The sequence below is a fragment of the Stomoxys calcitrans genome, chromosome 5 (genome assembly GCF_963082655.1).
Source record: "Stomoxys calcitrans chromosome 5, idStoCalc2.1, whole genome shotgun sequence".
NCBI lineage: Eukaryota > Metazoa > Arthropoda > Insecta > Diptera > Muscidae > Stomoxys > Stomoxys calcitrans.
Window position 1 is genome coordinate 11,141,202 of NC_081556.1, and position 59,453 is coordinate 11,200,654.

The following is a 59,453-nucleotide window of genomic DNA, read 5'->3' on the forward strand; positions in this document are numbered from 1 at the left end:
ATACCAACACTAGGTCATTAGTCTTTCTCTCTCTCGTTCACTTTACCACCACACTCACGCATACTTGTTTGACATTTTGTAAACTCACATACTTACGTTATCTCCAATAAAATTTAGTAACTGGTCACTTTCCAACAAAGCCAACGCCAACGTTACTAATTTTTATGGGTCGATCATGGATAGCAATTTACGTTCAGTTGAGCTGAGGTTTGAAAATGCATACAAAATAATAATTTGTATTATGTGTGGCACTTAGATGGAAGGGCGTGATGTGGTAAACAATTATGGATTATATAAGAAGCACGGAATTCTTGACTAAGATTTTCTTTTTCGAGGTTACTTTGAGCAATTAGGGCGCACAAAAAGTTGATTACTGGTTTAGGTGTGTGTCCATAGTGGCATGGGGTGGATTAATATCCGTACCCTCTTTTTAAACTAAACATGTATGACAACTTTTGTCAATTGAAGCCTTTAATAGTGCATTGGCAGTCCGGCAGCTAGAAAAAGTATAAACAAATAAATAAATCAACACAAATAAGGATAAAAACCATGAATAAATATTATATTTTTATTTAAAGCATTATGTTGTTGTTGTTGCAGCAGTGTTTTGTACACTAAGGCGGCAGCCTTTGCCGATGAAGAACATAGATACATTATTTATAGGTAAAGAATTTGAACTTCGCAAATAGATTGGTTGATGGCGCTTGTGAATATAGGTAATCTAAGAGCATGCCGCAAGCAGAATTCTGCTTCAGTTTGAGTCGTTTGCATTTTCTTAATTTAGATATTCCCTTTCCCGTGAAGGAAGCTATAGCGTAATGCCCGTATATAGGGTTTCGGCAGTCGTAGCTTCCAATGTGTGTATCTTTCTTTCTTTTCTTTATGCTGTTAATTTGATTTTTTTCGGCAGAGCTGCTTGCTTTGAAGAAAATAAAATAAATCTTCGAATTTTAATCTCTATTTGGAAAGAAGTAAATTAGAAAGAGAAATAAAAATAAGCTTACAGGTAAAAAAAACATTAGGCAAAAAAATATATATTTATATTTTTTAATAATGACGTTGATAATCGAATTTTAAACTTTTTTTAGTCTCTCATGGGTATATATCGCCAAGTGGCACGTTTTCTCCCGTACCGAGTCTCTAATTAGAGTAGAAAAATGATATCGCCTGAGATTGTTGAGTTCCTTGAGTGCAGACTTAGTGACTCGTACGATAGAAAATGTTTACAGGGTAATATGCGAGAAAGAAGATAACAACAAAGAGAATGCAAACAAAATTCTGACATCTTAATACCATCAAACCCGACCGGCTGTTAACAGCTGTTCGCGTGAGACCACCTTATTAAATCCGCCTTGGTTTGCACCAAACAATATTTGTACCTTCCACGGCCAATTTACTAAAAATAGTGATTTGAATACCGTCTTTGCTTCCGAATGGCAATTTTGGGTAATTTTGTGAACAAAATTGGGTAGTATTTATTTTTTGGTTTTAAGGACAAATTTATCTGCAAAATTCAGAAAAAATCATTAAGCTATCTTTATTTGTTTTTTTTCTTAACATTTTTTTCAAATTGTGTATTCGTCTTCAAGAAAATTTAAGCATACTTCGTGCACACGAATTTTCAAAATGGATTTATCCACCGATTATTTTAGACGAGGTCAGGCGAGGTCATGCGAACAGCTGAGTTAATTTTTTTAATATTTGTTTTGATTTTGCAGTAAATCTAAACGTCAAAGGCTTGATAACATAGTTGTGATTTTTTCTATATTCCGAAACAAAAAAGTGTTATAATGATGAAAATACAAATATAAAAGACATCTGAAGAAGATAGGTTACAAATCAAAGATTATTTCTAAAACCACTTTGACATTTCAATTTACGGCATTTGCCACTCAAGGTAGTTTCGTTGCAAATGCAATTTTTGCCTATGGCAAACTTCTCACATATCAATGAGTGAAGTCCGATTCAAGTTTTAAGCTCAATGATAAACGGCCTCCTTTTTATAGCCGAGTCCGAACGGCGTGTCGGACCTCATTGTACCTCACAAATGTTGTCCGCATTAAGAGGGAAAAACCACCGCTGAATTTTTTTTCTGATGGTCTCGCAATGATACGAACCCAGGCTTTCAGCTTGATAGGCGGACATGCTTACCTCTGGGCTACGGTGGCCTCTTAGGTAGTTTCGTTAGGAGCAGAATTTTGTTTGTTGTGCTAATGACCCTACCTCTTAATTGTACCAGGATCCTAACCCTAGAAAATATGCATGGGACGAAAAGAAATATCTTTTGTCTCATCAAAGTTTTCTTTTTGCAACATTTTATTTCTGCAAAACGCTGCAATAAAAAAAGTTTGATGAGACAAAATATATTTCGCTCTCATTCTCACATACTAATGTCGTAGAAGGTTGCCACTTTTACGAAACTATTTGTTTTTTTTTTTTCATACTACTACCGCCATCTATATGTCAGGTCGGCACAACGCTCGCAAAACTTTTGTATTTTATCATTTCATAATAAAGATTTACCTACCTCAAGAGCTAATTTTCAGCTGAATTAAAACACTTGGTATCTCTTTAGTTTACAGTACATTTTCGGTACACAAAAAGATATTTATATATTTATTTTATTTTTAATTTCTTTTAAATCTAAATTGTATTTCATTGTTTGTTTATTTTACCATAAAACTTCACACACAAATATGTACGTATAAATTGATAATTATATTAAAAAAAAGTGAATAAAACCATAAAACTAAAAATAAACAATAAATTTAAATATACATTTATAGAATAAAACTAAATCATTACAAATGATAGAAATAAAATAATAAAATAATTCACTAACAAATAAGATAAAATAAAAGGTAAATTAAAACTGATATCTATTCAGATTTAGAAAAAATAGATAGGTTAACTAAAATAGGTTTTTATTGGCGAATGAACACTATAAACTATAAATAATAAAAACGAATGTAATTTTTATAACAAAATGTACATTTTTTGAATTATAATTTTAATATGCCCAAAGGAGACCATTTTACAGGTGGTGTTTAATTTTTGTGTTATTTATTTAAATTTTGTGGGGGGTTTTCTATTTTTTGAACTTTTGCCTAAAATGAATCTTTAAGATTTTTTTAATTTTGTATTTTAATGAATAATATTTTTGACTAATACATACATATATAATTATTAATAATATTTAGAATAGAATAAAATTGATGGAAAAATTAATAATACACAAAAAAAAGACTTATTATACATAAATTTATATTTATTTTAATTTTTGTTAAGGGTAAGACGAAACCTACATGTATTTTTAATATCGTTATTTCCATAGAAAAAAATAACAAATAATATTCTGCCATTGCACACAAAAATCCTGTAATATGTTAATTAATAATGTTGTTTATTTTTTTTAAGAAAAATATTTTTTTTTATTTTTTTTTAACGCTTTAGCGAAAACGTAGAGTGGTCCTCTACGATTATCTTTTCGAAGGCAGTGATGAGAGTTCAGTAAAAAAAAAATAAAAGCTATTTTTGAAGAAGTCTTTGTATGTTTAAAGTACACATTTCTACATAAATAAAAGGCAGTGGTGAAATTATGTTATAAGAAATAAAGATACCTAAAGCAAACTTTAAAAAAACTTTATTGAAATTAAGATGCAATTTCATTTTATCTTTTAAATCTTTTTGAGTGCTATGTAATTTAGTAACGCAAAAGTACTTGTATATAGTTTACAGTACAACAAAAAAAATAAAACCTATTTTTGAATTCAAAGTATAAAAAGTCTTGGTATGTTTAAAGTACACATTTCTACATAAATAAAAGGCAGTTGAGGAAATTATGTTAAAAGAAATAAAAACACCTAAAGTCCATAGCAAACAACAATACTTTATTGAAACTCTGAAAATAGTGCGTGGTTCATTGCAATTTCATTCTATGTTTTGAATTTTTTTAATTGCTATGATATTTAGTAAGGCATACATACTTGTATAAAGTTTACAATACAAACCAAAAAGTTAAAATATAAAAAAAAAATTATTAAAAACAAGTGAACGATATTAGTGGTTTTCGGCACTTTGAAAACCCAACACAACGTATCCATTTTAAAATCCATATTAAAAATATTCAAGAAATCAAATCAGCGAATCGTTTTATATCAGTGAAGGAAACTTGAAACTTAGGCTTGCTGGTATGTATAGGCGACAAGATCTCCTTGCGCCAATGATTACATATACAGTAGTAAATAAAGACATTCACAAGTCAGCTTGTAAGTCTCCTTTGTAAGACTTCTAAAGTGGATTTGGGAGCAAATGTTGCCCATTAACTTTCCATAAAAGAACAGGAGCAAACTACTTAAATAACAATGAGTGAGAGCGCTGGCAGCAGTGCCCCGCTCTTGAATTAAATTTTCGTCTCAGTTATCCGATACTAAACCTCTTACGTTCCTACCAGGTTTCCTATTGTCTCCACGATTAAAGATGGTTGTGACCTGCTCCTCTCCTCTTTCCACTCCTATACGCAGTATCATTTCATAGTATGTTTAAGTTTATAAAACAAACTTCAAAACTTTTCTATAAAACATTTTTTCAAAATTTTCTAAAAATTTTTTTTTCAAAAATTTCTTTAAAAAATTTTTCAAAACATTCTATAAAATTTTTTCTTTAAATTTTCTATACATTTTTTTTAATTTCCATAGAAAATTATTTCTAAAAATTTAGTATTTTTTTTATTAAAATGTGAAAAATTTTCCATAACAATTTGTTAAAATTTATAGAAAATGTTTTCGAATTTTTCTGAAAAAATATTGTCAAAATTTTTCTGTAAAAAATATTCTCAACATTTTTCTGTAAAAAATATTGTCAACATTTTTCTGTAAAAAATATTGTCAATATTTTTCTGTAAAAAATCTCAAAATTTTTCTATAAAAAATATTAAAAATGGTTTTCAAAGAAATTCTATAAAACAAGTTTTATTTTTGATGGATTTACATCCAGCTTAGACCAATGGGTTCTTGTTTCTATTTTGAATAGAAAAGCAAAACAAAAAATACCTTTAAAGACTGACACTATATTCCTTTTTCGCGATAGGCTATAGTTATAGCGATTTCGGCCTTACAAAGGGCCTCATCAGACTATTTTGCCACTAAAAGATTACATGATTCAACCTACCTACTAAATTAAATTGAATATACTGCCCAGTGATTTTTTTTCAAAAAGTTTCCTTACAGATATTGTCATTTTGTACTGAATAATTTCATTCAGTACAAAATTTTTCAAAAAACAAACAAACATTTTCAAGTTTTTTAATATTTTTTCTATAAAAATCTTTTTTTGAAATTTTTTCGATAAATAATTTTCTATAAAAATTTATTTGAACATTTTTCTTTACGAAAATTACGAGTATATAAATTTTATGAAGAAAATTTTTAAAAACGATTTCTAAAGAAAAATTTTTGGATTTTATAAGGAAAAATTTTATAGAAAATTATTAAAAATGTTCCTGGAAAATTTTTTTATAGAAAAATGTTTTAAAAAAGGTTTTTATAACAAACATTTGACATTTTATGGAGAACAAAAAAATTATTTGTAGAAATTTTAAAATTTTCCTAAGAAAATTTTTTAAAAATTTAAAATTTTCCTATAGAAAATTTTTTCAAAAATTTTCGTACAGATATTTTCAAAATCATTCAGTACAAAATTCAAAAGTTTTTTAATATTTTTTCTTTAAATTTTTTTTTTAATTTTTTCGATAAACATTTTTTTTGAAAAATTTTCTGTAAAAATTTATTTGAACATTTTTCTTTACGAAAATTACAAGTATGACTCCGGCTTCGATTCCGGGTAAAATGCATTAGGCAGGCTATAGTTATCGCGATTTCGGCCTTACAAAGGGCCTCATCAGACTATTTTGCCACTAAAAGATTACATGCTTCAACCTACCTACTAATTGTTGAATATCCTGCCCGTGAATTTTGCGCACCACATTTTGCCTACATTTTTTAATGGGTTTTTTGTTTTGCTCTTTTTAAATTTTGAATAGGAATATTTGACAAAATTTTTAATTAAAAGATTTTGACAAATTTTAATAAAGAAAAATTTTAAAAACAATTTCTAAAAAAAAAATTTGGATTTTATAGGGAAAATTTTTGAATAAATTTTTTTATAGAAAAGCTTAAACATGTTTCATGAAAAATTTAAAATTTTTTTATTAAAAAATAGTTGTTAAAAATGTTTTTATAACAAACATTTGACATTTTATAGAGAACAAATATTTACAAAATTTCTCAGACATAAAGATTTTGAAAAAATGTCGTATAGACAAATTTTGACAAAAAAAATATAAAAAATGTTGATGAAATTTTTATTTAAAAAAGAAAATTTTTTAGAAATTTAAAACTTTCGTAAGAAAATTTTTTAAAAAATTTTAAAAAGTCCTATAGAAAATTTTTTCAAAAATTTTCCGTACAGGTATTGTCAAAACCCATCAGTACAAAATCTTTCAAAAAAAAATTCAAGTTTTAAAAAAAAAATAATTTTAATTTTTAAATTTTCCTATAGAAATTTTTTTCAAAAATTTTCCGTACAGATATTGTCAAAATCCATCGGTACAAAATTTTTCAAAAAAAAAATTTTAATTTTTTTTTAAATTTTTTTCTATAAAATTTTTTTTTTTGAAAAATTTTCAATAATTTTTTTTTTTAATTTTCTGTAAATTTTTTTTAACATTTATCTATACGAAATTCAAAATTCTAAAACGAAAAATTCTGAAAATTTAAATTAAAAGATTAAAGAATTAAAATCTTGATATGAGTTAAAATAGCATGCCATCATCATTATTCCAAATAATTTATTTCTTTTTTATTAGGAATAAAATTGTGTCCACTTGCACATACATTTTCACATACATATATTTAAAATTACTCTAAAAAAATTCAAAAGTATTTTCGACAAATTGAATAAAATAATAAAAAAAAACGAAAGCTTATTATAGTTATTTTAGAAAAGTAAAGTCTTTAACAATGGTCTATCCGTTATGTAGCGGTAGCGAAACAGTTGAAATTATAATTTAAAAGTCCAGAATAACAACTCACCCCAGCCTTCGGATACTTAAAGCCAAATTTTAAGTTTAACTAAACTTACACACAACCTCTTCGTTTACTGCTCTTTAACTTCTTAGAGTGTGAATGTGAGAAACGACAGTAATTCTCTCTCTATCTCTCTTTCGATGTTGTACTTTTGAAAATTTTAACATTCTACGATCGTTTTATTCTCCACACATTCCATCTTGGTTGCTAACTCCATCGCTATATGTTGTGTATTTACTTCTATGGTATTATCGGTTGTTGACGTTTCCCCACTTGGAGTTTGTAGTGCTACTGGCTGTAATTGAGCTAGATGTTGTTGCTGTTGTTGGGGTTCGCCCCATTCTATTAAATACTGCATTTGTCCGTTGGGTAATTGGCGTTTGGCACGTATGGAGAATTGTTCTCCTGATTCGATACGATTTATAATACCAAAATATTTGTTAACTGTTTGTTTTAAATCTTCATGAGATTGCTGTGCGTTGTGTGTTTGTTGTGACGTTGAGGCTGCTGTTGAGGATGATGTAGATGATTGATTGGATGATACGGAATTGCGGCGACTTGTATTGGGTGAACTTTTGGGAGGCCGTTGTCGCAATCTTCGGCCATGTGGTGGAATTACTGGCTTTGTATCTAACGATGTAGCAGCAGCTGCCGCTGCAGCACCAATTCCTGTTGCTGCTTCAGTATTGGAGGAATTTTCGGGTTTTGCTGATGAGGAGTTGAAAGTTGGTGCAATATTGATAGCGTTTGATGTTACCGTATTCAAAGTAGTTGACGATGATGATGTTGTTGATGTCGATGAGGAAAATGTTGGTTTTGTTTGTGTACTGAAGAGAGAAGCTGCTGTAGTGGTGGATGCCGCTGCAGCTGCTAATAGATCTTTGGCATGTATGGGAAAATAGTTGGTTGGAATGGGATTTATTGTAGTTGTACTAATAACCTGAAATAAAAAATGAAGAAAACAAAAATTACGATACTTTAAATCGCTATAACAAAGGCAAATGTTAAGTGAGTTTTACGAAGAATGTGAATTTTATCCCAACCTATCCCCCAATGTGTAAACACCTTAGGCGGTAATGGGCTTAATGTGCTAACTAAAGAAAATTAACATAAAAAATTTCTATTACAGGAATTTTATGCTTCTCACATAATTCCAAGCGGTTTTAATACATTTTAAATCCCTAAGTCGTTTCTATTCTAACATCGTATTAACACACATGTATCGGTCTTTTAGCTGCTAAATCCAGGCATTGACATGGGAAATATTCCAGAATGCTGACACTTGCCGTATAAATTCTGCTCCTTTTTATAACCGAGTTCGAATAGCTTGGCACGGAGCGACAACACTTAGTAGAGAAGTTTACACGGCTGATTACCAAAGGTAAATATCTCGCAAGTGTCCCCACCACTGGGAGGGGAAACCACCACTGACATATTTTTTCTGATGTTTGTTGTTCAGTGTCATAGTCGGACATGCTAACCTCTACACTAGGGTGGCCGCCAGGTAGGTAGCAGTTGTTGTTGTTATAGCCATATTTTCATGTGTAGGTAGTGATCCTTGTTAAACTGAGCAAGCACGTTTCGGTCCAAGGGAACGGTCGCCGTGGGAACAATGTGACCATTGGTTATTTAAATGTGCCATATCGAGCATCATAGGCCGTCCGTCCTCTCACTGAGACTCTGCCCTCGATACCGCTGATTGTCCGCGACTGCCGTTGCAGCTACTCCGCATGGAGCATTCCACTATCCGCAAATCTGTGGATGCGCTCGGTAGATCTCATCCAAGCTTCTCGCGACAGCAATAAACACCACTCAAATTGGAGCTCAATGTTCCAGGCCGTATGGTGCTCATAGCTATTCCGCGCCGGGTGCTTATGATGCTAGATATGACAAGGCGATTTTTTTCTCCGCCTTTATAATCACTATAATACAATTGAAACGATGAAACGCGATTGAAACCCCCCAACGCAGCCCAAGAGCCTTCTGGCTGGTATAAGAGTAGACTTTTTCGTTAATTACCTCGGTTGCAAAATTATATTTCATTACTTACCTCAACATTAGCTGATAATCGTCGTATGCGACGTCTGCGTACTTCCTGATTTGGGCCGATGGTTATATCTCGGGCACTCAGTCTTCTCTTGATAGTTCGTACAGTCCTAGGCTGACCTGCAGCTTTGGCCAAATTACTTGAACTCAATTTGGGAAATAGACCAGCACTTTTCAGTGCTGCTAGTTTTGAACTAAAATTCAATCCGTTTGCATTGAAAATTCCAAAACTAACAGTCTTTTTGCCGCCACTCAACGACACCGTCGTCGTCGGTGATGTCTCTGCGGTGTTTTTCTTCTTAGGCGTAATCATGCGGAATGGATTATTTTGCCCCAAAAAGTTTTTTGGTGGTGGTATAATTAAATCCAATGATGTACAGCGAGAGCTGCTACTCGAATTTTCATCGGATGATGAATCTATTAGACGTTGTTTATCATAGCTTTTGGTTAAAGTGAATGCCTTGCGTTTTCGCGAACTTTTCTCCGAAGCGTGTGGTTTATTGCTAACGCAACTGTTGCTTGCGGCAGTGGGACTATGTACGGCCGACACATTCTTTTCTGCTAAGACAATATTTTCGTCATTGCTATTAGTTTCGGATGAGGCCTTCGGGCTTGTCTGCTTTTCAATTTTAGTTGGAGTTAGACTAATACTAGCAGTTGGGCTATGCTCGTGTGGCAGTGAGGACGTTGTTATAAGCACATCATTTGCATTGTCATCTTCAGCATCTAATTTTTCCAAACTTATGACTTTATTGGTAGCGTTGTTATTTGTGGCTAAGTGATCTAACTGATCTAAATTCTCATTGCTTTTGTTTTTCTTTTTAGCTTTGTCCAGCATAAGTTTAATAGGAATTTCATCATCTGAAGTATCGTCAAATGCATAAATATCACGTGATGCCAAATTACCACTAGCAGTTGTCATCTCAGTCCCCTGAGAAACTGCCTCGGCTATATTTTCTTCCTCTTTTTCAGTAAGAGAAAACTCTGTTGCTGACGTTGTTAACTGAATGTCCGCATTTTCTGAAGCACCTGCTAAAAGTTTTAACTTTAGGTTATTAATGATGAAATCATCATTTAATAATTGATGCTCATTAATGGACATTTGTTTTGAGTAGGGCGGTCCATTTGTTCTTAAGGCAAAGAAGTAGTGATCTCTCTTTATTTCTTTACCGCAAACGAAACGTTCTGCATTTTCTTTGAGTGTTGTTTTTATTTGATCCAAAAATTCGTTTTCTGGCATGATCATCCACTAGGAAGAAAAAGAAAAAGAGAATTATTAAATGAAGATAAACAAACGAATCATATGTCGGCGCAAAAAAATCTTTATGGAGGTCATATTCAAACGTCGAAACCATATGAGCTATATTCGCCATGAATTTTTCCAACATTGGAAAGTTCTTTCTTTTGCTTATTTGTTATCAGTTATTTCTGCTTGAGTACTAAATGACCAATGTGGCATAAAAATTTACCCAGCATTTTCAGCAACGAGCTTTTTTGCCTTAAATGCCTTTTCCTGAATTCAACTTCCATATGCAATCACTAATCTATGCTTTTACCTCTTTTGGCATTGGTAATATTTTTCGTTTTTCCAAAGCGAATGGATATATGTCCTTTAACAAATGATGATATTTGTGATTTTGACGTTTCTTCAGCGTTGACACATTGTACATTATCAAATGGATCAAATCCACCCAACTTGGCTGCAAACGTCTTAGGTATTCTTCTCCATCATTGCACACGCTGCAGGCGAAAACAAAGAATCTGCAAATAAGGATATTTTAGTTTGTTTACATAGGAACACCTTCAGGAATTTCCCGCAAAGCTTACATATCTCCTCGCAATAAATTCCCCTTGAATTTCTGTGTGCAATCAGTGTGGTACCAGTTCAGACAACGGCAGCACTGAAGCATATTAAGATCAAATTTTCCAGATTTTCCACAATAGCAATACATTTGTTCTTCATTAACACGATGTTTATTGTCCCAGTTCAAAGAGCAAGGCTAAGAAAATGTAAAACAACAAAAACAATTATAAGGCAATTTTATTCCCCTCAGTAACTAACATGCTATACATACGTCATATGATAATTGACGGCATGGCTCTATTTCCATATCTTCATCTTCCTCATCGTCCGAGTGGTCATTCAATTTCATGGGCTTATCGCAACGTTTACAAAACCATACTCCACTGTCCTTTGACGTTTCGCGAGTGCACTTGCGATGGTATCCACGGCCACATCTTTCGCAAATCTCAACCTGTGAGTCAGGATGTTGTTGTTTGCAAGCCACACACATAGGTTGTTCCGGTGTTTTATCTTCGGTGGCTGTGGCAGAACTGGTTGAGCCTCCCAGCTTACGCATTTCATCGGCGTTACACCATTGCTCGGTTTTATCATCGAAACGTACCAGAAACTGATTGCGAGCAGTATCCATGACAGTGCCCAAATAGAAGCGACCATCTTGACGCTTTATAAAAACATCCTCACCACTGCTAAAAAGGGGTGGCGCCACATAAGGTGGTGAGGGGGCCGATGTAACGGGCGATGTCGAATCTGTGGAATTTACATCAATCTGTTTGGAGTTGGTAACCTGTGGTGAAGGTGGTGTAGGTGGTGTTAAAGGTGTGGTAGCAGACATAGAATTCGAGTTAGCCATTTGTGAGGGTGTATGTGAGGAATGTGCGGTTGCTGAGCAAGCATTGGAAGGCTCTTCCTGCTGCGCGGCCTTCTCTATTTTTTGTGCTACTGCCGCAAAATGTTGTTTTGTTGTTGATATTGCATTGGAAATGGCCACTTCTTGACAGTGTGCCGTCGAAGAAGAGGTGCTAGGACTACTTATAGTGCTGGTGGTGCTTATTGTATTGTTTGCAATATTTTGGCTACTTGTAACCGATGGTGGAGTATTTTCCGGTGTCGTGGGTGGAGTATGAGGCGTGGTGGCTGTGGTAGTAGAATCCGGTTCATCGATAACCAACGCATTGGACTCATAAAGATCGACAGCTGAGAGAAGCGGAGGTCCATTTTCTATTATGGCCTTGTGTTGTATGGCCGGTATAATGGGTGAAGGCTGCTGGGCTGGAGTAGAGGCCAATGAATTCGAAGCTGACGATGACGATGTATCAGTATATAAATTGTTAATGCAGATATTTATACGATCCAAAACCACGGTTGAGGGACTATTGTTGTTCATAGCTGCCGGGGCAGGATTACTGCCACCAGCAGATACGGTATTAGTTGGTATATTTGATAACATTTTCGAGTTAGTAGGCAATTGGGCCATAGCCGATTCGGAAGCCACATAATATTGCGGCATTTGCAAGGCAGATTGTGCTGCTGAAGGCACCGTACTCTGCGATGAGTTTGGGTAATGTTGTGTTGCAAAGTGCTGGGCTATTAAATCGGGCGTATGCTGAAAATTTTGCTGTTGCTGCAATAGGTGTTGAGGAAATATGTGTTGCAGCGATTTTGCATTGTTTAGATTGAGAACGTGTTGAGTTTGTTGATAGCCACCAGTGGGGCCAGACAAGTTGCCAGGATTTGCGGATGATGATGTAACAATTCTTATGTTTCCTGCATTCAGAGAAGAGACTCGTTGCTGTTCTGGACTTTGTGTTGGCGTTTGCTGATGTGTAAAATTATTCGTTATCAAAATTGTGTTGGGTTGAGCAGCAGCATGGCCGCCATTATTTGTTGCCATGGGAGCTCCCGATGCAGTGGTATAGAACCTTTGTGGCGCTCCCAAAGCAGCACTTGCTGTTGTGTAATATGTTTTCTCCATAGGATTGGCAGCTAATTGTAATTGCCTGGGATCAACATACAAACCTCCTGCTGCGGCAGCAGCCAATTGCTGTGATTGTTGTGCATTGTAAAATTGATTCAACATGGCAGTTGAGTTATTCTGTGGAGGTGACGATGCAGTCGCCGCTAAATTTGCTGCATTGTACTGATTGTTCATCATGCTTGTTGTGGTAAATGGGTGTTTTATATTAAGAACTGCAAGGAATTCTAAAATGAAAGAAACATGAATTAAACATACTTAGAAATGTAGAGAAAAAAGGATACATAAGAACTTATGTATATTATATATTAATGCTAATTGTAATGAATATCTATTTATTCGTTCACCTAAACAGTGCTTTACTGTATTGTAGCAAGTAGCCGGCAACTAGGCCAAGCACAAGAATAAGACAAAGGTAATAAATTTCCATCTAGTGCTTTGCCATCAAACGAATGTGACAGCTAAGGACTTTTGTTGAGCATATAATTTAGTGATTATGTAATAATTATCCTTTTTTGTGACAATTTACAAAATACATGCACACAAAATAATTTTCACCGCCTTCTTTCTCTTATGCCTAGCTAGGCAGCCTTTATACTTCAATCATCGAATACCGTCGCCTACGAACGACGTGTGTATCCACTTACATTTTACTGAATTGAACAAAGCTTCCAAAGATGCCCACTCAATCCCTCTGATAAAACTTCAATTGATTTGTTTGCATTGGATACAATTCAAACTATAATTATATTCATGGCAATACAAAAAAATAATAGAACTTTTAGCGATAAATTCAATCAAAAATATTAACACCCGTCAGCCATCTTTTTCCAAACTGTTTGGTATAATTAATTTGAAATAGTAGACAGTGTATCGGATTATTGACTTTTTACATTACGATACGAAAGGTACTAAACAAATAAATCAGGAATTAGCTAAGTGACATTATGTAGGGTACTCCTGTAGCGCATAAAAACTTTAAGGGCACGTTTAAAGCTGAGTATGCCCCTTTGATGAAATATTCGGTTGCAGCCAAGATATTTATGTCGGCACTGAAAAAAAGTGTTGAATACAAGATAGCGACAAAGATCAATTTGTAATTTTGATCTTTGCCGAATTTTTATAATGTGTGGCTAATAAAGTACATATGTTCTGAAATTAATCATTTTTATTTGCAAATCACTTTATTTCATGTTGCATTGAGCTATTAAAACGAACACTTTCATATGTAGTTGCAAGAAAGTTCACCAATGTCTCTTATGCCACCCTGTTACGCAAAGAAAATTTCATTTGAGCTGCGTACCTGCAAGCGAAACTTTCGTTAACGGTACCGATAGCAAAAATTTCGTTTAGGATATGTCAATGCATTTCTTATGGCAACGAATTTCGCCAGAGGTGCTTACAGCGCTTAACCCATTTTAGACCACTACCCCTTCTTGTGTGCGATTGCTTTGAAATTGTACTTGTAAAGGCCGATATTATATCAGGATTCACTGAATAAAGTTAAGCCAAACGATCAGCCTACAAACATTTTTTTTAGTTTTTGGCAGTACTTCTTGGCGTTGAGGATATCAACTTGTTAGGATATCAACTTGTGACATTTTCAATCGGCAGATTTGACATCCTTAATTATGTTCATGGGGTCTATCCACTTTTTCGTGTCCTAACCTTCTTTTACATGGCGAAACAATTTAAGGTGGTATCATTTGTACAACAAGATGGCGGATTGCACCGTATGATTTGTGGTTGTTGTACAAATGAGACCACCTATAATTGTTTCGCTTATTGCTGTGCATTTGAATCATGGCATTATTACCAGGTATTGTAACGTAAACAGCTGAATACAATTTTTTCTTGCGAAGTGCATTATTTTGTTGTTGGGCAACTTCCTCTACCTGTTAATTAATATATCTTGATTTGAATCATCTTTAATTTTATTTGAATATACAAATTTGAACGATAAATCTGCAACTAATTGAAATTTTATGCGGCCGTCGATTGAAATTTTTCAAATCTCCCGATTTGCCGCCGCCGCTCAATACTTTGGCTAAGCCACCGCCGTCGACGAAAAGGCTCGGCTTTGTTCTCTGTCATCTACTCGTAAAGTGTGAAAAAAATTGTGAAATTTTCCATACTGCGCTTCAAAGAAATACTTAATACAAGTTAAATCCAATAAATTACATACAATTTGACTGAATATCAAGTAATTTAAAGTAATTCGCTTTTATTTTTATGCAGTGAACAAGTGTAAGATAATTAAATAATACAAATTCGGATTGAAAATTTTCCATCGTGCACTTCGGCATCGAAATTTATCAAAGTCTCGTTATCTTCCCATTTTCGTCGGTGATTTTCTTTTAATTGCCTTAAACACACACGAACGCACGATCAAACGCACCTACGTATGCCATCCATGTACACCAGTCATTCCATGTTTAAATGTGTGTAGTGTGCTTGACCAATAACAACCGCAATTTGAACAAAACAAAATGAGAGAAATCATTGTGTTTTTATTTTATTTAATTTTTCTTGTGTGTGTGCCATACGGATTTTGGTTAATTTAAATAATTTGACCATGCTTTTTTAAAAAATTAAAATTCATTGTCCTGTTTGCCAAGGTGGCACTGGTTGAATCCAAAAGTTCAAATGGAAAATCGCAGTAAATTTTGTGTCGTAATGCCTAAATTTAATGAATAGAGAACTAATTTATGCGGATTAAGTGGCCATGACCATACTGAGTGATTATAGTACTGAAACAGCAAAAAAAAACAAGTGGCATATAATTTTTTATAAGCTTTTAAGAAGCTAGTGTTAAAAATGTATTATGATATGTTTTAAGGAATTGTTGCAATGATTATTAAAGAATAAGTGAAAAATTAGCTACAAGCAAGCAAGTGGTGGCAACGACTGACGTGTATCTATCACTACCCAGTGTTTTTGGCTGCTACCTATAAACAACATAATGCCTTGGTGCCAGGCAACCTAAAAACAAACAAACATGCATTGTGCGTGTCGTCATGTCCCGCTCATCATATTAAGGCGGACGAGCAGTACAACAATCACTAAGTCTTTTCCTTGATATTAAATATTGAATACCGTTTATATTTCAGTTAATCAACAACAACTACTAGAGAACATAAAAGAGGATATTCAAGCATACTATTAGCAAAAAAGTTAACAAATCTCACAGACAATTTAATCTATTGTACAAGAAGTTTTTTTTTTCTTTGAATATCAATCTTCTTAATTGTGTACAAATTGGAGCCGAAAAAGGATAAAACTGATAAATCCTCGTCGAAAAACAAAGTGATGCATACGTTTGGAGAAACTGGAGCTGGAGTTCCGGCATTTCTTGCCAAACTCTGGCGGTTGGTTGAAGATCCGGAAACTAACAATCTTATATGTTGGAGTAAGGTAAGTAGTAAATTGATATAAAAACTTTCTATTGAATAACAGGGAAAAACTCACATATAAATTAGTGCTGTCCGATTCATGTTTTAGCTCAAGGAGAAATAACCTCCTTTTTATAACCGAAACCAAACGGCGTACCGTTATACGGCACCTCTTTGGGGAGAAGTTTTTACATTCTTATTTTCATGTCATAGTAATTCATTCACTAATGTCGCCAGCGTTGGGATATAGCCAGTTATAGCCAGGATTCGAACTCTGGCGTTCGGCGTCATCGGCGGACATGCTAACCTCTGCGCAACGGTGGTCTCCATTGATTATTTAAATGCGCCAATAAATCACATTGTCATATCAAGCATCATAGGCACTCAGTATTTAAGGAAGAGCCGATACCGCCCGACCTCTCACTGAGACTCTTCTCTCGAAACCGCTAATTGTCCGCGACTGTAGCTGCAGCTACCGAATGATCCGTATGGAGCATTCCACTATCCCTAAAGCGCCTGGTAGTTCCCAGCTGAGCTTCACATGATAACGATGGCAGATGGTTGTTCGTACCGGATTAACCCGATGAAGTTCTACATCGGCAAGGGCCGCCGCCTCAGTGTACAGCACACTGCTACAACAATAACAACGATGATAAACAATAAACATTCGGTGGCATAATCTATCGTAATGATTCGCATACTTGGCAATTTGTCTTTTGATATTATTATTGTACTATAATTGTTTGGAATAATTAGCAGAGTGATTGAAGACAGTCAATGATTCGAGTAAAGAAGAATTCTGCAGACCTATATCCCTTCTATTGTAGATACTCGAGCTTGTTGAAGACTTTCCGATTTTACACAACACAACGACTGTTCCACACACATAACATTTCGTGATGGTTCAAAATACTGCGTCATTGCTAATCTCCGGGCAAGGGTTCTGAACCCTTTGCATCTGCCCAGCCTCTCTGAAACTCTACTCTACACTGTTTGTGCGGTTGCAGCAATCCGTATGGAACATTCCACTATCCGCTACCTTGTGAACGGCTGTAGTGTATTTCCTGATAAATATAAAAGCGCATGAAAACTGTAGACAAGTTTATGTGTTTTATTCTCCAAACATTAGTAACTGATTCTTTTATTTTATCGATGCAGCAATGACCAGATATGGTCTGTGTCCGCTTTTTAGGTTTTCGAAGGTCGAAAAGTTGTAATCGAAGACGTCATATACTTGTATAAAACGTATAAAAAGTAGTAATACCTGGAAATAGATCCGTTTCTTGTTTAGTTTCGACAACATATTGTTTTAGATTTGTTGTTATTGCTATAGCGCCTATATAATTCCGGAGCTGTTTGACCACGATATTCACAGATGCCGCCAGTATGTATTACTGATGGAGAATAACAGTAAAAAAAAGGTTGTTGATGTTCTCAACAGGATTGGAAGTAAGAAGTTTATAGTAGCACATTCTAACCTATACATCAGTGTTGCCATATTCATAAATTCATAAAAGTTGAATCTTATTGTATGATTTCCTAATTATTTTTTAATTCTGTCAAAAAACCACTTCCGACGCATAATACATACGTTTTTGAGGTATGTATTATAAGTCGGAGATGTGTATTATATAAGTCGGAGATTCCGACAGATCATCTCTACCAATGGCAAAGTTAATTTCTCATTAGATGTGCTTATTTAATATGTTGTTGTTGTAGCAGTTTGTTGTGTTCTATCTTTCGTCCGCTACTTTTTCCACTCGAAGAGTACCGTAGCAGACCCACGGAAATTTTGAAACTTTTATTTTTTTTACTGACGAGTAATTCTTAATTCAGGGTACGAATCACGATAAAATAGGTATATTCACCAGCTAGTCGATTGAATCATGTCTGTCCGAATGTTGAACTTTCCGTATGCAGGTTGTTTGGGATTTTAATGGGCCAATATATATTTAAATTTATTATTTAAATAAAGAATCGTATGCACGAGTAGCCTTATATGAAGTCTCATCTCCCAAATGGTTGCGAGTATATCCCATTCTGACCTTATATTAAGGGAATCAAAACACTGGCGATCGATATATGTATTCTTCCATTTCGAAAAAAACGAACATTTGCAAAGTGCAGCAACTCAACAGATATATTCCTAAGACATCAGAATCTCGTGTATATGCAACGGACTATGTATTGGGTTGCCCAAAAATTAATTGCGGATTTTTCATATAGTCGGCGTTGACAAATTTTTTCACAGCTTGTGACTCTGTAATTGCATTATTTCTTCTGTCAGTTATCAGCTGTTACTTTTAGATTGCTTTAGAAAAAAAGTGTAAAAAAGTATATTTGATTAAAGTTCATTCTAAGTTTTATTAAAAATGCATATACTTTCTTTTAAAAAATCCGCAATTACTTTTTGGGCAACCCAATACATTGTCACGAATGTTCTTGTTGGCACGAATTGGAAGTCGTCTTAGGGTTGCAAAAGCCCTCGACCAACCGATAGGAGCCATGAATTTCCATTACTCTGCAATTGCTGGGAGATGGCATAGGATTAAGGGCGATCACTTGGATTCTCTTTAGGTACACAGCCCTCTCATAATTTTGGACTTGGGTGGCGGCCTGAAATAGCTAACAAAAAAAAAAAACTAAAAAACTTCTCCGGCCCCCTGTATCCTATCTTTGCCATTTGCTTCGTTTTCCCCTACCTTATTTATGCTACTGTATTCTGCTAACCTTGCCCTTGCCGATTAAGGATTTCACCGGGTCAATCCGGTACATACAACCGGCTGCCATGGGATTGAATGTGATGGTAGTATGTATCTGGTTTCTTTTTCTTATCTCCTAGGTCGTACACAATGGACCAAGAGGCTCAGAGTGAAGCGCCTAGGTATGAAATGTCTAGTTTTGGCTCGTTGATACTATCTACCTAATCAACAATCCCATTGCAGGCGGTTGTACGTACCGGATTGACCCGATGGAATTCTTCATCGGCAAGGGCTGCCGCCTCAGTGTACAACACACTGCTACATCAACAACATCTACCTAATCAACCTCGTATCCCCTTTTTCTTTTTTATTTTTGAAGCCCTCGTACTTCTTCTTTGTTGAAATTTTGTAATTGTAGAACTATGTAGGCCGCCGTAGTCCAGAGGTTAGCATGTCCATCTATGACGCAGAACGTCTGGTTTGGAATCCAGACGAGAATGTCAGAAAAAAAAATTGCAGCTGTAATTATCCATTACTAATGATGGCAACATTTACAAGCTACCGTGCCATGTAAATACTACTTCCCAAAGAGATGTCGCCCTAATGCTAATGCAGGCTAATGATCTTTGAAGTTAAACGTGAATCTGATGGACTCAGTGATATGTGGGCATGTTCATGGGCAAATATGAAGTTATATTACGGTAGTATGATTAAAATTTGTTTCATATATAGTTCCACTCTGCCTATAGAGCTCCAATTTAAAACAAATCTATGGATCATAAATTATGAACCAAATCGATATAAATTAAGATTTATCTCCTATATTAACCGATCTCTCGAATTTATATTTGATATTCATATTTGATGCTTGATAAGACAAAATGCTTTTAAAATTATGGTTTTCTCATTATGATTTCCTTACCAAATCCACGATAGGTTGCCTAAAAAGTAATTGCGGATTTTTCATATAGTCGGCGTTGACAAATTTTTTCACAGCTTGTGACTCTGTAATTGCATTCTTTCTTCTGTTAGTTATCAGCTGTTACTTTTAGCTTGCTGTAGAAAAAAAGTGTAAAAAAGTATATTTGATTAAAGTTCATTCTAAGTATTATTAAAAATGCATTTACTTTCTTTTAAAAAATCCGCAATTACTTTTTGGGCAACCCAATATTAAAATTTGTTAATATTTTTTGTTTAGTGCCATCGATCAGTGCACAATGGTTAGTTATTTGATGATATTTCCAAGAAATGTGTGACCTTTTCAAATTAATTAATTAATTGCTGCAAACCCAAGAGCTAACCACTAAAAGGACGCGGTTAAGTTGTTATCAAACTTGTTTTGAAAACATAAACTGTGATTCTAAAAATACCAAAAAACTACTCTCCATGCTACACTTTAGGAACATAGCAAAATATGGCAGACAATTCAATTATTGCCTATACAATAGATAATTGTGTTACAAAATATATATTTATTTATGTGTTTATAAAACAAATCTCAACGTTCGAGTATAGAGTATGGCGTTGCAGCGATGCGCTGAATCATTGCCAAGCTAAGCTAGTGCTTGTAGGCGAGAGCCCAGCAGACAAACGAACGACCTGAATGCCGTGTATGGCGTGTAATGTAGTAGTATCTATGTGTACTCGAGAGTGAATATTGGTTTTGAAATGAGCGAATGGCAAGATGGTAGACTTTGGAAGTCAACACTTACACATGGTATTCGTTAATATATGCCTTCATAGTAGTATTTTTTAAGCAGTTTTTACTTTTTTACTTTTCACTTTTACTTTTCCCTGGTGTTCTTGCTTGCCTCTCTCTCAGTAGCTTTATTGCCAGTATAGGAAAGTCAATAATAAAAAGTTCAATTACTTTTATATGCGCCTTTTTGTAGTGGTTCATTTTCAATATAAGTGTTTCGAGTTGTTGTGTTGTCCCAGGGTAACGTGAATCTACTAAATTCTTTATGCATGCATATTCTCTAAAAAACCAAAGTGTGGTCTACGACAGACGATCACAACTTAGATGCAGTTAGTCTTGACCAAGACTAGACTGCACATGTAACATTGAGAAACGATTCTAGATTTTGCTGAATGTGCTCCCTTTCTATAGTAACAAAGCCCACCTGGTCGTTTAGTTTAGAACCACCCGTATAGAAGTCTATGTAACTTCTGCTACCAGGGATATCGTAGTTTTAATCGGTTGTATCAGGAATTGTGGTTGTAAAGCGGCTCAGGTAGGGTATAATCCAAAAAGCGGCTCAGGTAGGGTATAATCCAAACTGCCTGGAACATCGGATAACACAGTGTCCGTAGGCGCCACATGACCAATGAGAAAGCTCCCTTAATCTCACGGCAGTGGTCGCTGCAATTTGGATAGCCACAATGTCCAGTCGCATAAGATGTAGCATTAAATTCAGTGCATCAGATGGTGTTGTCCTCAGTGCGGCTGTGATGCACAAACAAGCCATCCTTTGGATCCGGATAAGTATTGAGCAGTCGGTGGACTTTTGAAGAGCCGTCCACCAGACCACAACACCATATAGCCTTATAGGTCTGACAACTGCAGTATATACCCAATGCATGCCACGCGGTCTAAACCCCAACATTTGCCAATGGTTCTCTTGCAGGTGTATATTTGGGCGCTTTTCGCATACTTTTTGGCGCTTTTCCCATACTTTATTTGCCAGCACAGAAAGCGAAAGAGTGGTTGAAAGCGAACAAAATTTTGATAGGTAATTGAAGGCTTGCAAATTTCTGCTGGAAGTTTTTTCCAACAGCAATTTGCAACATAGAACAGACGTTTTTTGAAAACCAGGCTTTTTATTCAAATAAGTAGCAAAGGGGTTTTAAAGCTGTTGTTGTAGCTGTCAGTTTGTCATTGGGTTGCCTAAAAAGTAATTGCGGATTTTTTAAAAGAAAGTAAATGCATTTTTAATAAAACTTAGAATGAAGTTTAATCAAATATATAATTGCCATTTTGTTCGATAACCTTTTGCCATCTTCCTGACAAATTTAGTATTCCACGCTCATAGAAATAAATTTGTGTGTGCGTAAGCGACTAGTAATAGCATGGAACTCTGTTTTATAAACGTCAAAATTTGCTTCGCTTCTGTCAAAAATCTTACTAGCGCCTGGGCTACTCAAAAATTATTCATCACACTAAATGTCATTCTTTTACAAACTCTACAACTTTGCTATCACATCGGCGAACAGCCGATTGTATTGACATTTTTTTGTTAAATTCCATAATCAAATTTATGTTTGCGGTGTAAGTAACTATTTTATCAAATTTTTAAACATATGCTTTAAACATTCCCCATATCGACACAGCAAAACCACGATGGGAATATACATATACATTTATGAAAGTTAAATGAAATTTTAAAAATGTGGTTTCTGTAAGTTGTACATAATGCATGTACACGAATAAACACAAATAATAGTAACAAACCAAGAGCTAAAATATAAAGCTTACTCTAAATTGCGATAAATGAAAAAAAAATCGATTAATTTTTACAATCTATTACACATTATATAAACTATTATTGGAATATTGTTAAAACTTGAGTTTGTTTCTTATTTGCAAATTTACTGTTTTTTTCAGGATGGACGCAGTTTTATCATCCAAAATCAGGCTCAGTTTGCCCGAGAGCTATTACCTCTCAACTACAAACACAATAATATGGCATCATTTATCAGGCAGCTCAACATGTGTAAGTATTTGTTTTATGGTGTTAACACGTGAAAAAGTAGGGTAGGAGCGTCAGTCTCCCTCAAGAAAAAAAAAAACGGCGATATAAAATGAACTTTTACACGTCAAGAAAAATGTATTTAAATAAAAAAAATTACAATGCTCTGCATTGCTTTATTTATTTGCATACATTTTGCTGCGCTGCCAAACCACTATTATCGGCTTCATTTGACAAAAGTTGTCATACGTAATAAAATTTCTTATGTTGGTTGCGCTGTCAGACAACATGTTAACTGTATATTAGTGGTTATACATAATATGCCAATTATTTATTTCAAAATTCAGTACTACTAAGCCTTATTGGCCAGATTTTTATACGAATCATTAAGAAAAAAAGATTTTATAAAACAAATTTGGCACTTGGAAAGTTGCAAGGCGTATTTATCAGTTGGCCGCATTTGAATTTGATATGTCAACTCATTTTTGAATTCGCCGTACAAAAATATAAGCTTCAAAATAAATATTTTATAAATTGCGTTTGCTGCTGTTATGGTTTTTAAACTTAGGGTATATAATGTCATGCGTCTAGCAACCTCTTTCACTATCAGTTTCACTAGGAAACTTAGGTCTTTTGTGTCGCTCCCGGAAGATCAAAAAAAGCGCAGAAGAACACTGATAAAATTTACGTCAGGACAATGCCAGAAATTAAAGTGAAGATGATTAGGAGCCAGCATAGATGAAAAAACGGCCAGGCGGTATGGAGAAGCTCCCTCCAATATGCAATTTAATGCTATAGTAGTCCAAAATGGCAAAAGGACTATTGCCTGAAGATAATTTAGACAGGAAAAAAGGTTTTTGTATAGGCATCATCCTGCAATTACTCTCGCAATTTTAGGTCAGTCTCACAATAGGCGATCAACCGTCTATGACTCCTCCTCCTCATACTCACAAATCAAGTTTAAGTCCACCTTGTGACCAGCGCAAGGTCAAAGTCCTGATATTGCAATGGCTTTTTTGGACATTAAGTGGTGAGAGCGGCAGCTCCATCACATCTAGGAGAGGTCCCCTGAACATATCAAGTTACCAAGTATTTTGGCAGCATACTATATGCACTCTGAACGGCAACACACCATAATGACAACGTCATCCTCGTTGCCAACAAACTTTAACTGTCCTTTTCAAATGACGTGAAAATCCGTCAATCACCACAAGAGGGGTACACTGATTGTCACTCCACTATCCACAACCTGTGGACTAGCCCGGTAACTCGCAGCAAATCTTCTCGTGGCAGCAATGAACACCACACAGATCGGACCTCAATGTTTCAGCCAGTTTTGTGGTTAAAGTCTCTGGAGTTAATTGGAATTTGGAACAGTTTTAAATGTGTTTTCTTGCTTGACACTAAAAAATTAATAAACTTCTTTCTTCTTGCTCTGATTGGTCGAAGCAAATTTGTCGAACATTTTAAATGTCAGGGCGAATTGAATTTTCTTCGCCCTGTTTACAAATTTTGACATATCAAGTTCTTAAAAAAGATGTGTTGTTGTAGCAATTCGCCGATGCGACCACCTTATTAAATACGCTTTGGAAAGTGGTTTACTTTCAAACAACCTATTGAAATTTATATAAAAAATTAAAAAAAAAAACATACCTAAGTGTGTTTTTATTTCGATTATAAAAAAATACTAAATGCAACGTTTTAAAGAAAATTTATGAAAGTTGTTTTTTATACTCCTTTGGTTAAATGATTTAATTTTCTTTCATTCCAGATGGTTTCCACAAAATCACCTCCATTGATAATGGCGGCTTGAAATTCGATCGCGATGAAATGGAATTTACACATCCCTGTTTTAAACGCAACTGTCCCTATCTATTGGAGCATATAAAACGCAAAATTGCCTCCACCAAATCTGTGGACGAGAAATCGGCTATGAAACCGGAAGCTGTTAGCAAAGTGTTGCAAGATGTAAAAGCTATGAGGGGGCGTCAGGACTCTTTGGATTCGCGTTTCTCTGTAATGAAGCAAGAAAATGAGGCACTTTGGCGTGAGATTGCCTCATTGCGTCAAAAACATGCCAAGCAACAGCAAATTGTCAACAAGTTGATACAATTTTTGATAACCATTGTACAGCCACAACGTAACAATATGACCAGTGTTAAACGTCACATGCAATTGATGATCAATGATATACCAGATGAAACCAAGCTACGCAAAACCAGTGAATCAGAATCAGACTGTGGACCTGTTATTCATGAATTGGGTGAGGAACTTCTAGACGAAGTTTCTGAAGTGGAAGCAGATACAATGTAAGTGGCAGGGTACAATTATTTTCTTTTTATTATGATGATTAATGGTAAATAATTGCCTTTCTTTAATACAGGGCTCACAGTCCATTTGGCCAACCTTCAACTCCAACCGCCACAGATCTCGATGCAGCTGCTTCTCCACAGAACATTGAACGCCCCCAGTCGACCATCAGCATGATGTCTCAAAATTATGATTATTCTAATCAAAGTGTTGAGGATGCCTTGGGTTATATGGCACCTGGTTCAAATGCCGCACCACCAAAGGCAGATAGTCTTATACAAACTGTTAATACGGAAGGCTCGAATATATTCTATCACATAACTGAGGTGCCAGATGCTCATCCAGAAGCTAGTACACCCGCACCAAATATTAACTACAATGAAGAAAATGTGTTGACCACACCCATGGTTCGTGAAGAAATGGCCCGTAGTCAGTTACTCAAAGAGAGAAATCGTCTACGCCGTAAGGAGACTGTTGCCGATGCAATGGCTTCATCGCCAAAAAGCAGTGGCAGTGGTAATGGCCCTCAACCCAAACAACAACGTTTGGGGCAGCAGCTTACTCAGGCGCAAGAATTGCCACAACCCATACAAATTAAATCGGAACAGGATCCCATAGATCCCATGATGTTTTTAAATGTTTATCCTGATAGTAACAGCATGCCTGCAGATCCAAATTTAATTTCACCCAATCTTAGTGAAGATTCTCGCCAATCGGCGCCCAGCTCCTCAACTGGGGGAAATTTTATGTTGAGTAACACGTCACAGCGCAACAATTCGCTTAAGGATGGCAATATGCTGGCAACAGGCAACAGAAATGATTTATACAATCCATCTAGCTTTATAGCAAATGATATGCCCGCCGAGATTTTTGAGGTGAGTTTACATGCTTTGCCTCCGTCAGACCTATAAATCATCCTCAAAGAAAGCAAAATAAATGATTAAACCTATGGAATTTTCAAAAGGGTAATTCTTAGCTACGTTTTCATCAAGTCTTTGCACAAGTAAACAAATAGATTACAAACAAAAATTGGCAGGTGGTCAGTGGTTCATCTGGACTTTGCACAAGTAAACAAATAGAATACAAACAAAAATTGGCAAGAAGTCAGTGGTTCAAATCCTGGCGAAGGCAATTTAAGTTTTCGAAAATGAACAAATAAAACAAAATAAAATTCTCCTATTTATGGGTCGACTTTGGACGGCAAGCCAACTCCAGTTGCGTTGCCAACGGCCAAATATGTTACAGAAATTTTAATTTTTATATTGAATTACGTACTTTTGTACAAATTTCTAAGTGGAATGAAATTGACAAAGATGTCAAATTTTATACTAATTTCTACTTCGTGGTTTTCGCTCCTGACAATGCAACTGTAGTTGAGTTACAATCCACAATACACCCATTAGTAAATGATTTTCGGATATGACTAATGAGAAAAATTTCCTTGTCTTCCGCAAATAAAATTGGGAGAGCTTTATAATTTTTTTTTTTGTTTGATCCCACACGTTTAAAGTCGCTTACGCATAAGGTCTTCTGTAAATCATACTTTGGAATTAGAGAAGTGCACATCCCTTATTAATTCATAAGGAGTAGGGAGTGACTCTGACATTTTTTGTGTCTGCAAAATAGGGCCTTTTCAAAGTGAATTTTATCTCTGAATTTTCGTGCTGGGTTATTTTACAAGCAATTGACATTTTTTTATATTTAATTTTTAGGACAATTCAATTATGTCGGCTGGAGACAATAGCAATTTTGTTGCCGATGACTTCAAAATGGCTCAACAACAACAGTTTGGCCTCTCCACGGTGAATAGCGGCAAATTTTCCTCATATATGCCTAGTACTAGTGCCAACAATGGTACAAATAATGGCTCTAGAGTTTCAACATCAACGGCTGGGGATGCTGGTGGATTGGCTACAGAAAGACCTTCTACCTCAAAATCAAATGGGAACAACAGCAACAATATGACTTTAGCCAAATACAATAGCAAGACAGGAGCACACGAGGATGTTATGCGGTTGAGTACTGCGTTAGTAACTGAGAATATAAAAATTCTTAGTTGCATTCTTTGAATATATTTAAATACTAAATCACGATGTTTTCCCCCTCCCCTCTTTTATATGTAGTAATGAAGTTAGTGGTCACTTGGAGATTGTACAGGACGAACTGGACACTTTGAAGGATTTATTACGCAGTGATGTTTATTCTTTGGATCACAATACCTTGTTGGGCGTAAGTTCTTTGCCAATAATTAGTGGTCAAGATGATGCAGATGTAACTGCTGGCAGTAAACAAAACTTGAATATTGAGAAAATTTCAAAAACTAACGCAAATCCTAGTAATGGAAATGACTGTGAAGAGGAAGATATAGAACAAACTCGTTACAAAATACTCCAATTTCTTAATGATAACATATTTAACGATTTAGACTAGAGCGAGGGCGATCCTTTTGCTCTATGGAATTTCGGTGTGGACTTGGTTGAACAAAAAAAAAAAAATAATGTTGTCCTTTTGTTAAGCACAGTTTGTAAGATTCTTTCCTTTTTCTAATGAATTCTATCATTGGCGGGAAGAAAAAAATTGTTTTCTTGAAAAACTTAAATTTAGGGTGTCATTTTGATACAAATTATATATCTGAAAACTTAACTTTCTAGGGAACTACTTTAAAGTTTAGTGCACATGAGTTCTAAGTGCATATTATACTTTTTTTTATATAAAAACAAAATCGTACGCAAAAAGGCTTTTGTAGAAGGTAGCTGAGATTTTGATAACCTTAATATCAATATAACAATTTGTATTAAATTTTGGAAACTGTTCAATATTAATCAATAAAAACTGAAGTAGTAACTTTCATGAAATTTTTCCTATAATGTATTTGACGTCTTTCTGTGTTAGTATTTTTTTAACATTTCCCACAATGTTTTTAAAAGAGAAAATATTGGTTTTTTACTTAATTGTGTTATACAAACTTAGGCTATCTTTTTCCTTTGAAATACGTAAATTGGTTTATACCTTCTATCATCACACTCTAAGTGAATAAACATGAGTCTGTCTGTCCATCCGCTTGCCGATAGAGATCGGGGATTTCAAATGGTCCATAATGGTGCATATATGGATATAGCTTGATTGTGATTTATTTTTATGGACAATACTTATGCCCTCCAAACCCCTCACAAAGTACGGTCCAGACAGATATATAGGTGGCTATAGTTCCCATATTAGAAGAACTCCAGATTTGACTTCTCGAGCAGCAATAAATTGATAAATTGATCGCCCCCTTTTAATCTTTTGAACCCTTAAGCAGCCTAATTTTAACTACAATTTTATTTTTTCGCTTATATATGGACAAATGTCCTTGTTCTTGAGCAACCAAAGTTCGGCCCTATTTTCTCCAACAACAAACAACGGTTTAGATTTTTGAAATACCATTCATTGCAGTTCTGCTGTTACAAAATTTACTTAGAATTGGAATAAAGATGTCTTTGGTCATATCTAAACAATTTCGGCTATCAATTCAACAAAGCTATGTGAATTTGCATTCAAATTAACTCACTTATGTCTTTCAAATAGGGGTCGTGGTTATTTTTCTCTTCTTTCTTAAAATTCAAAGTTATTGCATTTCTTTTTTATCTCTACAAAGAGATATTCTAACGAATATTTAATAAAACAAAACAAAAATTTCTCATTCTATATAACATCTTCTGTGTGTATGTTGCAAATCACAATAAACACTTGGAATACCAACCAATCAACATCAATCTCTACCTCTACAAATTTATATGTACAAAAAAATTAAATATATAACTATATATTTTTAATTTTCCAAAATTATTGATTATGGGCACCACAAATCTCTCCTGCTGTGAGGAAGGGCAACATAAATATTTTTTTTTTATTTTATAAAAACTTAAAAAAAAAACAACTACAACATTTCAATCAATGGCTTGCCTTGAGATACACACGCACATACTCCCAATTCCTCCTTCCAATTACATCCCAAGAAGTCTTCAAGGGCACGTACCAACACCACAACATCAGCGACAGCTACCAATAATCCAACTTCAAAGTTCAATATATTTGAGAATAATAATAATATATATTTGCCGCCAACTCTGGAAGCGGAAATCCTGCAAAAGGTCAGATCTAACGAAAAAACAATGCATTTAGTCTTGGAATTGAAACAAAAATTCACTATTGCACTTAAAAAAAGACAGTTTTGTGGTTGTTTTTATATTACACGGATGACAAAACCTGTTCTTCCTCCTATAACGGCATTTCTTCAAAATTCCAATGAGGTCTACTTCAAAAAACAAAAATTCTAACAAACATCTCTAAATCATTGTTTTCTCGTACATTTTAGAAAAATTTAATTGTTTAGTTGAACAATTTTATGTGAATTCATTTTTTTACAGCAGTTTTCTAATTCCCGATTATTTTGTTTTCATTTTACACAGCTCTTCAGTGATAATGACTTACTGAATGCAGGATCATATGGCTTGCACCTACCCAAGGATGGGAATGACAAAAGTGGTAAGTTGCATGATTTGTCATCAATGAGATTTATTGTACAACTTATCAGTCAGGAACAAAAGTTAAATACAATCTACAGGGCGTTTGTGCTAGGAAATTGTTCGTTACATTGCGGTAAACTATACAAAAAATCAAAATTCTAAATTTTAGTTTGGAAAAAGAATGAAAATATGGCTAGCAAGAAATTATTTTTTTAAGAAGTTTTATTAAAATTTGTTTTAGTAAAAATCATAAACATTTAAAATTATTAATTCTTAACTGGGGTGTTTATAGAAAGTTTCATCTCTATTCCTCTATTACCTATTGGGTTGCCCAAGAAGTAATTGCGGATTTTTCATATAGTCGGCGTTGACAAATTTTTTCACAGCTTGTGACTCTGTAATTGCATTCTTTCTTCTGTCAGTTATCAGCTGTTACTTTTAGCTTGCTTAAAAAAAGTATAAAAAAAGTATATTTGATTAAAGTTCATTCTAAGTTTATTAAAAACGCATTTACTTTCTTTTAAAAAATCCGCAATTACTTTTTGGGCAACCCAATATAATGTATTGTATTGGGTTGCCCAAAAAGTAATTGCGAATTTTTCATATAGTCAGCGTTGACAAATTTTTTCGCAGCTTGTGACTCTGTAATTGCATTCTTCCTTCTGTTAGTTATCAGCTGTTACTTTTAGCTTGCTTTAAAAAAAAGTTAAAAAAATAAGTATATTTGATTAAAGTTCATTTCAAGTTTATTAAAAACGCATTTACTTTCTTAAAAAAAATTCGCAATTACTTTTTGGGCAACCCAATATAATGTATTGTATTGGGTTGCCCAAAAAGTAATTGTGTGACTCTGTAATTCCATTCTTTCTTCTGTCAGTTATCTGACGGATTATCTTAATCTCTCGCTGAGCATGGGCTCATTTTAAAAACGTAAGCCCACATCGCAGCAGTGTTCTACGTGCTGCAGTGGACAAGCGGAAAAAGCAAATCATACCGCTTAGGAGGTAAAAAATTTTAATACTCATTTTAGTCCTTGGATTAAGGCAAAACAAGAAAAAGCATATTTTATTTAAATAAATGTTTCTCGGAGTTCATGAATGTGATTTTATTAAAATCATAAGCAATTTTGTCATTCCAGAACGCTTTTTGATTGAATAAACATGGCGAAACATCCACAAATCATATGGTGCAATCCGCCATTTTGCCATCAAGCTGATTGACGGTTTGCCAACACACACAAAGAAATTTGTGTGCGTACATGAGCAGAGAATATGCGAAAATAAGGTGACAACAAAAATCTGACATCTTAATAGCGTCAAATCGGGCCGGCTTGTAACAGCTGTTCGCGTGAGACCACCTTGTTAAATCCGCCTTGATTGAATAAATATGTTGATATATATATCTTTGAGATTTGTCATTCAAATTGAATGATGACACCATATGTTTTAATAAACGGCCGTAAGACAAGTCGCTAGCTAATCGGGGATAGCATATTTCTCTATACAAACTAACCGATAAAATCCGCTTAATGGGCAAATGAAACACAACTAATATCAAACACCGGACCGTAGCGCAGACGCTGAACGCCCGGGTTCGAATTCTGGCGTGACCATCAGGAAAAAATTTTTCAGCGGTAGTTTTCCCCTGGCAACATTTGTGAGGTACTGCCATGTAAAAACTTATCATTGAGCTTAAACTTGGTTCAATGATAAGTGAGAAGTTAGCCCTGTTCCTTTGTGGAATGTTCATGGGCAAAATTTGCAATTTGCAATGTCAACGTCAGTTAAAAGTTGCCAAATTAGTCAACAGGCAATGGAACTAACGTGGCCATACATTATCGACCCATTCATTAAATGACAATTCAACTGAAGTTTTGTTCCCGTTTGACCATAATCGAACCATAACTTAGTTCAGTATCAAGGGGAGGCAGAATTGCAAAAAATGTTATGTAAAATTAAATTTTTTCAACATGCGAAAAGTAAAACGAATCTAAAATGTTTGACTGAATAGTTTTAAAACTATGTGTAGTATAAAATTAATTTATATCCATCTTATTGTAATTTTAGGTTCTGAGTTGACGGCTTATCAACCCATGTACGATTTATCGGATATCATAAACGAACAAAATGATTTAGATGGTAAGTAAAGTTAATAAATAAATGTCCGTACATTACCCCATTACTTGGACGCCCCGGTAGACGAGTCTAACGGTAAACAGCTTTATTTCGCGTACTTATCCAGTAACAATTTGACAGAAACTGAACTTCTGCCGAAATTTGCAACCTCTCATTTACAAAACTCTCCAAATGTTTTTCGTCCTCACACTCTCACCGTAAACCGAATGATTTTCCGTAAAATTTTTTGCACATTTTTACAAATTTTTAAGTACGCGAGCACTCTAATTGCTGCGTTATGTTGCCATATATTCTAAATTACCTTAAAAGTGTACTAGAACCGAATTTGTTAACAGTAGGATGAATTAACGTTCAGGTTAGCTAACTCGTACTTTATTTTTTCTACGAGAAAACGGCTCTAAGAAATCTAGAAGACTTGTTCATTGATTTTATCACAGTTTTAAACCCATGAACATCTCTTGGCCGCCTTCACCTCCATCTTTTACTTGTTGTGTGCTTATACATATATGAGGTGAAAGGGGTGGAGTCCTTGATCAGGAATGTTCGTGAACCCGACTTCAGTTGATCCTCGTATATTTACATCCAAGTGCATTTAATTAAGGGATTTATAGTTGAAACTACTATTGGTAGAGGATACTGCTAAGTTTGAAGTCTATGACCCCATTAATAGAAACTTTCCAAACAGGGGCAAAAAAAGTTTTGCTATGTTTTCTTTTTAAACTGTACGTTATATTGCAACTGGTTATTCCTCACTCTTTGTTGTAGTTAATAGATGTTTCCTGCCCTTTTGGGAATGCAGTTTCTTTGGAAATGTCGCAATAAATAACATTGGCATTTGTATTAAACTAGCCGAACCGGTCCCGCTCCGCTGCGCCTTCTTTAACTATCTAATAATTTTTTAGGATTGGGACACTTCGCCCTGAATGCGGATATCAAACTCGTGCCATTGTAGCCCATGACGCTGAACGCGTTCGAATTGTCCATCAGACAAAGCGGACATTTGTGAGCTAAAATGCCATGCATGGTCATTTAAAAAATTTTCCGCAAAGGGGTGTCGCACTGCGGGACGCCGTTCGGACTCGGCTATAAAAAAAGTCCCTTATCATTGAGTTTAAACTTGAATCGGAAAGTACTCATTGATATGTGAGAATTTGCCCTTTCTAGGTTCCTTGTGGTAAGGTTCTTCCTTAAGGGGAATGTTCTCATTAGGGGAGGGATGGCACCTCAGACATTTCGACTCAAATATGGACATCAAATTCGTGCTGCACTTCCAAATCCCTTTAATTCGAGCCCCATATTGCCATGGCCGGTAAATATGAACCGTTTGGGGTTGGGGCGGCCAAATTCAAATTCGTTTTCTACTCTCAAATAGCTTTTATTTGAGTCCCATATTGTCATAATGAGTCACATAACCTCTTTAGGAGGACAAGCGCCAACTAGACTTGAACGCAAATTTGTATATCATATTCGTAATCTACTCCCTAATACCTTTCATCTGAGTCCCATAGGCATATTAGCCGACCATGGCTATGTTGGCGACCTCCCATTACTTGGAATTTATGTTTTATGCCATATTTGTAATCTACTGCCTAATACTTTTCATTTGAGCCCCATATTGGCATGAACTTTGAATATATCTGGGTACTTGGACCCAAATTTTAATACCATATTCGTTTTCTAGTCTCCAATACCTTTCATTTGATACCCTTATTATGCCCATCGGATCACTTTCGGATATGGGTGGCGTTTTTGGGGTAAAGGGGAGGGTCCTCCTCCACCCGATATCTACAAATTACATAGCTTATGATTGCTTCCAGACAAACGTACACAATCTATGAAAATTTTAAGAAAATCGGTTCAGCCAAGTATCATATAGTCATAATTTCGTTTTTGAGGAGTGGCTTGACCTCCTATTCTTCGATCTGATTTTGTATGCCAGATTCGAAATCTACTCCCGCATACTTTTCATTTGATACCCATTTTGTCCTTATCGTTCCATTTTGAGGGTGTTTTTGGAGTAACGGTGGAGGGCCCGCCCCCTTCCGTTATCAATAAATTATAAAGCCTATTCCTACTTCCTGACCATATTCGTAATCTACTCCCGAATACCTTTCATTTGAGTCCCATATTGTCACGATCGTCAAATAAACCTATTTTAAGGGGTTTTGGGGCTGAATCCCATATTGTCCCGATAGGTCCACTTTTATTTTTGGGTAGTACTTTTGGGGTAAGAGGAAAGGTCCGCCCCCTTCCCGATATCAAAAAATTATATAGCCTAGGTTTCCTTCCAGACCAGCCGTGTATTTGAAATTTTCACAGATTGTGTAAATCTAATGAAAATTTCAAGGTAATATCCGTTCAGCCGTTCTTGAGTCTATACAGAACAAACAAACACAAATTGCATTTTATTGTATATATAAGATATACACTGCATTAGAAGATGTTTCAAAGTTCTTCAATAGATTTTTAAACTCAACATAAACACACAAAAATTGTAATTCTCTTCCCCAGATGATTCGAATGTTCCCAGTGCATTGATGAGACCACAAATAACTGAAGCACCAGAGCAGCGAGGAAAGCAACGTGGAACCGTACCCAGCTCGGTTTTGAATACCCCTTATCACGAATAAACGCGTTCATTGGGTCCTACGTTTAAATAACATATTCGTATTTTTTTATGATACTATTTAAGAAATTTAACAACAGGATAATAACTACAAATTTATGAATTTGTAAAAACGTTAAAAAAATGACAACAAGGAAACAGGCATATTATATACTATTTTTTTATATATACAAATATAAAAATATTATCTTTAAGATTAAAAAAAAAAATAACAATGTTAATTCAAATTAATACAACCGATTATTTCGCTATTGTAATCATTTCTTAAATGCAAAAAACTTTAACAATTAACTAATAATATTTCCAATAATTAATAGGAGTTATGTTTGAAGACATTGAACTTATGTTGATGCATATTTGAAATGAGTAACAATAACACTTTTTTAACTTTGAATATTTGTAAATATGTTAGCACTGCTAGGATTAGACGTTTAGTTTTCAAAATTGAATTATCTCCCAGTTACAAAATATACGTTAAAGCCCTTGAGCTTTTAAACTTTACCATTTCATATATATGTGAGTTCAAGGCGTATTTAATAAGGTGGCCGCGAATCGGCGAATTGTTACAACAAAGCTTCTTTTTTTGGGAACGTGATATGTCGAATTCTATTCGCCGTGACATTTCAAATTTTCGGCAAATTTGCTTCGGTCAATCAGAGCAAGAAGTTTGTTTATTTTTAAGTGTCAAGCAAGAAAAAACAAATTTAAAAACTCCCATAAGCTCCAAAGGCTAACCCACAAAACCATTAAGAAGGCATAGTTTTCACAAGGTTATTATAGCGGTAGATAGCTACCAAGTGAAACTGATGTTAAATGCTGCAGCATAATTAGCGTATTACTAGCAAAGGGCTCAAAAAGGAAGATTTTAACTAGAAGATGTTTTGTATGACTTTTTGAAGCTCTTGGATATTTTTGGGATTTTCAGGTCATTTGAAAAGGATAGTTAAAGTTTGTTGGCTACGAGATGACGTTGTCATTTTGTGGTATAGCCGTGTGGCAAGATTGGCCAATGGGCGTGATGTATCTCCCGAAAGATAAAGTTTGTAATATTCACCAATATGAGGTACATACATTGCAATGACAGGACTTTGACGTCGAGCTGGACATATGATGGGACTTACATTTGATTTGTGGGTATGTGGCATTGCCCAGAAATTGCGGGGTGGGTGCATGATTATGGCTAAACGAACACCTTTTATATGTCTACATTTTCTTCAGGTACATTGTCCTTTAGGCATTCTTGACAACTATAGCTTTATATGGTAGATTAGAGGAAACACTCCAGCCCGCCTGGCTGCCTTTTTGTCATTCATGTTGGTCGTAAACTTTATCTGGGTTCTTCTGCGCTTTTTCATTCAAAAATCAATTAAAAATTTATTTATTTCGGAATTTATAGTTTTTTTAAGTCGAATTCAAAAATGAATTAACATGTCAAATTCTATCAGCTGGGTTGATGCAGCCACCTGCTAAATACGCCTTGCGTGAGTTTTTACTTGTTTTAGCCATGCATGTATTATTTTAGAATTATTTTTTAAAGGTGCATATTTACTTTTGTTTTGTTGTTTGTCCAAAAATATATGAATTAAATGAATATTGGGATAACGCAAAAGAATATGTAAGATATAATCTAAAACTCAGAAATTAAAAAAAAAAACAACCAAAATTTAAATGTTCAACTTGTTTATGTGCAACAGCAGCGACTGAAACTTTGTAGTGTAACAATACCTTAAAATAGACTGATTACGTTCGAAGTTAGGTTTACATACCCACATAGATGTTTCGATTTAACTTCCATTTAATATATCCCCACGTCTCTATTCTGATAAGAAGTATTAGAGTTGTTTGAATTTATTACTCTTTAAGCCTGATACTACGTTCGCTTTTCGCGATATTTTTTTGGCGATTAATGTTTTCAAATAATGGACTTTAAAGCAAAAAAAATATATAAAATTGCTAATATTATTCAGTAGTCCATTCCCCCATTACTTATGGTAAAATTTTAATAAAAATTGTTATTTTATCATTTATATATGTACTAGGTGAACCGGGCCCGCTCCGCTACGCCTTCTTTTACTTTATATGGAACAAAATTATCCTTTGCATATTTATTTTCGATAATTAAATTTTGGAAATCAGATTCGTATTCTACTCCCAAATACATTTATTTGAGCCCCGATGGTTAGCAAATAATTGTTGTTTGTGGTGTGTTTTAGGGAAGGGGTACACCCCCAATACCTTTCATTTGAGCCACACATTGACGTGGTTGGTAAATATGCCCGATTTAGGGGTGTTTTGGGGAGTTGGGTGATCCCCTAAGCACTTAGCCCTTAAAATATATCAGCATCGTGCTCATTGCCATAGGCCTCAAAATTGTTTATCAAATTCGTTTTCTAATCTCAAATGCTGATATCAGATTCGTGGTCTACTCCCAAATACCTTTCATTTGAGACCCATATTTCCATAGTCAGCAAACATGACCGGTTTCGGGGAATGGGACGGCCGTTCAGTGACCTGGCCCTAAAAATACTATACTTAAATACCTTTCGTTTGAGTCCCATATTTGGTAGGTTTTGGGGCTGCCCCCTTAGGTACCCCATCAGAAATTTGGATATCAAATTTTTATTTTTAGGTTACTTTAAGAGTGCACACAAAATTTCGCTTAAATCGCACCACCCATCACCGAGATCTGGCGTTTCTGAAAATTAGGGTAAGGGGGAGGGTCCAACCCCCCTTCAGATATCAAGAAATGTAGTACCCTTTTTTCACCACGGGATCATTGTTCACCATCTGTGAAAATTTCAAAAAAAAATCGGTTCAGCCGTTTTTTTAAGGAAACAAACAAACACAAATTGATTTTTATATATATAAGATGTGTAGTATACAAAAAACATGGGATTTCAACGGTGAAAAGCGAACATAGTACCAGCCATTATATAAAACGGGCATTATTACCTAATACTTTGTTAGCAAGTCATCTGATAACGCAACCAATAAAAATTGGTATTACTTTACTTTAATTGGCTATAACAGAAAATGTGTCCCAGTAGCCGAACGTAGCCTTCCAAGCGCCTCGATCTTCTGCGCTCCCCTTCTGACACCATGTTTCGAGATGTGTTTCACCTCTTGATCATTCCATGTGACTTTTAGCCGTAACGGAATTTATATAAAAAATTAAAAAAAAAAATGTGCGGAAAAACTTTTTTTCATTGCTACAAAAAATTGTTTGCCTACGTCACCATTTCCAAAAAAAGGGCAATTTTATAAAAAAAAAAAAACTTTTTTGTTGTTTGCGTACATTTTAATTTTTTTTTAAGCTGCTTCTCACAAATTATTTCAATTAAATATTTAATTGGTAATTAAATAGTTTTCAATAAAAATATTAATTGATTTAATTATTTTTTAATTGAAAATATCTTTTTTTTTAATTACAATGGTGATTGAAAGTTTTGTAATTTTCAATTAAAAAATTAATTAATTCAATCATTTTTTAATCGAATCTTGAAAAATTTTCAAATCTGGTGCTTGAAGGAAACTATTTTTTTTTTTTAGTTTGCGAACATTTTCAATGTTTTTTTAAGCTACATTTCTCTAACAATAGAGGTCCCCTACACAAAAAAAAATTCGCAACAATTTTTTCAATCTAGATATAAAGGGAAGGAGATTTCAAAGACCCATACATCGCACATTTCCCCAAATCTAAACCATGGCAGCCGGTCCTATGTGCCGGAATATTTTTTTAAGCTGCTCCTCATCCAACATTCTTCTAATAACAGAACTCCCCTACACAGAAAAAAATCGATTTTTTTCAATTTATATAAAGGGAAGGAGATTTCAAAGACCCATACATCGCACATTTCTACAAATCTAAAACAATACCATGACAGCCTGTCCTACGTGATGGAGTCCTTCAGCGCCCAAGGTCTGCCGCCTCAGTGTACAACACACTGCTACGACAACAACAACAACAAATCTATAGTGCACCCCTACGCGACACCCGAAATTTATGGAGAGCGCCCGTGGGGGAGTTTTGTTTTTATACGGGCCCAGACAACACTCCTCATGTTCATGCTCCAGGAGGTAAACATCTGTGTACCAAATATAGAAATTAATTGAACCCATCGAAAAGTTTCATAGACTTTTTTAATTGGGTCAATTAAAAAATTAATTTAAATCGTCAATACCATCAATTAAAAAATTAATTTAAATCTTCAATACCATTTTTGTTTGGATCAATTAAAAAAATCAATGAGCATTTCAAAAATTTAAATATTTTTTTTTAATCGAACATGCAATTATTTCAATCGAAATTTTTTTAAATTACTTTTTCAAACAAGGTGATTGATGTTATAATTTTTGTGATTGAAGCAGTTTCAATTAATAAATTAATTAGATCAATTAATTTCGTGATTGAAACCGATTTTTTTTTTCTGTGTTCTGGATCTCTACACACAAGTTAACTTGCAATAAGTCTGATGCCGTCTGGTCCAATGTATATATGTATATAGATACTCCTAGCGATGACCAAAAACCTGTGATGTTTTAAAATGCCTTCACTTTTTCAACTAGTCTCCTGGAAAACGCACCGGTGGCGTTTTTTTACATTGTATCCGTATTTTCTTTTTGTTTCACCAAAAACTCGGCATCAATGCAATCCCATGGCGCCCGGTTGTACGTACCGGATTGACCCGTTGGAGTCCTTCATCGGCAAGGGCTACCACCACTGCTACAACTACAACGTCTCTGTGTACAACACACTGCTACGACAACAACAGCATCGGCATCAGACAGAATCTCTACACTGATGCTGAAGAATCGGGATCTGCCTGCAGTCGATTACTTTATACATCTGTCCTCAGCCTATCTGAACACCCGATGTTTGGAAGATGGGCAGTCTGATCCCGCTACTGAAACCTGAAAAGGACACGAACAAGGGGGAGTCATACAGACCGATCTCCCCTCTCTCATCAGTAGCCAAGACGCATGAAGGACTACTCCTCCGGCTCCTCTCGTTAGACAGTTTCCATTCGCAGAGCGTTAGCATGCATTTTGAAAGCTACATAGGACTACAACTGCTTTACATGCCATCACCGTATGCAAAAGTACACTTGTTGTGCTGACAAAGATACCTTGGACTAACCATCTAATGTTTTTGGATATTGTGGCTAAATAAATTGCTACGACCAATGATGTGAGGCTAAGGGAGTTTTCTAAATATATGGTTATGTGGCGGCCCCGGACACTTTGTTATCATTGACCTTATCTGTATCCGTTCACAATTGGCAGACCAATTTGGACAGTGCGTCACTTGTTTAACTACCCAGCTAAACTCACTCAATCCCATGGCAGCATCTTCCCCCCTTAATAAATTCAAAGGCACGTTGTTGGTGTTATCATTGCTCTCCGATGAGGATGATTCCATCAAAACACTTAAGAAACCGATAATAGCTCTTTTCTTGATGTCTGGAAGGATACAATGTTCTAAATTTTCAAGATTTTCTAAATAATTCTGCTAGTTTTGTACTTACCTTCTAATGCCGGCTTGAGGTAAAATTACAATTTCATTTGTCGAGTTTCTTGTACCTGAGCACTAGCTGCTCCCATGAATCTCCATTAAAAGCAAATTAAAATTAAACAAATTAACATTTACCAATAAACAATATTTATATTTTTACTTACCCCTTCCTTTTTGATCCATTTTAGTGTTATGGCTGGTACTATGTTTGTCTTGCTCCGGTGAAAACACCTATTTTTCACGGTTACTTTTTTGAAACACTAAAAAAATTTCAATGATTATATTTTTGTGAAAATTTTTTCATAAATAATGAGGAAATGTATTGAATGAATTCAGCAAGTTTTTTTGCTTTAAAATCTATTATCTTAAAAAAGTAATAATGACAAAGTTTCGCTTAAAGCGAACATAGTAGCACCCTTTAGCTTTAGTATTTTCATGTAACTGCTGCTTTTCATAAAACAGCTGACCTTTACAAAACATCTGTTCAAAGTTGCAAATTTCTGCTGGCAAAAAGTCTCAGTAGAAATTTGCAGGTTTTCTATTTTCTGTCAAAATTTGCTCTCTCACGCGCTCTCTTCTGCTGGCAAATAAAGTGCTGCAAATTTCTGCTGGAAAAAAACCTTCAGAGAAATTTGCAAGCTGTCAATTACCAAACTCTCAAAATTTAGCTCGCTCTCATGCACTTTCCCACTGTCTTCTTTTGACAAATAAAGTACGCGAACGACTTCCAGTAACAATTTGTGCACATTTTAAGTACACGAACAACTTATAGTTGTTATAAAACGGATTCAGATAAAAATGTCAACGTTCTTGAAGAAGATGTTAAAGTAAGTGATCCAACCCTTGGATTTTGAAAAGATTTCGGAGAGGAAAGACCTTATGGAGAATTTTTTTTAACTGAATTTCTTAGAATTGGCAGTGAGATGATAAAACAAACAAATGTATCATCATAGTGGCATCCGTATTTTAGTGCTCTAGTTGTAGTTCAGAACAATAGGAATTTTTTTTTTTGCCATTAAAGTTCTAACCTGAATACAATTTCCTTAAGGACCAAAATAATGGCGAATATGACAGACAAGTAGGAACCACTCATTTAAAAAGTTTTCAACAATGGATTGCAAAGAGAGTGGAAACCCTCTTAGTGGATCGTCTTGATTTTCAACAAAACTTTAATCGTAAACAAATGACCAAATGACTATACATAATTTCTTTTTCAACGATGATAAATTAAAAAATGCTAACACTATTTTAAAAATGGACCTATTAATCAAGGTTCCTCAAAGTTTAGCCATCCCATTATAAAAAATGACATCCCGTTATACATAAATATGACTTGCGCAATTCTCTAACAAAATCTTGAAGACTAAACGATCTGAGAACAGTCAATATTTTTGTTATTGATTTCAAATGAATGGAAACTGTAAAAATCCTTATTCTTAATATGTTAAACATAATTTATAATTACAAAATATGAGAAATTTCTAGAAATTAGTAGGTTTTGGCCTTTTTATAAATTTTAAAATTATATTTTACCGTCTAACAAAAGGACAAACAAATAAAATATGTTTTTATGTAGTTGTGGACAACAACAAAAAAAGGAAAACAAATCAAATTTAAAAATGTAAATACATACATACATAAATGTCATAAGCGTTAAACATAAAAAACTTTATTATAATATAGAAAATAACCCAACTTGAAATAGTAGATCCAGATCTAAATCACCATTTACACCAAACCAAAATTATAACAAAAACACATCACATTTGCAAAAAATCTATATATACCAATATATTAAATAAAATTCGTTTTATAAAATAAAAATTCTGCAAAACCGAAAAAAGAATATTTTTTTTTTGTAGTGTGCTGCAAGGTCTGTATCAGAAAACAGATTAAAACCATTCACTTTCATTAGACATTTATAAGTTCATCGCCTTCAACTTGCATTCCTTCAACAACAGTAACTATTATAGATAATAATTAAGGCGGATTTAAAAAGGTGGTCTCACGCGAACAGCTGTTAATAGCTGACCGGGTTTGACGGTATTGAGATGTCAGATTTTTGTTTGCATTCTCTTTGTGGTTATCTTCTTCTACTCATATTCTCTACTCATGTACGCACACGTATACACACACGTGTCCGAACGGCTTGCCTCAAATTTGTTTGCGTGTGTAGGCAAAAGCGATCAGCTTGATGACAAGATGGCGGATTGCACCATATAATTTGTGGTTGTTGTACAAACGAGACCACCTTTAACTGTTTCACCATGGACAATAATATGCTTTCATTTGGCGTATTTTATTTTGTTGTTGTAGCCACAATTGTATGTGCAGGATGCGATCCTCTCCTAGCTTCACAGGTGAGCAAGCTTGGTCCAGCGTTCGCAGTGGTAACGTTATGATCATTGGTTATTTAAAGGTGCCAATAAATTTTTTTGTCATATCGAGTATAACAGGCACTCGAAACTGTTGATTGTCCGCGACTGCAGTTGCAGCTATATACGGAGAATTCCACTATCCGCAACTTATGTATGCTTTCTGTAGCTCTCAGTTGAGCTTGTCGAGATGACCATAAACACCATACAAATCGGAGTTCCCACCCGTGTGGTGCCCATAGTCATCCCGTGTTAGTCAGATGTTCTGAATGGAAATTCAAAGTAATGTACTGGATAGTTATCGATATCATGCGTTAGTAGATAATAGGGGACACCTATATCTTACATTTGCTGTGTTTTATTTTAGTACTGGATAGACAGCCGTGAAGGGCAAAAATAAAACGCAAAAAGTTTTCAATGCAGGTCGGTTTGTTTGCCATGGGTTGGTAACGCCAATTGCCAACCTGTCAAAACAATATGAGAAAAAAAGTAAAAATAACTGTAAAATTTACAAAATAAAACTTGCAAAACATGTGTGGGCATAGTAAAATTTTTTTGAGAGTTGTGCACGCAATTTTATAAATAAAAAGTTTTAATTTTATTTTGCCATTCACAAAAGAGGATTTCTGCTGGTGGCCAGACTAATTTATGAAAAACATGGTTCTACACAAGCCTGCATTAGTAATTTATCCACAACTTCGTTGATTTGGATAGATGTCATTGTCATACAAATTTCATTACACTGCACTATATAAGCTGTGTTTTTTTTAGTACCATATAGTGTAGTGCAATGAAGTTTGCATGAAAATGACACCTATGAGGTCCGATCTGTGTGGTGTTCTTTGCTGTCACGGGAAGTTTAGCCGCGAGCTACCGGCGAGTTATTGGCGCCTTTAAATAACCAATGGCCACTCTGTTCCCGCGGCGATCTGTCCTTTGGATCGGATCGAGCTTGCTCACCTACAGGATCTTGACGAGGATCGCCCTCTCCACATAAAAATGTGGTTACAACAACAACAACCATCAGCCATGGCTCATTTGATTTTTTTGATGATTGGCATCTATTAATTACCGTTTGCACAGAAAAGTATCATTATTTGACAGGTATAGAAAACCAAGTTCTGTCCAAAATAAAGTTATAAAAAAAGACAAAAAAACAAAAGAAGTGTAGTTCTATTGTAATTTTATAAATGGGTTGTGTCGCTTAAAATTACGAAATTGAGAAAATAAATAAAATAAAAAAAAAATAAAATCAAAAAAAGAAAAAAAAAATGGATATACCGTTGTTGGTAAAAGAGGAAGTTAACACGTACACACAATGAGCACGATCATGATGTGCCGTATTAATGGCCTATCCTGCACTGGTAATTTATCAAGAACTTCGTTGTTGTTGTTGTTGTTGTTGTTGTTGTAGCAGTGAGTTATACACTGAGGCGGCAGCCCTTGCCGATGAAGAAGTCCATCGGGTCAATCCGGTACGTACAACCGGCTGCCATGGGATTGAAGAACTTCGTTGTCCTGGATATATGTAATTTTCATACAAATATCACTAAATAAAACACAGCTATTGTATATGCATCGCTGCCTTTCGCGTTTTTCTCTTAACATAAATTTGCAACAAATAAAAATAAATTAAGAAAATTTTAGCAACATGACAATTGTGAATGAAATCATCTTCTTTGTTCATTCACAATATTTTTTATCAATTCACAATTGTTTATTTGCTTAATTTTCGTAGTTTATTTCTATTCACTTTTCATTTGGAACTCGTGTGAAGTGGACGTTTCGGGGTTCGGTGCGTCGTCACATAGTTTATAAACGGTACGATTTAAACTGTACTTTGTCGTTTTTTTACTATACACATGCTAAATATAATTTACAATTGATTGGATGCCAACATCATATGAACGAACTCGATTTTGATAACATTTAAAAAGGTGAGTTATACGAACCCCTTCTGTGTAATCTAGATAATAAAAACGCATTCCGATTATTGGAACGTCAGTAAACTCTGTCAGGTGGACAAGAAAGAATATACAAAAGTACGTGCCAACTATAGAGCAATAAGTACCCTTTACACGGTATACAAGATGCTTTCGAGCGTACTGTGTCAGAGATTACAATCTAAAGTGAGCAAAATAATTGGACCTTATCAATGAGGCTTTAGGACATTTGTGGCTTATAATGGATAATAAACAAATAAATAAATAAATTCACAACAGACCAGGGTTTCAAATGCAAATTTTCCCACGAATATTTCATTAGGAAACAGAGAGCATACCTTTCACTTATTAACGAGTGCTATACGATTAAAGTTTTTAGTTCAATGATAAGGTACCTCCTTTTTATAGCCGAGTCCGAACGGTTAGCCACCTTTTAACAGAGAAGTTTCCACATTTGGCATGGCCGTCGGTCATTGAAAGCAAAAAATCTTTACCGCCTTTAAACATTTTGAAGAGTCAGTTTGGGAGGGTCTGTAGTAATAGAAGGTAGCTGTATCTTAACTTGAACTGATTTTGACGATGTATGAATCGAATCGCACTACATATATGCGTTTTTGACCAATTAGGACTACGCTTTGCGTGTCTCCATACCATTAAAAAATAATTGGTTAAGGAAAATATATATTTATGTATATTATTTATTAAAACATAAAGTACTAAACATACTTAGATTATGGCTTGTGATGTTTACGATAAAGTTACATTTACATTAAATAAATAGAACATAGTTTTATGTGTATATGGTAGTAAAAAAACGAACGAGAATGCTAAGTGATGTGTGGAATTTATGATTAACTGTAAATACAAACATTTAAAGTTCAATCAATGCGCTTCGTGATACTTTTGCAAAAAAAAAAGAATGGCTATACTTGCTACAAGTACATTTTGCTAAATTAATGACATCAAAATACTGGTAAAAAAAGTTTGTATAGAACTTAAAATTAGGCTTAGTTTTATGCTTGATCGATGTATTGAGCATCCTTGAGTATTTTTGAAAATTCAAATTTAACTCGTTCACGTTCGGATCTTGACATGGCTCGCAAACAGTCGACTAAGGATAGGCAATATAATTCAATGGGATCGTTAATTGGCTGCAGCGTGGGTGTAGCTTTTCTCTTGGCTGCATTTGTCATAATTTCTTCGGGCGGAACAGTAGATGGACGCTTTTTACTCGAAGAAGTAGATGACGTTGGCGCCGACAACGGTTGTATTGTAATTTCCGATAATGTTGGCGTACTCCCATTCGCCAAATTGTGTGTTTCGCCATTTTTAACTGTTGTCGTTCCACCATTGTGATTGTTTGTGGAATTCAAAGGAGTAAGAAGCGGCGATGATCTGTGGGAATCTGGTGTATTAGATCCACTTTTATTTTGTTTTGTATTATGGCTTGGTGATATCTTCGCATTGCGGTTACGACTTTGTTTCGGATTCCCATCTGTGGTTGTTGTTGGTGTGGGACTTTTCGCTGTTCGCGAATCATCAAAGTTATCTGGCTGTGCATAGGGATCTTCGGGACAATCGTCTGCAGTATCCTTCATGGGGGCAAGAAAAGCTGACACATCTGTCATGTAGTCTCCGTTACCCTCGTCATCGCTTTGATCTAGTTCAATTACTTCATAGGTACTGGATACTGCTGTTAATAAATTATCAGGATACATAAAACTATTGGAATCGTTGTCTCTGCAATTACCGAAATCCAAAAATGTCACATTTTTTATATAGAAATAACATCGTTGCTTTAGCTATATACTTACGAGCCATTATATGTCCATTTTGCATTGCCCACAGCAGAAGCATTGGCACCATCTCTGCGATAGGCTGTATATTTGAGAAATGACAAGTCTTCTGTAAAACGCCTTTTTCTTATATTTGTGTTGATAGTTCCCGTCTCCAAACATTTCTGTTCCTGCAGATAATTGTAGCGTATATTCTTCCACTTGGTCTGCAAGAAACGTGCTATAGGGAACACAAAAAGTGAATTAAAATAAGATTTCTGGTAATATTTATAGTTAAAAAATACATCGCTGAGGTAAAAGCAAATACTGAACATCGTTTGATCATTCTCATTTACGCCTGATACTCAAAAGGCCACATTTGCTATACCACCCTCTTTGACCATCAAATTCATTGGTAATAGTAACATCAATAGAAACAATAGCCCACTTCGTATAATGCACACTCATACTCGTGCTGCGAGCCATATATAAGCAGCATGGGCAGTAATAAACCACCCTCTTATACAGAGAAAGAACGGCACAACAAAACACACCACCAAAGGATAATTGTTAAGCTTCGTTTCACTTACATGGAGCCCCCAGCTCTTTAGCAATATTATCCCATATTGCCATACGAACTGGTGTCCGCCGATAATGAGGATGGCACACATCATATATTGCAGAGTTCTTCCTGACCAACTTTATCAAGCGATCATCTGAAATAAGCGAGAAAAGTCGAATTAGGAACAACATCTCCATATAATTAATAATGCTATGGGAAATAAAAAAACTCACTAAGAAGTTAATCTTACTCGAAATCTTACCGAATTCAGGACCATGTTCTTCCCTCGCCATTTTCCTTTCGTGCTTGTATACTACTTTGTAGATATTCAAATTTGTAGACGCTCAAACAAACAATAAAACAGTAATTAACAACGGAAGTTTACTAATTTACTTTGATAATAGTTCTCTTCAATTCCATTAAATCAAGTTGTATTGTAATATATAGATTTGATTTTATGTACTGCAAAATATATTGATTTCGTTTCGTTTTTTTCGTTTATTCTTCGACTACAACCCCACTCTTTATCGCTTGAACCGATAACATATTGTCTATCGAATTATTATGAACGCTAGGAAACAGCTGATGTATAAGGATTCGTATTTTCTTAAGGACTGTTCACATTGGCAGATTAATTGGGAATGCTATGGATAATGCCTTTGGGGTCGATGAAGTCCGAGTTATGGCTGGTACTATGTTTGTTTCTCGCAACATTTTTTCGTGATTACTATTTTAAGATAATAGATTATGAGGCAAAAAGAAACTTACTGATTTCATTCAGTAGTTCATGCCCTCATTATTTATGAAAAATTTTTCTTAGAAGTATTATGTTTTCATTGGAATTTTTGTGGTGTTTCAAAAAAGTAACCGAGGAAAATATGTGTCTCCAACTGTGAAAGTGAATGTACTACCAGCCTTAAAACATACTATATTCGCATTAAAAACACCTTAAAAATGCAACTCTGCAAACAAATCGCACAGAAGCAACGCGCAAAAGTAAAACAATTTTTAACTTAAATGCCTTAAAACACAACTTCACGTACGGCTGAATGAGTAATTAAAGAGAAGCAAAGAAAAGTATAAATCGATGTGTCGTCACTATATATTTATATATACGTGTTTTGTTCGAAATTTCGTTTGAAATCAATCGTAATATGTAAAGCCACCATAATTGTTTTCATCAATTTTGATAACCGATTATTATTTTCAACAACAACAACGAGTAACCAGTGGTTGAGACAACACATCCCCCATTTCCCCTGAAGCAATTTGATTGTGGAATAAACAATAATATTTAATTTTACTGTAAATTCATATAAACCATGAATAAAAAGGAGCGTTTGCACCAACTTGATCAACTTCACAAAATGTGCATGCAGGAATTAGTAACGCTCCAAACAAATTTGCAAAACTTTATCCAAACTAGTACAAGTATGGTGCATTCCTTGAAGGTTCATTGGCCTCCTGATTCTGGAAACGGATTGGCTTTGATGGTATTTGATAATTTTCTAACCTGCATTACAAATGTCATGAATCTGTCCAGAAAATTCAACTTACAACTGTCACTGTACCATCTTCACCATAATGTTGATACAACCGGCGGCTCTAATATGTTTCGGACCGACTCGACCGAAAATGCGACAAGTACAAACAGAAAAGAAATTTGTGAAAACAATCCTTTTGATGATTCTTATGAAACCAGCAAGACGGAATCTTTAGTAAACAAGAAGACGAGCCTGTACCCTGCCGAAGAAATCCCTAGAAAAGAACTGGACTATGATTTTGTATATTCTCGGATAAACATAAAAAAGATCTACAAGCAAAACCATGTTATGGAATCCTATGTTACCTATCTCAAAGATGTGGATGATTTGACTTTTTACGCCATTGATTTTAATTCTGAATTTGTGGCTGCCATTGCTGAAGTTTCCTCGTCGATAGATCTGTACCAATATAACCAATTACCACCCGAAAATGAGATATTCGGTTTAGTTCTTGACAAACGAATAATAAGAGCAGTGCGTACTTCAAAGGCTTTCTATGACCAGGAGTTGGAGGAGACGACTTGGCCTTGCTACTTACTAGATTTTGGAGAAGTTCAAAATATGAAAATGGGTGATATCAAATACAAGCTGACTGACAAACAAAAGAATATTCCTGCCTTAGCTTTGTTGTGTCAGTTGAGGTTAAGAGATTCACTGGCTAAACTACAAAGAAAATTACAGGATATGGAATATCAACAGTGCCACCTGAAAATAATCGATATAAAAGAAGAGAAGCTTATCGTCGATTTAGTTTCAGAAGAAATGTCTAAGCCTGATAGAAATCCAATAGCCCAGTCAGATAATATAAGAAAAGAGACCAATCCTTTCAGAGAAGCCACTGCGAAAAAGGAAAAAAGATCACCCAAAGAGCTTACAGAAGAAGAATTGGAAATGCTGCATGAAGAAACGCCTTGTACCAGTAATGCTTTGACAGCAGTCATGGGATATAATCCGAAAGATGAGAAACGTATTTGTCGTTTCTATGATCCCAAAACAGAATCCTGTTTTAAGGGGGCAACATGTAAGCAAGAACATATACCCCTAGATCCTGAGGGCTGGACAAAGGATGTTGTGCCTGCCGTCTCTCATGTAGATAATCGATATGCTGAGGTTATATACCCCAAGGGCTCCATTTTAACTATAACACCTACTTATATAGGACAACTAAATGGGTTCTATGCCCAAATAAATGATCCTCATCACAACAATAATCCGCTAATATGGGACGATGAGGATGTTCCGACTTGCAAGCGTTTACAGAGGCCACCACATTTATATGAGCTGGTATTAGCTTGCTACGAAGATGGACTATGGTATAGGGCGAAAATAACGGGACATGATGATGACTATAAGATGTTTAATGTTTTTTATGTGGACTATGGCAATTGTCAAGTAGTGCATTTGCGAAATTTAGCCAAATGCGACGCTAGTGCGGCCCACATACCATTTCAGGCTAAGTTTTGTCGTTTAGCCGGAGTGATGGATGATGATAAAATCACTGATCCGAAAAGAAAAGATGGCGTTAACAAACTTCTCGACGCTTTATTAAATCAAACGATTGAAGTCAAAGTTGTTAGCCACTATGAATATTTGTTTATTTCATTTGTTGATGAGAAACATCTAAGTCTTATGGATCATTTAGTCCATGAAAAATATATTAAAATTTGGCCTGTCTTTGACAAGTGAAGTATTATTTTTAGTTTGAGTTGTTACATTTTTATTGTAGCTATAACAAAAACATCTAAAAATATGTATTTTGGTAAGTGCCACACTGCATAATATATAAAAATAAATTTTGTAAGCCACATTTCATTCTCCTACATAACTGAATTATTTTTAATGGAATTATTTTGGAAAGAAATATATGCATATTTTAATGCTATGATGTTGTAACAGTGTCTTTATCCTTCATTTGTTTGCAAAATTGCAAAGTTTTCCACGAATATTCCATTAAAGAACAGCGAGAAGACTTTCTCACATATCAATATGCTGTGTCTCCAAGTTAAGCTCGATAATAATGTACCTTCTTTCTATAGCCGAGTTCAAATGAGGTGTTGTTAGCGATACCTCTTTGTGGAGAAGTTTTACATAACTGAATACGTCGTTGTTGTAGTAGTGGTTGCCACATATGTATTTGCGTGGAGTATATATATATTTGTCAAGCTCCTGTAGGCGAGCAAACCCGTTCCGGTCAGTAGGACCGATCGGCGCGGGAATGTAATGACCATTGGTTATTAAGAGACCCCAATAACTCGCCTTGTCATATCGAGCACCATAGGCACTCTGTATATAAGCAAGAACCGGTGCCGTTCAGCCTCTCACTGAAACACTCCACTCATTTTTCAGTAGTCTGCATCCTTCAGAAATCGAATTGGCAGATCGGTTTTTAAAGAAGACTTGTAAATATATTGTCCGATATAGCCTATCTTCGAAATTACCCCGCCTGTTGAAAGTAGTTTCCCTCTGATGTTATTTTGAATTATTTGAATTGATTATCTAATTTACCTTACCTTATTTTGAATTACCATGTAATAGTTTTTAAGTCACTGTTGAAACATCCCAGTATTCCAAATTAATAGTATGGCAACAAGTTAACCATCCTCTTTGTGTGTTGTTGTATTGAGTGGAGGCCGAGGCTTCTTGGTGTTGCCACGAAGAAGTCTCGATCTCCTTTTACTACAGCATCACATCCAAGTGGTTGGTTCTCTGCAGCTTTTTATCATCTACATAAAATGTAAGTTGTATCCCATACACCCCTCTAAATAAAAGACAACCATATCATCCCATTTTGAACTCAATCATCTCGGGTTTTCATTTAAAAGGCAAGTGAGGTGATTCATTCCTCAATAAACTTGAAGCTTTTATTTTATTTGAAATAAAATAAAAAATATAAATAGTGAATTTGGAGTAATTTTCAAACAAAACGAAAAATATACTACATCTCCGTAGTATGAATTTGCCATGTGCAAAGTTTCTCCACATTAATGACACAAATCCCAGCTCATTTACTCCCAAATAGCTAAAATCCCTTATTGATATTGAACATGGTCCTTCGAACCTTTATTGAACACAGCTTAATGGTTAAATACCTCAAAAGTTCATTTTGTTAGTATCACGGAAACCCTAACTCGCTGTAACAAATGTCAAACTGTCGTTTTTTTACATGTGCCAAGACCGAAAGGAGAATTATAAGTTTTTATTAAATATTTTTCATCAGACAACGGAAAGTTAGTTCAAGATCGTGAAATCGGTGGAAAACTATTGTTCTCCATCCCACGCAACGAGAACGCGAAGAATTGCTGAAATTTTTAGTTACAAGGCCCTGACACGTGTAGGTAACGGTTCAAGGCCACCAACCTTGGAAACGGGCACATTCTGCAGGAACTGTACACTTCAGCAAAACCACAAAATTAATTAATCGGTATACGCAAATTAATTACTATTTCGGCAAAAGACCACCTTCCCCATTCTCCTTCTATTCTTTATAGATAATAAAGGCGGCGGCATCGTAACTTCCAATTACAGGAAGCCCCATCATCGCATAAAGTAATGTGAATAATATCCAATATTTCTTTTGGAAAACATACAGAACGTACATAAATACGTAGTCTTCGCCTGAACCACGTTATCTAAATGTATGTACATCCCTGTTTAAAAGAGGAGGCGACAAAATTTCGAAAGGCTTGTACAACTAAATTGTTCTCACCGACTCATTCCTCCAAGTCAATAGACAGGGACACCCAATTTCTAAACCCTTTCAACTGCACCACCTCGTCAGCAGTATATTTTCTTTGGTGATGTCCCGCTGGATTAATGATGTAAGTCCAATTCCAATTTTTAGCTAGAAAGATAAGTGAAAAAATATGAACCATCTCATTTCTTACGGCTGAACAATCCAAGTTCCCTCCGAGAAAGATACAGGCGAACGAAAACTACCATCTTTCGGTAGAATTTAGTTTCATGATAGTTTTACTACATTTGCCTACAGATTTCTGGACACACCATCAAAGCCTAACACATTTTCACCAACATTCACAATAGGCGTCATCAATTTTTTTTTTGCATGTTTATAAGCCAATATAGGAGAAACTCAACACATTCCGATTAGACTAATAATTGTTGAATGCAAATGCCCAACACAATAACCACCTTTGAACAATCACAGATCTCCATTTATTCTAAATGGAATCTGGAATAATAAACTGGAATCATCCTTAAAGTACGCCACACTATTTCTACATTAGTGATTCACAATAACACACATTTGGTACCATATATAATTTTTCACCTTTTGCACAAGCTGGTTATTTATGTTAACTGGAGTTGTACTATGCAATAGTATTTGATTCTAATTTATAAATCTATTCTCGATTAGAACCCTTATAAAGGCCGCTAGAGACTAATTTTTGGCACACATGCTGGACGTTTTAACTGGTATGAAATTCATCTACAATAACTTGTATTGCCCCCTGCATGCGGAATCTGTTTTCTTCTAACTGCAATGTAAAGATAATATACACGCAGTATTGGTTTGAATCAGTATTTTTTGGACCCAATTGATAAACAATCCCTTTGTTTTAAGAGATAACCCCGTTTGAATTCACAATACCTGAGTTTTATATTCCTCTTTTAAGCCAAGACACAAACCATTATGGAGGATTTTACATTTTATTCCGATGATTTGGTAATATTTTGTTCGGAATTTGATAACCTTGCAAAGACTGAAATTACGGACTCAATGCTTGAGGTAAATTTGCATGACTTGAACCATCGATGGTCAGAGGTGCAAAGGTCATATAAGGAACTTCTTATCAATAAGAAGGGCGACCTTGACCAGAAGTCATTGGAAGCGGCACGAGGCAAATATAGCACATGCACGAAGTCCTTTCATAATTGTAAGGCGAATATCTTCGACTTGCAGAAAACTTTTGTTGCTTCCCCTATAAGCTCCTCCTTTATAGCGAATGACATTCCAGCTACCGATTTAGCTATAAAGGTACCTCCCTGCGACACGGAGCTGTTCTATGGAGGCTACGAAGAATGGCCAGCATTTAGAGACATGTTCTCTGCGGTATATGTCGATCACCCTAGACTACCGCCTGTTCAAAAGCTTTATCACCTCCGCCTCAAGTGTCGCGGGCAGGCAGGAGAGATTGTGAAGAAGTATAAGCTCTGCGGTGAAAATTTTTGCTTAGCATGGGAGGCTTTGCGTATGAGGTACGAAAATAAAAGGATATTAGTGGACAATCAACTTAAAATTCTTCTAAATTTACCTCCCATTACTTCCGAAAGTTGTGAGTCCCTTCAATACTTGCGAAGCACAATTAATGACTGCCTCTCTGCTCTGAAGGCGCAGAATATCTCGACAAAGGACTGGGATCCTATACTTATTTACATTTGCTCCACTAAACTTCCCCACGAAACTCTCTCCCTGTGGGAACAGTCCCTGAAATCTCACAAGGAACTTCCAGAATGGGAACAAATGGACACCTTTCTCTCACATAGGTATGAAGTGGTGGAACGTTTGAATAGCATTCAAGATGCACGACCTGCAACTAAAGAGATTCATAGGGAAAGTACTACTGTGACCAAGAATGAAGCCAGTTTCCCGTGCAAGATATGCAAACTTAACCACCCATTGAAACAATGCCCAGAATTTAAAAAGCTTGACCCACAATCTCGAAGCACATTTGTCTCCTTAAATAACATATGCATTAATTGTCTCTCTTATACTCATACTCGGAAGAACTGTCAGAGCAAATTCACATGCAACACTTGTAACAAGAACCATCATTCACTACTGCATTTTACCCGAAATGGAGCTAGTTCTAATCAAAAAAGCTATAGTCCAAAATCACCGGTTAGCGACGAATCTCAGGCCCCAGAAGAAGCCCCGGATTCTTCTTATACGCATCACAGCAATGTAACTTTGGAAACAGCTTCACACTTTACTTCTAATGCTGACAATTCTTGGAAAGGAAACACTTTGCTACCTACTGCTGTTGTCCAAATAAAGCACAATGGTGATTTGTTAAAAGCAAGAGCTTTTCTTGATCAAGGCTCTGAGCGCTCTTTTGTTTCGAAGACTCTTCAGCAGCGATTAAAGCTTGTGGTTGAGAATAAGAATTTCCAGATCCATGGAATGGGTGGTGAAATTGTGGCAAATTCTAATTCCATATGTTCGTTAACTCTGTATTCAGAGAAGCATGAGATTGAGGTGAATTTGGGAGCGATAGTTGTCCCAAGAATCACAAGGCTTTTACCTAATTTCGAGATAGCCAAGTCACAAACCAATTTTAGTGGCATAGAGGGTTTGGAACTCGCAGACCCTGATTTCTACACTCCTGGGAATGTAGACTTGCTCCTCGGCAGCGATGTGATGCCCTCTCTTCTCATAAACGGGTTACGTAAGATTTCTGAATCTCTCCTTGCTCAAGCCACAATATTCGGTTGGATTATTAGCGGGCCTATTCAGTGTCAATCTGTTTCGGCATTCTCCATTGGAATTTCTGAAATGGATGACGAAGCCATTAGTACACAACTCAGAAGATTTTGGGAGCAGGAAGAGATACCGAATAAGATTCCCTTTTCGAAAGAAGATGAGTTCTGCGAATCTCTGTATTTGAAGACCACGTATAGGAATAAGGATGGCCGATATGTGGTTAAACTTCCATTCAAACCTGGGTTTCCACGGGAGATGCCTTTGGGGTGTTCTCGTTCTAAAGCCCTCATCCAGTTTATTGGTATGGAAAATTCTTTGAAAAAAAATTCCGAGTTTGCCGAAACTTATCGAAATGTTTTGGCCGAATATTTGACACTTGGTCATATGACACCAACATCATCTCAGGAAATAATTTCCCAAGGTTCATTTCACTCATATTATATGCCTCACCATGCGGTTATGAAGCCCGACAGTCGGAGTACTAAGCTAAGGGTAGTCTTCAATGCTTCAAGGAAAAGTAACTCAGGCAACTCCTTAAATGACATCTTATTAGTTGGACCAACCCTACAACTGGACCTCATGACCCTGATCGTTAATTGGCGGCTATATCAGTACGTTTTTTGCGGTGATATAGAAAAGATGTATCGCCAGATCTTGGTCCATGATGGAGACACTCCCTTTCAACGAATCGTCTTTCGGATGAACCCATGCGATCCCATTCAAGACTTCACACTCCGAACGGTGACATTTGGTGTAAATTGTGCACCATATTTAGCCATCAGGACATTATTACAGCTTGCCAAAGACTCTGAGGATCGTTTTCCTCAGGCAGCACATATTTTAAGAAATGAGACATACGTAGACGATATTCTGACAGGCTCTCATGATTTAAATTCGGCTATAAAAGTGCTCTCTCAAATCATTACGGTATTGGAATCTGCTGGATTTCATTTGAGAAAAATATCGGCAAACACCAAAGATATACTGGAATCCGTTCCCAACGAATCACTCTTAGATTGTGACTTTCTCAAGTTCGCAGAAACAAGCGGTACTAAAACGCTTGGAATACAGTGGAACGCGCTGAAAGATTGTTTTTCATATAAAATAGAACCCATAGAAAAACAATTAGATATTACAAAAAGAAAAATACTGTCCACTGTCGCAAAAATATTTGACCCGGCGGGGTGGATTTCGCCCATTATAATCCAGTCAAAAATGCTCCTACAACATCTCTGGTTGGAAGGAACTAAGTGGGATGAAAGCGTCAAACCCAATACCCTGCTCAAGTGGAATCAATTTGTAGATAACATACAGCTAATACCCAACATACATATTCCTCGCTGGGTAAAGTTTGCCCCCCTTGTCTCTACGCAGATTCACGGTTTCTGTGACGCGTCTGAGAAGGCGTATTGCGCGGTTATCTATTTACGTGTCCAAAGAAATCAATCAACGGAATCTAATTTATTTGTGTCAAAAACCAAAGTGGCTCCGCTAGAACCCGTAAGTCTACCAAGACTGGAATTGTGTGGTGCTCTACTTCTCTCTCGGTTGGTGAAAAAAGTACTGTCTCAACTCCCGATAAATAATTATGACCTCTACTTATGGTGTGACTCATCGATTGTCCTCGGCTGGTTAGAAAAACCGCCATCATCATGGAAGACATACGTCGCTAATAGGACAGCAGAAATTATTCGAAATATTGGTAACATTTCATGGCGTCACATTCGATCAGCAGACAATCCAGCAGATGTGGGTTCTAGGGGTTGTAATACTATGGACCTCATGCAGAATTCCTTGTGGTGGAAGGGTCCAACATGGCTTATAGAGCCGCCAAACGAATGGCCAAAGTCTCTTCCTGCATATATTGACCCGCCCGAAAAGAAAAAGATAAATGTTTTCCATATGAACGAAATTGTAGATCCCTTAGAAAGATTTTCAAGGTGGGACCGCGCCATACGAGTAATTTGCTATGTACGAAGGTTTTTGCATAACTCCCACAAAGAAAAACGACAACAACACACTCAAGACTCCAAAATTATAACACATTCCGAATTCACCGAAACAAAAAACTTGCTAATTACTTTGGCCCAAAGGCAGTACTATGGCAAGGAATATCATTCACTTTTGACGTCAAAACCTATTAGCAAGAAAAGTCCTTTATATTCTCTAAATCCTTTTATTGATAAATGTGGGGTACTCAGAGCCTCAGGCAGAATCTCAAATTCAGATTTCGCCTTTAACGAACGCCATCCCATCATAGTCCCCGTAAAGTCCAAATATTGCACTTTATTAATCGAGTTTACTCACATTTTTTTGATGCACGCCGAACACAACCTAATGATAAGGACAATTCGAAGCGAATATTATGTATCGAGGCTTAGATCAGCAATAAAGAAATGCATACATCAATGCAAAACTTGCATTGCATATAAACAGCGCCTCCAAACACAGTTCATGGCAGCATTGCCTATTGAACGAAGCAAATTTTCCCCTCCGTTCACCATAACAGGTCTAGATTTCGCGGGACCATTTCCAATAAAGGTGTCTCGACTACGACAGGCTACATTTCTTAAAGGTTATGTTTGCATTTTTATTTGTCTAAGTACGAAATCCATCCATTTGGAACTCTGCTCGGACCTTTCATCTGCCTCATTTCGGGCTGCCTTTGTAAGATTTGTTGGAAGGCGAGGCCTGCCACAAAAGTTGATGTCGGATAATGGTACTAATTTTGTGGGGGCTGAGAGAGCATTTAATTTCCAATATGTCCATTTTCTCAAAGCCATATCCAAGGATATTGTTGAAAAGTACGCTACACATGGATTTCAGTGGACCTTTATTCCTCCCAATGCCCCACATATGGGGGGAATTTGGGAAGCTGGGGTGAAATCCTTTAAAATGCATTTTCGGAAAGTAACCCAGAATGCCAAATACACGTTCGAGGAATTTTGCACCCTTTTAGTACGAATCGAGGCGGTCTTAAATTCTCGACCCCTATCACCGATGACGGACGACCCTTTGGAATTATTAGCCTTGACCCCAGGTCACTTTTTACGAGGTGCTCCTATGGTTGCTATGCCGGAGGCTACTGACGAGACATTTCCTATTGTAGACAAATGGGATAAACTCAAATCTATCCAACACCAATTTGCTCGGAGGTGGAAGGATGAGTACATTAAGGAACTTCAAAGCAGATACAAGTGGCAGCGTTTGCAAAAGAATTTATCCGTAGACCAGTTCGTCCTTATTAAAGACGACTCCTTGCCTCCGTGTGAATGGCGGTTGGGTCGCATTACAAAAGTTTATCTAGGACCAGACGGTCTTGCCCGGGTAGCTGATATAAGGACTCAGCTTGGGACCATAAAGAGACCAATAGTAAAATTGTGTATTTTACCATATAATGCTCCTCAATCTTAAATATTCCTTACAATCGTTTCTGTCAAGACGTACCTATTTGAAATTATCATTATTTCATATCATCACACAAAATTTTGTCTTCCACAGGGACAGAAGAAATTCCAGAATCCATCAATGCCTAATTTGTAAAAATTATCACCCTCTTAGATATTGTAGACAGTTCTTAAAAATGGCGGTCAAAGATCGTCGTCGTGCTGTTGTTCGCCATAAGTATTGCTTAAATTGTTTGGCCCGTTCGCATAAAACAGCGCAGTGCACATCAACTAATTTATGCCAACGTTGCGAAAGGGGACACCACACCCTACTCCATGAACCAATTCAACAAAGACTACAACCAGAACGATGCCGAGCTGACAGAAGAAGAGTTCTAAAAAACAAATGCCAACGTCCAACTACACAATTGCGTCCAGCCGAGAGAGGTGGTCATAACTCAGCAAATTCTAGACTACGTTATGGTAATAACAGTAATTCAGAAAAATCTCAACGGTGCCTGGAGAAAGCTTTTCGTATATTGAACCAGCTCAAACGCGCTCTATAATTGTTGCCCTTTCCGGCCAAGGGGGGCAGGATGTTGAAAGTAGTTTCCCTCTGATGTTATTTTGAATTATTTGAATTGATTATCTAATTTACCTTACCTTATTTTGAATTACCATGTAATAGTTTTTAAGTCACTGTTGAAACATCCCAGTATTCCAAATTAATAGTATGGCAACAAGTTAACCATCCTCTTTGTGTGTTGTTGTATTGAGTGGAGGCCGAGGCTTCTTGGTGTTGCCACGAAGAAGTCTCGATCTCCTTTTACTACAGCATCACATCCAAGTGGTTGGTTCTCTGCAGCTTTTTATCATCTACATAAAATGTAAGTTGTATCCCATACACCCCTCTAAATAAAAGACAACCATATCATCCCATTTTGAACTCAATCATCTCGGGTTTTCATTTAAAAGGCAAGTGAGGTGATTCATTCCTCAATAAACTTGAAGCTTTTATTTTATTTGAAATAAAATAAAAAATATAAATAGTGAATTTGGAGTAATTTTCAAACAAAACGAAAAATATACTACATCTCCGTAGTATGAATTTGCCATGTGCAAAGTTTCTCCACATTAATGACACAAATCCCAGCTCATTTACTCCCAAATAGCTAAAATCCCTTATTGATATTGAACACCGCCTATATCTGGGCTTCCCAAATGTTCAGTTCCAGCCAAGACACTTATGTCGCCACTGAAAAATAGTTGAGTATAATACAAGATCGCAACATAAATCGATTTATAATTTTGGCCGAATTTTAATCATTTTTGGCTCATAAAGTACATATGTGCTGTAATTGATGGTTTTTATTTTCAAATAACTTTATTTCATGTTGCATGGAGCTATTAAAACTGCCGATTACTGGTACACATACTCTACATAAAGTTCTAAAATTCTAATTCAAAATAAAATTCTTATCCGCGCTTCCCAATTTGGAAATGAATACGCCCGTATCTGCCAAAAAATAGAAAATTGAATATGCAGCTTTGAAGTTTAAAGCAAAAAACACGCTCAAAACTGCATAAATAATATTCAAACAAGTAAAAGCGTGCTAAGTTCGGTCGTGCCGAATCTTGGGAACCC

At 35.6% G+C, this 59,453-nt stretch overlaps 5 protein-coding genes across 13 annotated transcripts; 3 read left to right on the plus strand and 2 right to left on the minus strand.

Moving 5' to 3' along the window:
* Nucleotides 1-6,841: 6,841 nt before the first annotated feature.
* Nucleotides 6,842-13,730, minus strand: LOC106082560 (polycomb protein Pcl). The gene is made up of 6 exons (XM_013245145.2): nt 13,555-13,730; nt 11,207-13,134; nt 10,959-11,131; nt 10,688-10,892; nt 9,136-10,380; nt 6,842-8,025 (listed from the first exon to the last, which is right to left on the minus strand). The coding sequence occupies exons 2-6, from the start codon at nt 13,085-13,087 to the stop codon at nt 7,246-7,248; spliced, it is 4,284 nt and encodes a 1,427-aa protein (XP_013100599.2). The 5' UTR covers nt 13,088-13,134; nt 13,555-13,730; the 3' UTR covers nt 6,842-7,245.
* A 1,249-nt stretch (nt 13,731-14,979) lies between these two features.
* On the plus strand, nt 14,980-34,778 carry LOC106082556 (heat shock factor protein). 9 transcript variants are annotated; one of them, XM_059369103.1, is made up of 11 exons: nt 14,980-15,154; nt 16,018-16,321; nt 22,606-22,714; nt 24,462-24,999; nt 25,074-25,875; nt 26,713-27,026; nt 27,124-27,229; nt 28,999-29,133; nt 29,452-29,527; nt 31,575-31,646; nt 34,155-34,778. In XM_059369103.1, the coding sequence occupies exons 2-11, from the start codon at nt 16,217-16,219 to the stop codon at nt 34,271-34,273; spliced, it is 2,376 nt and encodes a 791-aa protein (XP_059225086.1). In that variant the 5' UTR covers nt 14,980-15,154; nt 16,018-16,216; the 3' UTR covers nt 34,274-34,778. The 9 variants fall into 9 exon arrangements, with proteins under 9 accessions (XP_059225086.1, XP_013100588.2, XP_059225087.1 ...); XM_013245134.2 differs by having other exon boundaries at nt 29,002-29,133; XM_059369104.1 differs by having other exon boundaries at nt 14,980-15,120.
* Nucleotides 34,779-44,840: 10,062 nt separating this feature from the next.
* Nucleotides 44,841-46,961, minus strand: LOC106082540 (uncharacterized). Its single transcript, XM_013245110.2, has 4 exons — nt 46,699-46,961; nt 46,465-46,590; nt 45,914-46,115; nt 44,841-45,839 (listed from the first exon to the last, which is right to left on the minus strand). Exons 1-4 carry the CDS (start codon nt 46,727-46,729, stop codon nt 45,113-45,115), a joined length of 1,086 nt encoding a protein of 361 aa, XP_013100564.1. The 5' UTR covers nt 46,730-46,961; the 3' UTR covers nt 44,841-45,112.
* A 733-nt stretch (nt 46,962-47,694) lies between these two features.
* LOC106082542 (uncharacterized) lies at nt 47,695-49,828 on the plus strand. The gene has a single exon (XM_013245111.2). It carries the CDS (start codon nt 47,759-47,761, stop codon nt 49,664-49,666), a length of 1,908 nt encoding a protein of 635 aa, XP_013100565.2. The 5' UTR covers nt 47,695-47,758; the 3' UTR covers nt 49,667-49,828.
* An 840-nt stretch (nt 49,829-50,668) lies between these two features.
* Nucleotides 50,669-58,759, plus strand: LOC131998038 (uncharacterized). The gene is made up of 2 exons (XM_059370040.1): nt 50,669-50,714; nt 57,924-58,759. Coding segments are annotated over exons 1-2 (453 nt in total). The 5' UTR covers nt 50,669-50,712; the 3' UTR covers nt 58,375-58,759.
* The last annotated feature ends 694 nt before the right edge of the window (nt 58,760-59,453 follow it).

Excerpts from the sequence above, each read along its gene's own strand:
- LOC106082540 (XM_013245110.2), bottom strand. The coding sequence starts at position 46,729 with ATGGCGAGGGAAGAACATGGTCCTGAATTCG. Across the intron at positions 46,591-46,698 it reads AGAACATGGTCCTGAATTCG|ATGATCGCTTGATAAAGTTG; the intron begins GTAAGATTTCGA and ends CGCTTATTTCAG. Across the intron at positions 46,116-46,464 it reads TAAAGAGCTGGGGGCTCCAT|CACGTTTCTTGCAGACCAAG; the intron begins GTAAGTGAAACG and ends TGTTCCCTATAG.
- LOC106082556 (XM_059369103.1), top strand. The coding sequence starts at position 16,217 with ATGCATACGTTTGGAGAAACTGGAGCTGGAGTTCCGGCATTTCTTGCC. Across the intron at positions 22,715-24,461 it reads TATCAGGCAGCTCAACATGT|ATGGTTTCCACAAAATCACC; the intron begins GTAAGTATTTGT and ends CTTTCATTCCAG. Across the intron at positions 31,647-34,154 it reads CGAACAAAATGATTTAGATG|ATGATTCGAATGTTCCCAGT; the intron begins GTAAGTAAAGTT and ends TCTCTTCCCCAG.
- LOC106082560 (XM_013245145.2), bottom strand. The coding sequence starts at position 13,087 with ATGATGAACAATCAGTACAATGCAGCAAATTTAGCGGCGACTGCATCG. Across the intron at positions 10,893-10,958 it reads AATTTATTGCGAGGAGATAT|ATTCTTTGTTTTCGCCTGCA; the intron begins GTAAGCTTTGCG and ends CCTTATTTGCAG. Across the intron at positions 10,381-10,687 it reads TATTACCAATGCCAAAAGAG|TGGATGATCATGCCAGAAAA; the intron begins GTAAAAGCATAG and ends TTTTCTTCCTAG.
- LOC106082542 (XM_013245111.2), top strand. The coding sequence starts at position 47,759 with ATGAATAAAAAGGAGCGTTTGCACCAACTTGATCAACTTCACAAAATG.